General features: G+C 38.6%; 2 protein-coding genes and 1 long non-coding RNA gene across 6 annotated transcripts; 2 read left to right on the top strand and 1 right to left on the bottom strand.

Moving 5' to 3' along the window:
• The first annotated feature begins 15808 nt into the window (after window positions 1-15808).
• On the top strand, window positions 15809-66651 carry LOC149919137 (uncharacterized). 4 transcript variants are annotated; one of them, XR_016464462.1, is made up of 6 exons: window positions 15809-15883; window positions 28445-28651; window positions 31411-31521; window positions 33093-33144; window positions 34250-34361; window positions 51675-53670. It is a non-coding gene; the product is annotated as an uncharacterized LOC149919137 (long non-coding RNA). The 4 variants fall into 4 exon arrangements; XR_016464461.1 differs by lacking the exons at window positions 31411-31521; window positions 33093-33144 and adding an exon at window positions 66484-66651 and having other exon boundaries at window positions 51675-51731; XR_016464464.1 differs by lacking the exons at window positions 34250-34361; window positions 51675-53670 and adding an exon at window positions 66484-66627.
• On the bottom strand, window positions 38477-40121 carry LOC149919139 (uncharacterized). Its single transcript, XM_090136138.1, has one exon. The coding sequence runs from the start codon at window positions 40104-40106 to the stop codon at window positions 38493-38495; it is 1614 nt and encodes a 537-aa protein (XP_089992264.1). The 5' UTR covers window positions 40107-40121; the 3' UTR covers window positions 38477-38492.
• LOC149919138 (uncharacterized) lies at window positions 40194-41423 on the top strand. Its single transcript, XM_090136139.1, has 2 exons — window positions 40194-40421; window positions 40531-41423. The coding sequence occupies exon 2, from the start codon at window positions 40821-40823 to the stop codon at window positions 41421-41423; it is 603 nt and encodes a 200-aa protein (XP_089992265.1). The 5' UTR covers window positions 40194-40421; window positions 40531-40820.
• Window positions 66652-72089: the final 5438 nt, after the last annotated feature.

Raw genomic sequence — 72089 nt, 5'->3', positions numbered from 1 at the left:
TCTGGAGATTTTTGATAGCTGAAATTATAAAAATAGGCACAGAAAGGAAACTGGAAAGATTTTGTTTTTAACAGTGCACCAGCAAAAGACTACCTGCTTCCTCTGAATTCCCTTCCAGACCTGTTTAGCCTGATTACATTTCTGGAATTGTGCATTAGCCCTAACAACCATATTCAGACTTCCCTTCTGAGTAAACAACTTTTCCATAATATTAAGGAGATATCTAATACAAGATACTTCCAACTCCTCCATAGTGCAAAGAACTAAGGATTTTAAGTGATGACCAACTTAAATCGTTGCTAAATGAAAGCATTCAGTTGAGGTATATATACTGTGATGTTACATGAGTATTTGAGTTATTTTGATATAGATCAGAATTTGCTGAATTTTGGAAAGCTGGTGGAGAACTTATGAACTCTAATTTTCTTATTTGCTGAAATAGCTTACTATACATTCTCAAGAAATCTGATTAATACAATTGCATATTCAATATTTAATATAGACTGTATATGTGGAGAGAATTTTTTTTTCCTAGAAAATTATTTTAGTCACATTATCACTATTACTGGAAAGCCTTTGTTCAGTTCTTGCATCACAGTGCACTCATATTGGTTCCTAGTTATATTGTCATTATAGCACAGATTCACAAGGAATTATTCTGGGGTATTCTGTGCAAGTCCCCAAGGAACTGACAAAGTAGAACAGGCAAATAAGCGTGCTTATTTTTTTTTCCTTTGCAGCACAGTAACATAGCTGGGTGACAATTAATATCTCACTGGCAGTGAATCTTACGTAAGTTTGTAGCTGAGATTTTAACTTCCATCCTGTGTTTTCATCAATTAGGATATCGTTAGTAAAATCTGTAGCACAGTCTGCTGTAGGTAATATAAGTTACTACTCCTTCATCCAAGATATATTCCATGATTCATTGACTGCTTGAGTTAAATGCACCATGTCCATTTTATATCAGACATTTCTCACACCATATTAACTGTCAAAATAGTTTGGAAAGCTAGTTAATGGAAATGGTGGGTCTGGCAACTAATAGCAATTGCATAATCAGATTTCATGTTTCTATTGTCCAGTGATCTAATAGAGAAAGCATCAGGTATCGAAGACAGTTATTTTTATTTTTCTTACAACTCTTTTCAAAATTTTACCTATTAGAAGCTATCCTAGAGAAAGGGCAAAATATATCCAGGTACTTGTTTGAATACAGTTAGGAAAAACATATGCTTATAAACTCTTTCCAAACATTCGTCAGACTCCTAATTGTTTACAAGTCACACGTGACAAAGGAGCACCGCAGACTGGGGAAAAATAGTTTTGCTATGGAATAAGAGAACTTCTCTGGCAGCTTTGTTCTTAGCCTGTTTTTTGAGTCAAGAGACATGGGTTGTTCCCAAGAATTGTTTCTAGCGTTCATAAACATAACAAATATAAACATTTTAGATGAGAGTATTCGAGGACAGGAAAATTTAACTGATGTTCTCAGAAAATCAACATTTAGATGAAACGACAGAGAGAGAACAGAGTGGTAGCATGAAAGACTGTGTAAGTAGACATTATTGTAATACTAATTTAAGGTGAAAGAATGCAAAAAAAGAAATAAATCAAAAATGGAAAAAAAAATACCAGTGTTATATCAGCTGTTCATACATTACAAAAAGATATGGATAGTGTGGATTTGTCTGGCAGGGATTTACGCAGTTTACTTCTCCCTTCTTTTTCAACTTCCTTGTCTCTAGACTTACTTACTAGTCCTGTCACAGAATCACAAGATGGCTGATGCTGTCAGGGACCTCTGGGTTCATCTAATCCACTCAGAACAGGATGTCCCTGACTACTTCCTGATGAGTTTTGAAGATCTCCAAATAGAGAGATTCCACACCGTCTGGGCCAGCTGTGCCAGAGGATATCTGCCTCACAGGGCAGAAATATTTTCTGATGCTCAGAGGAAATCTGCTTTGTTTGAGATTGTGCCCATTGCCTCTTGTTCGGTCATGGACACCACTGAAAAAGAGCCTGGTTTTGTTCTCATTGAACCCCCTTCAAGTATTAATAGACATTGATCAGATCTCCCCCAAGACTTCTCCAGGCTGAACAGTCCCAGCTTTCCCAGTCTTTCTTCATAGGAAAGGTACTGCAGACCCTTCATCAGCTCCATGATGCTTCATTGGACTCCATCCATCCTGTCCATGTCTCTTATGTACTGGGAAGCTCAGAAAAGACTACAACACTCACTAGTGCTGGGTAAAGGGGTCACCTTTGACCTGATACTTTGTCTCATGCAGCTCAGAATAGTATTAGCCACTTCCTCTTTGTTGGTCTTTTACGCTTTTCCTCCTCCTTTTTGTCTTTTCCATACTTTTCATTTCCCAGATTGCAGGGTCTCAGCACGTTCTTCTTCAGAACCTCCATTCTAGAGTCTTGGTTTCATCCTTCAAGTCCAGTGTGCTTATTCCATAGTCCTATCTTATTCCTTAAAATCTGAGTCTTTAGAAGTATAATTCCATTCAGCTATGGTTATATTTCCCTCAATTCCACCTTGTTATCTGCAGCTATTTTATGTACACAAAAGAGGAATGCGCTTAGTAACTAAAGACCTCCTCCTCTTTTCTGAATGCAGGCAGTAAGTCTAAAACTGATTCATCACTGAGATGAATCAGTCAAAATGTAAGCTTGAAATCACTAGCCTGGGAAAGCAGACAGAAAATATTGTCCTCTGAATTAAACTCCTGTTGTTACTTAGGTTGTGGCTACCTTTGGTCCAGAGTGACACTTCGGGTGAGTGAAGAGATGGAACGCAACAAAAACACTAACAAAAATGAGCTTTATTTATTTATTACTGAAGAAATTAAAAAAAAAAAAAACTTCAAAAGCCAAACCCAACAAAAAATAAGCAAAGATATGGTTGAAACAAAGAGAATATGTTGTAAATTCTGTATTGCATGTTGAAACAAAACATGACTGGTTGTATTCTAGAGAAATAAGCACTTAATGACAGTATCTTGGATCATTCTGATTAACTAAATTAAATACTTATGTTTAACTAAGATAATTTTTTGAACCATTTAATCTATATTAATTGCTTATTTCTACAGCAGAATTCCCATGTGCTCCTGCCCTTTTTCTGGGACTAATTCAGCAGAAATGTTGGCCTTTATTTAATGTCTTGAAATATTTACATATATCTTTTAAATTCTCCGTCACTTAGCTTGGTCTCCCTGCTAATTAGCTTAACTATCCCAGGATCCATTTTCTGACCCCGAGGCCAACTGACACAGTTTGACCATTGCTTTCCAAATTATGTTTGAATTACTTTTGGGGAATGTTCTGTGGCCCATTCTAATTCCTGATCTGTGTTGATATTAGTATTAGATATTGTAGGCTTAAAAATAAAAAATAAAAAAATAAAAAATTGAAGGTATTATTGCAAGATTTTAATAGCAGAGACAGCTGAGTTCCATATGACTTTCAGAAATAAGAGGAAGAACTGCACTTCTGAATTAAATAGAAGCTGTGCTTGTCTGTGCACTTTAATCATTTTTGTATTGAGAAACAAATAAAATTTGTCATGGAAATAATGAGTAGAACCATCTATTCTAGCTGGGTTTAATTTTTGTGATTCAACACATTTTTCTGTGCTTTTTGTTATTGTCTGCTTGATATTTTACAGTGCTTTGGATTCACTTATAGTTGTAGGTCTGTTCTAAACCATTGTGCTAAAGGTGAAATTTGAAACTAAAATGGAGTAAAATCTTCATAGTGTGATTTCATGTTGCAAGATCTCCATAATACACAGTTTTTTACTTGCTTCCAAAACGTCCTGCTTGTTAAGATAAAGCTCATTGCAAAAACAAATAAGCCTGTAGAAACCTGTTCACATAGCACTTTTTGGGACCCAGGCTGTGCTGAAGATGATTTGCTTTAATTTGTCAATGCGGATTTTGATGTCACAGTTTTTGAACAGTTTGTTATGAGTTTCCATATACCCTATTCCCGTGTGCTCCTGCCCTTTTTCTGGGACTAAGTCAGGCATGCTTGGTTTAGCAAACCCCCTCTTGCTCCTCAGACTTGGCATCAATTCCATCCTCCTGTTGGTGGGATTACCAGTTTCTGAGAGTTTGATCCCAGCCTTACATGAATTGTCCTCTGCTTTTAAGCTGAGTGAATGAGCACTGCCTTTTACATGTGCAAATGTTCAGTGCTGATCAAATTCTAGTATCAGAAACCTAGTCTGAAATAGTTCATTGAATATACAAATGGATTATCTGGATATATGTATATGGCTTCATTTTGAATTGGCACAAACCTTAAGTAAATATTTCAGATTTGTTAACTATTTGACAAATCTCCATAAATTATCAGATTAAGTGTACATGTTGGATTTACAGATGATAAATGGAACTTCCTTCCTTTGCAACATACTACAAAAGATTCACTGAAAGACAATGGACAACTCTGGGCTCACATATTCAAAAAAAGTGCCCAGAAATCAGGTTTTAGTAAAATGAGTTCTTAGATTATTTTACAAATACAGAGCAAGTGGAGAAAAAGAATGTGTGATTCTTTAACGGATCAAAAGTAAGACTGAGAAGAGATGTGATGATTTTTATAAACATGATCTGTGTAAATACCAAGAGGTGAGGAGAAAGGGAAGAGAGTGAACTTATAGATATACATTAGTCAGTAGTCATTTTAGCCGCATTTTCAGAAAGCTATTTTCTAATCTAGAGGAATGAGGTTCTGGAGTAATGTCCAGTGTGTCAGAGTACAGAAATTAGCTAAACAGACAGAGTGTAGCATATTACTAAACAAGATTTAAGATTCACTTGCATTGTTATAACTATAGAATAGTGGATATGATTACCTACAAGGTCTCTTACAGTCTTGTGTTACGTATGCTTACTATAACTTCCTGAAGGGAGGTTGTGATGAGGAGGGGTTTGGCCTCTTCTTCCAGACAACAAACAGGACCCAAGGAAATGGCTGCAAGTTGTACCAGAGGAGGTTTAGATTAGCCATAAGGTAAAACTTTTTCTCATAGTGGTCAGGCACTGGGATGGCTGCCCAGGGAGGTGGTGGAGTCACCATCCTTGGCAGTGTTCAAGAGGCATCTGGATGAGGAGCTGTGAGATATGGGTTAGTGGCTTGTGGTAGCAGTGGTGATGGGAAGATGACTGGACTTAATGATCTTGTAGATCCTTTTCAACCTTGTTATTCTATGATTCTATGACTCTTACATCTACACAAAAATCCCAAAGATTATTCCACAGCACAGAAGTTTAACAGTTCTGTGTTGGTACTGAAATATAAATGGAAGCAAATAAATTATTTTCATGACTTATATTATACAGTGGTCTCTGAATAATTTCCCCTTCTACTCTGCTTTTGTAAGGCCCCATCAAGAGTACTGTGTCCAGGCCTGGAGCACCCATGGGAGAAATTCAAATGTTGGCTCCCAAATTGGAGTGCTTAAGTATTGTGAGAAACAGAGACTTTAAGTTATAACAGAAAATCTCTTCTACACAAGCACAGAATGGTAATGGCAGGAGCAGAAGCCTATATAATGCCCTGCTGCATTGTTTTCAGGCCACCACAGGAGCTATCAGATGAGGTTTGGGAAGGAGACTCCAGAATTCAGAAGGGACACTCTGTTCCAGTGAGTGCCTTTTTAGATGGGAGACTGAATACAGGAGAAGACTGTTCTGTATTGGGCAGGATTTATTTTGGGGTATTTAGAGGAGGAACCAAGTGTAGGGAAAGAGATGGATTTAGGTAATCCAAGTAGTGATAAAAAAAAGAGGTATGGGAGAAATATATGTAAAGGTTCTGAAAGTATATGAACTCAGCATAAAGTAACTATTAATGTCAAACATAATGAAAAACTTTAAATCCTTTATCTGCATTATACTTTGGTCTTCGTGGATACAGTCCAAATTTAACAACTAATATTAAAAAGACTGCACATGTGTGCATTGCTTATGGATTTCCTCATTTTCCACTAAAATGTATAAATAATTTTGAATTTGAGTGAAATCACTTCTTATTTACATGCAGATATGTTTATGTGTTCTTTCACAGTGCAGTAAGTGTGCTTCAAAATAATAAAGCAGTGGAATCTACAATTATGGAGAAAAGCCAGGTTATTCTGAAATAAGCTGTGATTCAGACACAAGTTAGCTTTTGGGAAAATATGAGCATAATATATGACAAGAAGTGAAGATGAGTCAAAAAAGAATGCTCACAGATGTGAGATATGTCAACACTGGAGATGAAAAGCTTGAAAAATATTCATCCAGTAAAAGTTACTAGTGAAAACAAAAAGCAGAGGAATTAGGTCCAAGAGATTTTAATAAGAAGCAAATTGCTGCTTCTTACTGATGGTCTCTTGTTCTATATGTTATCTTTTTTGTCCTCCAAAGTACAGCAAGGGATAAGACCAGATTCTGGAAATAATTATCTTGCAAGCAAGTTCTTGTCTACTGGCAAAAATGTCCACAATATGGAGCACAAAGTTGAAATCCACTCAATTTTCTTTAAACACTTCAGCTGAAAAGATGAAAAAAAGTGGTTTCTGGGTTGCAAGGCTCAGCATTATGTGTTACAAAATTTATGCTTAAGTTTCCTGGTTTATCAACTTCCTAAATTTACTTTGTATCTATCTCAATCTTACTTCCATTGGCAGAGACCAAGAGTTATAATTAATGCATATCATCAAAATTCTGTGGAATAGCATGCATATGTTGCAAACTTGACGAGAAAATATGTCTGGTTATTAGGAAAGAACAACAACAACAACAAAACATTTCAAAGAGTTATTTTTCCTTTATGTGATTCAGTATATATGAAAGTTAGCAAGAAAATTTTAATATCCTATTTCTTCCATTTTTATAACTCATTGATTGCTGATAAAAGCAAAACATCATCATTTGAAAGGGTAACTGCATGTGTCTTTCTAAGGAAAATCAGGTCCACTTCTGTACTGTCAGGGAGCATCTGGTGAAATTTTTTATCAGAAGTTCTATAATGCTGAGTGATTGATTAAAAAAAAGAAAAAAGGAAAAGAAGAGAAACAAAATAGCTCTTCTACTTACATGTCCTTTTTTAAGGAGTTCAAACTCACTGGAATGACCTTAACCACTTTTGCACATCGTGACGATTTTCACAGTAGTGAAACAATGGTTGCCATATGTCTTCTTGAACCTCCTGATAGTTTTAGTAGGATTGGATGAAATACAAATACTGTCAAAACCCCCCAAAAATATAGACCATTCTTGTTTTCAGAATTCATCTACTTATGTCATCTGTCTTTACACAAAGCATTCAACATAATTTAACCCTTTATTAAAGGTCAGTTAAGTCTTTCAGGAAGCAAATCCTTTTTGGTCCTTTTTTCTTTCTGATTCCAGCAAAGGTTGTTTTGTTTAACTCTCTTCCCCTAACTTCCCAGTAGACGTGGTAATTCCATAACAGCCCTATGCTTACCTCATGAACAGTACTGTAAGCCAGGTTTTCCATGGTTGCAGTATCCTTGGAGATATTTAAGGGAAATTGTGGTGCTGCTGTTAGTCTCCTTTGATGCAAATGTAAATATTATATGTTCATTGATAGAGATTAAAACAACATTACGACACACAACCCTGGAACTATGAGGGTTTTTCAATGAAAGTTATTTTGACTTATTGCAATACATATAAGTATATATTTGGCCTGAGACTTTTAGAGATCATATGCATAACCTTCAGATTCTCTTTAAATAAAACTTTAAAATTATAGCCTTAAGAGTGCATTAACATCAGAACTCCTTTGCAATTCTTGCATTCATGTAGCTGTGTCTTTAATGATAACAAATACCATGAAAGTCATTTTTAAGTTGTCAGTGCTCATAACATTCTGGCTGACTGTCTAATAAGACAAGCTCTGATTACATTAAGATACTTTACAGCATATGTAAAACTCTCTGCATTTTACAGGAGCAGTGAAAGAAAAAAGGGTCTGCAGCTGTAGAGGTGCAGTGGACTGTCAAGTCACTGGGAGCAGTCCAAGTGTGGGCAATGTGTGGCAAAATTACAAATTAGGGAGAAGGGACTGCAGCATGCTGCTGAGTGATAGGGTGTTGGTATGAATTAATAATTATAGGGACAGAGAAATTTACAAAGGGTGGAGAGAGTGAACAATTTCCAAGATGTTATTTAATAGAGAAAAACTTGCATAAATTAATGTCTGAATGTTGATATTCAAGCTAAACTAAAGGGCTGCACTTTAGTGAGTAGCCAGCTCATCTCAAGCTCAAATACCTTTCTTCATTGCCACAGATGGCTCTATGGAAACAAAGTGTGATTTTGAAAAAAAATAAAAAGAAAAAAAAAAGAAAAGAAAAAAAAAGGCTGGTGGCTTCAGGTAGAAATAAGCAAGATTTGCAGTTAGTTCTAAGGCAATGCTCTTTGATGATAGACGGTGCAAGGGAGCCAAGATTTAAAACCACAACCATTCAGGACCATTTTTCTCAAAGTTAGAATTTCAAATTTTTCAGGAGGCATGTTTCAGAGAGGTTTTTTTGTACAATGCTTCCTTGATCTTGAAGTTGCTGAGTGAAGATAGGCCATCTATACTTTCCACTTCTTTTCTTGTACTTTTTTCTGAGTGGATAATAGATTTTTCTCTGCATATTTTCTCCTTCTGTAGCTCTTTCCATGTAAGGAACTGTCAAAACTCTACTATTCACAGCTTAAATTTCATAAGAATGCAAATGAAAAGGATGATCTTTAAAGGTCCATTCCAACATTAAGGATTCTATGATCCTATGAAATTACAGTTTTTGAGCTCAGGGTGTGAAGATCCAGATAAATGGAGGAAGTTCTGAAACTGCAACAATTTGAAAGATCCTTACGCAAACCTAGGTATTCACCTCCACTTGCTGCCTCACAAAATCTTTGCATGGATATTTTGAGGCACACAACTAGAACAGCATCTGGTCTTATATTTCGCTTTTATTTTTTTTTTCAGCACAGCTTCTGCTACTTTCCTTTTTCCTACCTGTTTTTCACCCTTTTACCTAAACATCTGCTTCCGCCGCTCCAATCCTACATCCTTGTTTCTGTGAGCCATGCGAAAAAATCTATAAGACTTTCATAATGCGGTGATTGGTTCATGGATATATTCTTGTAAGTGTATCTGAACCTTGTACTTTACATGTCTCCGTGTCTGTACACCGCTAAAATAACATCATATACATATGCACTTATTTATGTAAATATAGCACTGAGCATTGCCGTGTGTATGCCCCTCTTTTTTCCTGTGAAAACAGCAGATACATTCAAGGAGAACAGTAAATCTCTGTGGCAGTCCTAAGCCTGGAATGCATTTATTTTGCCTACAGAAGACAGCAGTAGCAACATCCAAGCCACCAGAAATTGGAGCTGAATATATTAAATGGCCATGACACTTTCATAATGTAATTTAAACTCTCTGTGGAATGTATGGTGTTTTTCTTCTACAGATTCCAACAGATGAGAGGTTGTGCATATGAATGGGTTCATTTTCATTTGCAGATAAAGGAACTTTTCTTGCTAAAGTGAATATAGAAATTGCTTAAGAGATTATAAAAATAAGAATGAAAAAATGATCATCTTATTTAAATCTCTAGAAAACTTTCAGAGAATTCTGTCTTCAGGTTTTAACTTCAATTCCTATAAAAATAGGAATACTAAACTTCTCATGATTTCAAAGTTCCACACTGTATCATTATTATTCATCAATAAAAGCCTCAATAATGAAGACTTTTTTTTACCTTGCTTTGAGTTAAACCTTTCATAGACAGAGCTTCTGTGCCTTCAAAGTGTGCAGCATGTGCAAGTCTGTGGACTTTAGCTTGGAGAAGAAAAGGCTCCAGGGAGATCTCATTGCAGTCTTCTAACACTTGAAGGGAGCTTTACAAGCAGGAGAGATCTGATAGTGATAGTACAATGAAGAATGACTTTAAACTAAAAGAGGGGAGATTTAGGTTAGATGTTAGGAACAAATTTTTTACTCAGAGGGTGGGGAGGCTCTGGCACAGCTGCCCAGAGACCTGTGGGTGCCCCATCCCTGCAGGTGCACAAGGCCAGCTTGGATGGGATCCTGGGCAGTCTGACCTGGTGGGGGGCAGCCCTGCTCAAGGCAGGGGAAAGGACCTATGCAATCTTCAAGGTCTTCTCCAACCTCAGCCATTCTATGATTTATGATTCTAACCTTGGCTGAAATGGGTTCAGAATACTGATTTACATTAATCAGCTGACTGATGAAGACAAAAGCAAAGTTTTCCTTTCCAAATATCAACTATTATATTTACAAACAGACCCTTCTTTCAGAAATGAATCTTTCTTACAGAAATGAATCAGTATGACAAGAATCAAAATTTAAAGTGAGCTTTTCTCTTGTACTTCGAGTTTCTACCCTGCCTTTTGTAGTCATCTTCCTCTTGTTTACAGAAGCCAGTAGACATAGGCCACTGAAGTAACTACTGGTGTTACAGCAGATATATAGTTTTGGATTTTTTTTTCCACTTTTCTACACTTATTCTCAATCAAATGCAGAGGATACATGGATGCATAATCTTGCCTTTTACTTACTTGCTTGAAGTACTTGTTTTACCCCCAGCTTTAAGTCCAAGCAAATTTCTGTTTGTTCTAATAAGTACATAGTAATATGAACTACTGATTTAATTTGAGACAAGAAGTTTTGTCCTGGGCCCGGGACTGCTAAAATGGTGCTGGTATTTGGTCACCAAAGCAGAACTCATCTTGGACAGTGATGAATCAATAATCAATAATTTTCACAAGCTTTCTAAAAATTGAGTTAATGAAGGGAAAAGCAGAAAATATTTAGGCAGTCAAACATTCCTGAAGTTGAAATTCAAGAACAGTAACAGCAATAACCCAAACAAAAACTCTAGCAACTTGAACCTGATTGTTTTGGTTTAATCTGTTCTATTTTCCCAGGCACTCATTTCCTTTTGTTGTTTGCTTTAGATTTTCCTCCCACATCAACTCTTTTGTTTGTTATTTCAGAAGAGAATTATTTTTGGCAATATAATTTTTCTTCTAATGTAAACCACTTTTAGATATATCTGCCGAAGTGTGAAAGAATAAATCACCACTTTTATGTACATAAATTTCTAAATCTCCCATTATGTAATGTATTCTTATATATATATATATATACATATATATATATAAAAGAAGTTAATGAAGAAATGCATGCACACATAACACAGAAAATGAATAGAAGCAGAGGGCATAATTCCTTCGCTTCTAAATGTTCTGCACACTCACAACTTAGAAACAGTAAAACTCAGCAAACTAATTTCACTAGTAAGGTAGTCTAAAGTGTGATCTTTATGAACCTAAATCTGTAACCTCTGAGGTTTCCTAACAGCCCTTACAGTGAGAGCAATATCTGCAGATTGGTTATACCTGCAATTAAGAATCAGTCAATTAAATTTACTACATACAGATTGGTAAGCTCTGCTGTGTGATTTATAACAGTACTAGAACTTAAATAAGGTTTTCTTTTACTTTGGATATGCAGCTCAGCAAACCAGGTCATAATTTTTCATCCTATAGCTCTACACCTGCCTGGCAATGCACAGCTAACCCAGTAACTCGAATTTGCTTTAGAACAGATTTTATTTACTGAATACACAAGAATATCTATAGTAAAAGTAGTGGAGTTCCTCATATCATTGTCAGAGGGCTGGAATACTTCTAATCTGAGCAAAAATTGAGAGTTAGGGTTGATCAGCCTGAAGAAGGGAAGACTCCAGGAAGACTTTATTGGGCTTTACGGTATGTTACTAAGAGCCTATAAGAAAGAAGGGGAAAGACTCTTTACCAAGGCCTGTAGCATCAGGTCAAGGTGTAATGGCTGTAAACTGAAAGATCATAAATTGGACATAAGAAAGTATGGTGAGGCACTGGAAGAGGTTGAGCTTGCCCAGAGAAGTTGTGGATGTCTCATCCATGAAAGTATTCAGGATTAGATTGACTGTGGCTTTGATTTCTACGATTCTATGATTTATTGTCTCAAAGGAATGTGGGTATTATAGGGCTTTATCTTTCTATTACACAAAGGATTCTCTACATGCCCTGATCACATTATAACAAGACCAAGTGCTGGGTCCATCACTTTGATCAAAACGATGTCATGCAGCACTACAGGCTTGGAGCAGAGTGGCTGGAAAGCTGTAAGGAGGAGAAGAACCTGAGGGTGATATTTTACAGCTGGCTGAACATGAGCCAGCAGTGTTCCCAGATCTCCAAGAAGGCCAATGGCATCCTGGCTTGTATCAGAAATAGCATACCCAGCAGCTACTTAATGCCCATCTCAGTTCCAACTTTTTAAAAATCTATGCTTGGACAATGAACTTGTAACATATTTTCCCAAATTCATTGACACAAGAAGTAATTAATACAGCATTTTTTAAGATATGCATATACTGAAGCAGGAACTGACAAATTCAGAAACACACATGCATGCAGTTAGACATCCAACAAACATTCAGCAAGTTATTTTGCAATACATATATGCAGGATATTCTAAAGGTATAAAAACTCAAAAAGCAACCAAAAGTTCTATGTCATACAGAGAACTCTGGTTCCCTGCAGTACAGAAATGAACATATATTTTACAGCTAGAGATATTAAAGAGATTATGGTAAATCATGAATAACATCACAAAATCTAAAATATACAGAATTGCAAAAATTTACAGCATAAATATGACAATTATGAATAAAATCATGTTCGTGTTATGTTCATCATTAAATCCAAGAGCACTTTATGAAAGTACACTTGATGCTCTCTGTTTTTGTTGTGCTTTGTTCAAGAAACTTCTGTTTTAGGAAATGGAAGATCATGCACATTGGATTGTTATAATACCAGCACGTTCAACATAAGGAAATTGTAATGTAGCTCCAAATTAATTCTTTGAAACTTGCAGTAACAAAATATCATCTTTTCTGTATTTAGATTCAACAAGTGGTTCTTCTTCTACAACTTGAACTGTCTCAGTTGTTGAATTGTTACGATCGGTGATACATTTATTTTTACTGAAGGATAATTTTGTTATGGCTGCACAGGATGTTCCTTTGCTTCAAAGAGCAAACCCTTTCTGTATTTCCTTCCATATGGAGCTGGTTTTCAGTGCCAGTGAAATAATCATGATGAAGCCATCATCTAGATTTGCTGTGCTCACAGCAACACTTGCAAACCTAGATTCAGTCAGCAAAATGTTTTGGAGCCAGAGCAATAGCAAAATATGAATATATGTCATCATTGTACTACACCGCTTCTGGAAAGGGGCAGAAACTTTCAAATGAAACTTTATTTATCAGAAAATCTGATCTGAGAAAAATCTGAATTTCGGCAGTTCTGCATCTGTTTAGAAGACAGAAACAACATCACCTGCAATAGCTGTTGTATGTAGGCCCTGGATACAATATCTCTCTAAAAAGAATCCACCTGAAAACAGAGTGTGTATAAAGCCCAGGTGCTGGGTAGGGGTTATTTCACCATTTATAAAGTAGACCAATCTAACAACCAACATTTTTCCCCAAACCAGACAAAGCAGAAACGTTTTAGACTGCAGAGAGCTCTACTGAGTCCTCCTCACACTGTTTAACCGGTTTTATTGTAACCAGCCCATTAGAGGACTTTCTGACTCTTTGTCTCATGAATCTTGATTTCTGATAGGAAAACAAAACAAAACAAAACAAAACCAATCAAACAAACATAAAAAATCCCAAACAACCCAGACATGGAAACTTTTCACCAAATGATATTCCTGTATTCTAAATAGTTCTGGTGCTTCCCTCAATCATTTTACCACACTTTAGGTTTACAGGTAGATCACAGAACTGTTGGCCCACAAAGATCCCAGGATTTCATGTTATCTCAGACAGCATCAGCTGTGTCTTTGCTGTTTCTGACACATGTTGGAAATGTTCCTAAACATTGCTGCTGCTTGGAGAATCCACAGACTCCACAGGTGTTTTCTCACAGTTTTAACTCCCCTTTTCCCTACTGCCACTTAAGACATTGTTTCTTATTCTGTGAACAGACAACAAGCGTGTTTAAAATAATTTACGTTGTTTCTTTCATATTAATATTCCTGGCATAAAAAGCAGACAATCTCCTTTTTCTACCAGTTAAAATCCTGTTTTGGGTCATGTATTAGGACTTTTTTGTGTTGGAGTAAAGCCACTTCCAGTTAGTAATGGACAGATGCACTTATCACAACTTCTCTCCCTTTTGACTCTGGTGTGCATAACTTTATCCCACTTAAAGCTTCTGTCTTTTTTATGATACCTGGAGGAATTTCTCCCCTCAATATTCATTTAAAACATTATGTGTTTCATTTGGAAGTGTGCAAAGATACTCTTACTTGTCTTCTTTTGGGGGACTCTATCCTCAATCAGTGCTTCACCGAATATCATCCCACACTTAGGAAAAACAATGCCCCGCTGCTGACATTTTTGATGCATCCATATTTATCCTTGGGCTGCCTTTATCCTTGTTTGAACCCTGAATTTTCCCTTGGAGAACTGATAAGAGTAACCCCTGTCAAAGCCAGAGCACTGTATTCTCTTTTGGTCTGCTTAGGCTCACTCCAGTGCACCAGGAGCCCATACGTGCCTCTTCAAGCTGTCAATAACATTTTGAGTAGCAACATGCGGGGCGGGAGACAGATGGGTCTTTTCACTGCCACTAGGGGGAAGTCACCAACTACTTTTACAATTCGGTTTTTCTCTGAATGAGGGTTCTGAGGCTTCTATTAGCTCACACTTGTGTCTTTTTCTCCTCTACCATTGGCATTGCCTATTCCCGTCTACTCAAGCTGCATGTTTATTTCTAGGGGTGAGGAACAGCAGCTTTTCTCCAAAGAAGCATGTTACTTCCTTTATCCTAGTGAGGCATCTCTTTAAAGATGGACTCCTGGTATTCTCTTCTCTTTGGGGAAGGCAAGGATCTTGGTTCTTGTTCTTTATCCAAAGACCATATACAACTCCCATTTTATGAAGAAGTTGGCCAAGAAAATACAAATACCTGTGTCTTCACAGATAACTAAAAATGTTATTAACTGAATATTGCCATTTCAAAGTTTAAATAGCAAAATCAGGATGTCTAAAATAAGTATTGGCTTACATAAATTATTGGTAGTCTTGCTTCTACGCTTTCTTATATCACATCTTTATAACTTTCTTATATACATCAACAATACTGATATAAGGCAAAATAGTACTGCACAGGAGAGTAAGCCAGTTAAATAACAGTGATAATGAGTTTGAGATACTCATGTGGATGGAAAAGATTAGCATTATATTTGTAAATATCCATCATCTGTTCATCATGACTGTTCAGTTAGTTATGACATTATTCTTTAATATATTCTTGTAATATATTCTTCACATTAGAATGCATTTCAAACATATTTATTACTTGTCTGAAAATTCATCTCAGAAATTGTATTTACAATTTACTTGTTCATAAGAAAGCATTTCTTCCTATTCACTCAAGAAGCAGGAATAGTAATATATGATTGAAGTGATTAGTCAAACTTCACTTGAAATCAGTCACTAGAAAACTAGATTGGTTTTATTGGTCAAGAAGTACAAAACATGATATGTATGAAGATATTGTTATACAGTTGTAGGGGAAATGCTAAGTCATGGCCAGAACCAATGACTGAGCACCCAGTGAAGGGATGCAGCCAGCCCTGGGAGCACAGGTGAAAGCAGTTCACCTCCTTATACCTCATTTAAAGGCTGGCTGCCACAAGGGGCGGCTTTCTACCTGCAGGTCCTTTCTGAGTATTTGATGAGCCCTGATCCGTGTGGCAGGTAAGTAAATCTTTCTTTCTTTAACTGGATTGTGCTAATCATCTTTTTTTTTTTTTTTTTTTTTTTTTGAAGTTCAGAACTTATTATCAGCCGTATGTATTCCTACATAACAAGTATTTGCTAATGCAGACAACAGAGCTAAATTGTGTGTGATGTGGTCTTTATTAATAATTAGGTTTAATTTTTTTGCTGTGTTGCATTTTTGCTGTTGATCTTGGAGCTGGATTTAGTACCTCTAGTCTCTTGAGGTTTTCTGTGATTATTTTTTTCAGTACAGTATGACACTAAGTGTTTTTAAAATAAGTACTCAGTTAAAAATTGAGACAAAACAGGCTATTGAGGGAAGGTATTTTTTCTCTTTTGTTATGGTTACTTGAGACTAGATGGAACAGGAACATCTGGTTGATTGCTCTGGTAATATATAGCTTTTACTTATTAAAAGGATATAGTCTTCAGAACAGTACAGAAAGGGTAAAAGGAAATCCAGAAAATATTTTTCATTATATTCAGGGTTCTGTTGTCTTGGAGATCTAATCTGAAGACAAAAATCCATGCAAAAGTAGGTAGGAAGTTCACCCTTCTCAGTTGCTAGCTTATGTGGAAAGGAAAAAAAAAAAGCAAAACTGTTATGTCATGCAGTCCAGCTTCTCTGGGTCTCTTGTGCCATTTAGATGAAGCACACACTGGATTAGTCTCAAACACCAAAGGCTGGTAAGCAAAATACTAAAATTCTGAAGGCAACCAGATAGGTTTCAGGGATGCAGTTATTACAGCATCTATGCAACTGATGTTCCTAAATCAATCTCTTTGAAACATAGATTTCTAGGCATATACCCTTGTGAATAATTTAAAGCTATGACATCCATATTCTTGCTAACAGTAAGAACCTCTTTGAATGTTTTACTCTTGGAGAACATTAGCTGATTTAATTCCGGTGGTTATGGAGTGCTCAAGTTAAGATCTTCTACTGCATTTCACAAAGGCTCAGCAAGGGGGCAAGCCATGGCACAACCTGCCAGCCCATGCTGAAGCATGTAGATGTGGCAGTGAGGGACGTGAGTTAATGGGCTGGTAGTTGGACTAGATAATCCTGGAGGTCTTTTCCAGCCTTAATGATTCTATGCGTGTACAGCATTCAGACCAATCCCTGAAAGTAAAGATAGCTTTGTTCTCTCTGCCCTGACCAGAAGAGTAACTATGAAATTACTGGGAGATGTATGGATGTCATGTATGGGAGAGCTGCTTTGGGTAGCTCATTTGACACTGTATTTTTCTGGTCGATATCATTATGATTGTGTAATTTGGCTGGATATGTATTTCACAGTAAGATTTAGAAGTGATTTCACTCTCAGCATTAAATATGCCACAGAGTCATAGAATCATTAAGGTTGGAAAGACCAATAAGATTATCTAGCCCAACCATCATCAGCCCATGCCTGTGAGCACTCTACACTGTATCACTCAGTGTGACATCCACTCTTTTCTTAAAAGCCTTCAAGAATGGTGACTCCACCTCATCTTTAGCATAATTTATTTCATAATTACCTTTGTTTATGGTTCAGAGGAGATTTCCTTACAAAAGGTGGTATAAGACAGAGTAGTTAATATTAGTCTTCAATCAATGGTTTCACTTTTTTGAGTGCTGTAAAAATAAATGAGCCAATCCCGAGTGTTAATTTTAATGAGTTACTCATAACATTTATGTAAAAAGTAACAATTATTTCTTGGTTTACAAGCATCCTGTTGCCTTTCTTCAGAGTAGTGATGAATGCTTTATTTGAAGCAATGCAAGTGGATGATCTCCAGTGATATTTTGACATGCTTCAAAAAGCTCTCAGTGCTTTTGCTTTGCTTTCTGTCAGTGACTGTGCATTTCAAACGGACAGTTATTTGCAATGATTTTAACAATAGTGAATAAATACCAAGAGAAAATATGTTTGGCATCATACAGTTGTGATTTAAGCAAAGATTGTCATAATTCTGTTACGTGTGGTTTTCATCCTTTGAGCTTAACTTGATCTGGAACATCCCTACTGGAGGAAAAAAACAAACAAAAAAAAAACACCTGGAAAGTGTAGGTGAAGGCAAAGCAGGAGAAGGGAACTTAATCTTGTAAGCCAAAAACTTACATTTTATCTTTTATTTGGAATCAAACAAACTTTCCCCAAGAAGCTACAGCAGCTACCAGAGGTGTTTCATAGTTATTTATCAAATGGTTTAAGAGAGAGCTGCTGAAGTCATGGTTTAGAAGTGGTTATAACTCCCCAGGCTGGGGAGAATGCAGAAACAGTGCAGCTAGCCCCATGGCCCAGAGATGACGGCTGGGGAGTCTTTGAAGTTGCTGACGATAGCAGCTTCTAGATGTTTCATGCACAAAAACAGTTCTCCAGTTAAATGTCCAAATCTCTTTGTGTTTAGCCTTTTTAGCCAAAGATCCATTGTAGTATATTCTGCATCTTGCATAATGGGCCTATGATAGTCTGTGAACTGACAAGGAACGTGGTGTTAGACTGCTGAGGCTGACAAGAATTTGCCAGGAAAATTGGGGAAATCTTGAGTTGCATGAAAATTCTGAAGCATGAGACAGAAAACACTCATGTGTCTCATGAGAAAGAAAAGTTGAACCAGGCTCCTTTTGTTTTGCTGTTAGTATTTGGAGCAGCAGGTAAATTGCAGTGCATCCCAAAGGCTGCCTCAATGTCTGGGAGACCAGCAAGTCACATTTGGGTAGGTCTATGCTACTATGAAATTGGAAATAGTATACATGTTCTGACAGTGATGTATGACAGTAGTTCTCTATTTGAGAAAGCAAATAGTTGAAGAGGAAAGCCATGTGGATTGCGTGTGCCATGTGCGTCTCCTGATGGGGTGGAAGGGTAAAATGTTAGAGCCCACTCACTGCCAAGCTGGAAAAGATGACTGCACAAAGCAGACTCTGGATGATCTAAGAATGGTTACACCAGGTATATATCACAGAATCATAGAATGGCTTGGGTTGGAGGGGACCTTTAATATCATCTTATGTTTTCCCTGGGCTAAACAGACAGTGTGGGACAAGAGCTATGCACTGCTGCAGCTAACCAGCAGTTCAGCAAACTCTGAGCTGCTATCCACAAAAGGGCAAGTTAAAAAAGTCCAACGATGAGAAGTTGTATCTGCTTTTTATATTCCCTTCCTGTCTCTCTGAGCTGAATACCAAATGTCTAGATCCTAAAAGTACGTTCCTAAGTCCTTAAAGAGCCCTATAGTATTTGTACTGAAAAAGTAATAATCCACAAACTTGGTCTTTAATTGATTGAGTTAAATCACAGTAAAAAAAAAAAAAAAGAGCCGCTATATTTTCCAGTGTTGGAAGCTAATGGCCTTAAAATTATGCTTCAAGACCTGAGTGCAATAAAACTCATTTTATGAGCAGAAGTTGCTAGATCACTTCTAAATTCTTGTTATTAAATTTGACAGCATTACTGCCCTCCAAAATGCTCAGCACCTAACCTGTCCTTTAGAGAAAAAGACTCATATTTTAAGTATTATGTGATGAATAGAGTGATATTTAAGCAGTGCCCACCACACAGGCTCCATTGTCCTGGAGCTGAAAGCAGGAAAGAAGATGGAGGGATGTGGTTTACTTAGACCACACATTTATTAATTGAACTTGTCTGGGAATTGCACGGCAGAAGTTTTCACACTGAGGGATCGTGTTTCATTATGGAGCTATTTCTGCTTCATGAAGAACTATCTTTTCCCCTTTCCTGCTGCAAGGCCTCTAACACCTTTTCTTACACAGGCGTGATGGAGCAGCCCAGGTTGTCTTGGGACCTCTTCCTCCTACTCTCCTTCTAGCTTAAATTTACAAAGAGGTTAAGCCTCTTCTGGAAAATGAAACAATAGTATAGTTCAACTTTTCAAGTACTCTACTGCAATTTCCATGGGCTCATCAGTGGTTAACTGCAATCATCTGGAATGCAGACATGGAATCTGCTGTCAGCCATCTTTCCTAATAAGGTAAATCACACAGTGTTTGGTCAATCTAGCCAAATTCAGGAATGATCTCCAGCTTAAGCTCCTTTTACCAACGGAGGCTAGCAAACCACAGATTGATGTTTGTATCCACCAATAACATATTGCCAATCCAACAGGAAGCACAGTCAGGATATATTGGTTACTTTTGAAAAACACTGCACTATTATTTTAAAATGACAGCTTTTCTTTAGAGCAGTCATTCTTTTGATATATGAGAAAGCTTATCTCAAATAGTTGAGAAATGGTCTCACTCACTTCTAAGTCTTTTTTTCTTACTCATTTTCAAGACTTCTCAGGTGCGTTTGCAGTCCGTATTTAATTTAGTTGCTAGAAATGAGAAGGGACATTACTTTGTACATGGCCTGTCTTTGTAGGTTTGTCTTGCTGATTCTCTGGTATTGAAATTATTATGAAGCACTATACAAAAAAATGTATTCTTTCTAAAATGTTCCTCATGGTTTATAATGATGTAAATAATATAGCCAGATGATTAATATGTGAATAAAAGGAAAATCTGTGAGAATATGCCAATGTACAAAATGTGGTTTTTGTGTGGAAGAAACCAGTTTAAACTTGGATTGTATACAGCACGTGGGTCAGAGGAGGTAGAATACATGGGGATAACTGCAAGTGCAAAAGACAATAGAAGCCAGACTCTCCTCTGTTGTTAAACCTTCCCTCAGCTTAATAGCTACATATCGTTTTACCTTTCTATCTAGGAAGTTTTATGTCATGCAAAATCATCCTACTTAGGAATTTTCCATATAAAATCAATGCCAATCTGAAGCTCATTACTGAGCTATTCAGTCTCTCAGCCTTTTTCCTTTTTAGAGTAATAGTGTCTCATTGGCTAGTTATGAATTTTTATAAAATTTTATTTTCACTGCAAAAATTTATGAAAGAAAGCTGGAGAGAATTTTTGAAGATATCAATGCTACTTGTTACCTAATCCTAATGAAAAAGGAAATTCTACATTGAAGTTTAAAACAGCTTGATAAAAAGAGATCTGAGAGTGTCAAACAGACTGAGAAATGTAGTAGAGGAGACAGCTGTTCGAAAGGGGAATTTTTAACCTGGGCAAAATGGTACTTAAACACACTCAGAGCCAAGACTTCTGTCCATACATGCTTCCCATGTAGCTGTCTTTGGAATTTTGGAGAATTATAGATTTCTGGCTTGAAATATTAAGAACCTTTCTGGGTATTTAATTAAATCATGAATTAAAAAATAAAAAATATTTTTTAATACTTCCTTTATGTTTTTACTCTGTAAGCTACTGAGCATATTCCTGAAATTGGTACGTTCAAGAAATTTTTCTGTAAGAACATGGATAGCTGTAGAAGAAGCTAAAAGACGACACAAGGGAAATGGAAATCAAACGTTTGTAGAACACTTTTCTGGGACACTATGAGGACTTCAGTGAGATCTAAGACCTACATCAGTGTGCATGAATGTACTCTTCTTGGTCATAAGCCAGCAGGACCATTCCAATAGTGCGTTTCAGCTGGAAACACAGTTATGTGGTAGCAGGGAGTAGACAACAGGGAAAAGGAGCAAAACCACAGTACTTTGCTAGCCATCTGTTCAAAACATCAGCTTCTCCAATTCTGTGGGCTGTACCCATGAGAAAAGCCCTGGTCTTCTGAATGGGCCTGTCCATGCAGATTGTTGTACCAACAGAAATTCAAGTAGCTAAACAGAAACAAATCTGCAACTTTACTTTGAAAAAGAATTTCAGATTTATGTGCAATCTGTACTACTTAAGTGTGGAGGAAAAATCTTATATCTTCTAGGACAGATGCCAAGAGTAGACCACTTTTCAGTGCTACATATACACAGCTTCTGTTCCCTCAGGGATGAAATGCTTGGACATATTCTATTCCTTGATGAAATCTGGGCCTTTTCAAATGCATAGAAGTGTCTCTTGGCTTTATAGGTTATGATTAGAAAGATTAAATAGCAGAAGAACTGAGCGTACTGTCTAATATTCAGGTTAGGTAACTGTAGTGTAAGTGTAATTTCCTTTGAAATTATATGATACAATTTCCAGATTTGATTTGTATTGTTCGGTATTATTCCTGCATAAAACTGGCATAACAAAACTTCACTAATTCAGTACTTGGGATATCGTAATGCGGTGATCCTCAAACCTCTGCAAAAAGCAGAGGCTTTCAGAAGAAAATTTGAATCAATCTCAGAAACATAGAAATTTTACAAATACATTAAATAGTTTTTCTTATGATCAGGCACCAAAAAATACAATCTTAATCAAATTTTCAATAAATTCTTAATCTGTATTATTTGTTTATAGTTGGCCAGAGTATTTTTGTTTCTATCGGATTTATTTATTTATTTAGCAATTTTTCTTTGCTATCCATTTGTTTATATGGCTTGTGGATTCCTGTCATAGTTAGGAGCTCAGTTCAACTTGACAAGAGCTTTTCAGCCCATATAAACAGTAGTTGGACTATGCTGGTCATTGATCAATTCCTTGATAGGAAGGCAGAGAACAAGGAAAATTTTTGTAGTGAATAGATAAACACTACTAAGTCTTTACTGACTTCATGATGATGATAAGCAGTCATTTACAGACTAGCTCACAACTGAAGCTTTATTGTAAGCAGGTAGTGACAAAGAAATTTTCTGTTGTCCCATGTTATTCCTATAGCACTGGCTTATCTATTGGAGTTGTTTTTTTTTTCCTTTTCTGGAAAAGAAGGCAATTTAGCTGATGTGTCCTATGTTTGGGGTGAATTTGCTAATTACAGAGCTTCTACTTGCACAGTTGTCTCTCCTGTTTAAAAAAATAAAATAATAAAAAAAATTGGTTCTCAGTCCACAGCAGGGCAGTGTACACAGCCTGCTGCTGTAGGATAGTTTTGCCATCACTCTACTTACTCTACTGTGTTTAGGAAGCTTCTTATCCCACCTTGTTTAATTATCTGTTTGTCTGGTGTGTAGATGAACTTAATTCATGGGGAACATAAGGGTTGTATACTGCTAGGTACAAGTGCTAGGTGCAAGGGAGAAGCCAAGCAAGACAAATTGCTGTGGAAGAGCCAGATGACAGTTACCACTGATGCTGGAGGAGGTGGGTGAGGACCTGGAAGAAATTATGCTCAGGTATGAAGGGGAAAGTTCTCCCAGGAAGGTCATTCCAGAAAGATCTTGTCTTCCAAGGAGCACCAAACCCACTTCAATAAGTTTCTCCAAATTTAGCCCAACCTCTTTTATGCTCTTTCCCTTCTTGTTCCTCCATCTTGAACTGACAAAGTTCTATTCTGTTTACGTTGCTGAGGAGGCTTGAGTTGGTTATGAAATTACTATTTTGTTTTTCTTTCCCCAAAAAAATAGTTTAAATGGAATAGCATTACTTAAGCTTGTTTTAATCTAAAAATCTGTCATGAACCTGAACTGCCTTAAGAAAACAAGTTTTAATACTTTCTAAACTTATTCTGCTGTCATTGTACTTTCCTTTTTTCCATTCTCCTTTTTTGAATTAAGTTAATTCTTATGACACTGTATTACCTAAACTTCATATTTTGGAGGGAAAAGGCTCAAAAAGGGTATACATATGTATTTCTCACAGTGATAGTTTAGCATGTGCTCTCAGTTTTCATTCTAACTCTTTATTCTTGCTTCTCGGGATAAGCCTTTTTTTGAGAAGTGAGTCATTTGTCAAAGAATGAAAGAAAAAAGCAATGCTCAATCACATACATCACAAGCTACTAGTCCAGACTGTATATAAATCAAGTAGCTTTGCAATGAAGTAATAGCCTCTTCAAATATCTTATATTTCTTCATGTAGAGAGATATATATGTATAATATTTAAAATCCTGTGGGCAGAAGTAAAACGAACTGAAGATAAGCAGCATGACTTATAGTGTTCAGTTGATCACACTTTTTTTTTTTTTTCCTCTGGCAAATGCTTCCACTAACTTACTAATGTAGGTATAATTTAGTATGGAAAGCTTACAGAAAGGTAAATAAAGGACAAATTGTATGAGGAAAATATGACTGACTAATTTGACAGCATTACGAAAAATGTCAGATTAAGAAAACATTCCATTTGAGTGACTATCACATCAGAAGTGATATGAATCATAGTTTGTTTTTGTTTTGTTTTACTTTCTTAGCATTTAGGTCACACGGGATCACTGGAACATCCAGATCCTCTTTCTGTTTGTGAAGAGAGTTTACATTTCACCCCAAGGCTTATGTGTTAAGCCCCTTGATTTTATTTTTTTAGTGTTTGTGAGTACTTGTTTGGCTGATGTGTATTAAGAACTGTGCTCAGTCCTGAACTCTGAACAGAAGAACAAATAGAGGATCATCTCCCCTGGGAGTTCACCTCAATGGCTGTTGTTCTTGGCAATTTTTTTTAATTCTTCACTATCTTTTGGATTTTTGGCTTTCACTGATGACACAACTCTGCGCCAGGTAATCCTGCTCCACTAACTTCAGAAGACTTTATCGTTGTGTGTCTTCATTTTGTGAAGAAAACCCTGAGAACAACACTTCCCAGCCTTCCATTCAGTACACCAAACAGCAGAGCTCTGCAGATCTCACTGAAACCCCTAGTTCGCCAGAAGTTCTGTGGTTCTTTATAACATCATTTCCCCATTTCTTTTATTATTATTTTTTTTAATTTAAGGAAGATGGGAAGGCAATGTTCAGTGTTTGTTATCTACTGATGGTAGTGTAATGAAAATTAACTTTATATTATATATTTATAGTAACAGCCTACCTAACTAAAATATAATGTTTAATACTAAAACAATTTCAGTTAGAATTCAGTCAAAATCATAATTAGATTTAGATAAAACCAGGAATTTCAGCTTTTGTTAGGAAAGGCTTATTTCTGCCTTTCAAACATCTTTCCTTCTTGGAATGTTGTGCAACTTTTCCTTCAATTTCCACATATTGTTCTGTATCTGTAATTCAAGCTATTTTAGCAGATTTCACAAGCTGTTTGCAAAGCATGTGTCTGAGGCAATAGCTTTGTTCTAGGGTCTATTTGGATAAGGATTTATGAATAATAGTGGTTGGGGTGGAAGGAGAGATTCTATGTGCAAACTGGTTAGCAGTCTTTGCTGTACTCTTTTAAGCTGAGAATCTGGTACTAGAGAATCTTGCGGTTTGCTGCAGTGTATGCTAACAAGGGGCTTTTTAAAAAGTTATCTTACATTTTTTAGAGGGGTTTTGGTTTTTGAACACAGTTAAGTAACCATTCATACAAAGGCTTGTTACTGTTTCTCACAAACTGCAGAGAAGTGCACCAGTGGAGGCCCACACCTCCTTACCACCTTCTTCCTTCTTTATCAAGAGAAAATATTTCTGTGAAATACATACATTGCACAGATTTAAATTATTTCACCTTATTGAGATATCTCCATACAAGAATGAGTTGTAGGATAAATTAATTGCTGCAAATAGAACGACAGAGGAGAGAGAAGAACTAAATTCAGCAGGGGAGAAAGTCATTTAACTACAGATTCAAGCTTTACTTCCAAGGCCAACTCCACTAGCAGTAAAATCTTTCCAAAAGATATGTTTGAGCTCATGTCAGAGTTCTGATGTTTTCATATGTTGTGGCAGATGGTATAAGGGTTCCATTGGGCTCAGTTTACTGTCTGTGGATCGTATGTTCTGCTTTACTAGTGGAAGGCTGCTGGGCAAAAGAGAAGGGGGTCTTGTCCAGGGGTCTTGTCCAGGTGTCCTATTCTGGGGAGCAACCAAGTGCTCAGAGATAAAACTCCTCAGACAGAAGAGAAGCCATGGGCTCAGAAACTGGGGAGCTGACCAGGGCTGGGGATCACCTGGGTCATGGGTGGGCTGAGGGCTGGCAGTCAGCCTTTGGAGGTATTGGAAGAAATGTTCCTTGCAACTCAATGGAAGTGCTGACACAAAAAGGAAGATGCAAGCCTGGTTTAATGGGCTGGTGGAGTATGCGGAGGAGAGACTTCTCTTTAAACTGATGAGCCGCCTTGCCTTTCCTGTTAAGCATTGGATGGTTTTAGAGCCTTAGAGCTTTTTTGATAGTTTTTTATCAGTTTTTATGAAGAAAAAGTGTGGTGGATGTAACCTACAGTTTTGTCAGACAATTTCAAATAACTTCTTTTCAAATAATTACCTGAGAATAAAGTTCCCATTGAATTTCAACACTCCTAATTAGATCTAATTCTCAAAAACATCCCTTTTTACTTATTTTTCTTCTGCAATTATCCACACAATTGCAGTTCAAATAAATAAGTTGGTGAACAAATACAGTCAGATTAGGTGGTGGTAATAGTCCTCTTTCAACAAAGTCTGATATCATGAATCTTTGCAGCCACGCAAGTTGTGAACTTGTTGGAAACCTCAGTTAAAAACAAGTTGCATGTGAAAAGGACATGGCCTGGAATGTTGCACTTTACTTTTGTCCACAATACCTTTTCTATCTGTATCTAATGTCAGAAGCTACTAAGGATGTGAAAAACCTAATTTAACTTGGAAGCTAGCCCTGGATTGAGTGGGTGACAAGATAAGGTGACTTATAGAAGTCTTCTCCAACCTAAATTATTGTATGATCCTGTAACTCAGATTCATTCTCTCACTTTAAATTTAGCTGTTCCTGTCTAAATGTCATATATTTTGAAGTTATAGTTTCTCTGAAATGGCGGGTATATTTTTCAGATTGCATGGTGAAGAGTTTTTAAACTGTGATGGTGACAAAACTTCATTATTTTGAAGGTTTCTCCACATGATATGCTTCCTATTTTGTGATGTTTGCCCACAATCTCAGAAGTGGATGTTGATGATATGGCAGTAGATGTTAAACTTTCCCACCAGTGTTCCATTTATGCTAATTATTTTTTTTTCCCACACAACAAACATCAGCAGAGGGGCAGTCTGACAAAATGGTGCCTGACATGGAAGTATATGCGAAGCATAAGTGTTTCACTGAATTGTTACGTGCAGAAAAACTTGCATCCACTGATATTAATCAAAACTTCCCGAACCAAACAGTGGATGTAAGCACAGTGGGATGGTGGATTGTGTGTTTCACCAGTGATGAAAGCAGTAATGTGTCACCTTTGCTTCTGCAAATTTTTAGGAATGCACCATGCAGGATACTGTTCATTGCAGGCAAAAATGCATAGCTAATGGCGGTGACTACATTGAAAAATCATGTTTTATAGCTGAGAATTTTTCTCAATCAAATAGTGTTATTGTACTCTTTACATCTGTTGTAGTTTTCATGAAAATTAGTAGCAGGCATTACATTTGAAACAACCTACATGTAATTCCACTTAATGTCTTTCATCTGAAAGAATAAAAGATGAAAGAAATATTACAAGTCTTTGTTAGTAACATAATTATTTGGATGCTGTGTTCTTTTAGTAATACAGTCCCATTACACATATAGGCTACTTGTTCTCAGACCGACATTGCTCAAAATCTGTTTGTGTATGTTGTTAACTAACTACAGAAAGAGTAGGAGATTAACTAAGCTATACTATTTCAACTGTACAGCTAGAGGTTTTCATGGTACTCTATGTTAAATATTTCCAACGTTTGGGCAGTTGGAATTAAGATGCGTAGTATGTGTTACATCTCCTGTATACCAGTGCAGTTTCTTCTGCTGGTTTACTGTCACTACCTAGATTGGCAAATCTCTGTTTAGTTGGTCAGCTAATAACATTTTATAATAAATTATAAATTTTAATAAATAACATTTTATAATAAATAATAACATTTTATTTGTTTGGAGGTTAAACTCTCCTTCAGATTTTCCTCTGCTTCTGTAGTTATCCTCTCCATTTCAAATTACAACAAACTGTACATGAGTGTCACATTAAGCAGCAACAGTCATAACATCCTACTGCAGGATGATTTCCTTAGGTTTTCAATTGCAAACCTATGTTAGGGTTTTCTCTACTGTCTTTAAATGTATCTAAATACTAAATGTATACTTCTGAAACATTACTGGGATAAAATGGCTATTGGTTTCTTTAAAAAGCAGATCCAGGTTACTTTTAACAAGCTGACTTTAAAAAGAAGTATTAATTACAGCTGCTTTTAACTGGTTTTTGCCCCATCCTATCAACAAAGCAACTCACTAGCTACGCCACGAATGAAGTCTGTTTGTTGTAGTCTTACACATAGTACTTTAAAAGATGAAAAGCTAACACCAGAATGAACATTTGGGTACAAATAAGGAATGTGTGAAAGGGGCCACTTTCATGGAGGTCACTGAGGTTCCAGTAATGAGCTTTTTTAAACTGCTGAGACTAATACAATTTGCCAGACCTCAAGCTAGACTCCTTCATTCCAAACTACCTACAAAACACCCACGCATACTGGAGAGCAACACCTCACAATCATTCCACATGTGTCTCTGGATAGCAATTTGGACCTCATAAATCTCCTTGTTTTCAACTACTTCAGTACTCCTACTGAAAGCCTCAGTTCATCCACAGGAACCTGCAAGCATTCTAATCCAAGCAGATGACATTTTCACCACTGCCATTTGTTCTAAAAGAAATTTTCTTTTCCAGTTCATGGCAGGGCTGGTTGAAGACAGTCCTGTTAAGTAGCCCTAATCAGGGTGAAGGCTGGCTTTGGAGGTACTTGGAAGAAATGTTCCTTGCAACTCAGTCTGAGTGCTGACACAACAGGAAAAGTGCTGAAAGTCACTGAGCTGAGAGCAAGCCTGGTGTAATGGACTGGTAAAACATGTGGAGAAGAGACTGCTCTCTAACACGGTGAGCCTTCTTGCCTTTCCTGTTACAATTACCCAAACTGTGTAGGTCTAAAATAAGTTAGTGAATACCTATTGCCTGTATTCTGTATATGATCAGAAATGGTAGTAGTCCTCCTTCAACTATTGTCTGATGTCATGGAGCTTTGCAGCAACATAAGGTATGAAATTACTGGAAACCTCAGTTTAAAACAACAAGCATATGAAGAGATCATGGTCTTGAAGCATTTTATTGCACTTCGCTTTTGTCCACAATACCTTTCCTACCTGTACCTAATGTCAGAAGTTACTAAGCGCCTGAAAAATCTAATCAAACTTTGAAGCTAGCCCTTCCTTGAGTGGGTGACTAGACAAGGTGACCTGTAGCAGACTTCTCCAACCTAAATTACTGTATGATTCCATAACTCAGATTCATTCTCTCTCACATTGAACTTAACTTTTTCTATTTATATTTTGTAGATTTCTTTTTTAAATTATTTTCTCTGAAATGGGCTTGTGAATTTTTCTGATTGCACAGTTAAGATTGCTGAGTTGTTTCAACTAGTGGTGGAGATGGTCAGTTTTCATTATTATGTAATTTAGCTGAGACCTATGGCTTTTCTAGGACATACAGTCAGATTAGGTAATAGTCCTCTTTCAACTACTAAGTTTGATATAATGGAGCTTTGCAGTTACACAAGTAATAATGAATTTGCAGCAGTGTTCAGAGAGGAAAATAAATACATCCTTAATCACTAAGCTAAACCAACATGCTCACACACACATGCCTATTTAGTGAGTAAATTTGAATTAAAGATTACTGTTCAGGAAAAAATGTACTTCAAGTTATAATTCACAGTTCTTTGAATAGTTAGTAGCAGTCATTGAAGGAACCCAATGTTAGACAGCAAATCAGTGAATAAAACAGAGAAAGTTTGGTTATTTGACCAAATCCACAGTAAAGGCCTGTCTTGAATAAAGGACACTATTCTGTACTCCTCATCTCAGAAATGAAAAAACAGAACAAAATAAGATTTGGAGAAAGTTAGACCAAAGTAGCAAAGGGTTAGGAATGCTGCCATAAAAGGAGTACTTCAGTAAAGTAGTTCTCTTCAGCCAGGAAAAAGTCAGCTGAGGCGAGAATATGAGAGAGGTCTATGAAATCTTAGAGGGTGCAGAAGGTATGAAGAGGTGATTTTTATTCCTTGTTTTTCATAGTATGGGAACTAGGAGGCACCAAATCAGATCATCAGCTGTCAAAGTGGGAACAGATCAAAATGGTGAGATTTATTTCCTCAGGAAAAACTGGATATCAAAAATTGATGTTGTTTCAAAATTCAAATACATTGGTTTATGGAATAAATCTGTCAAAGTCAAATTAGACACCATCTAAAACAAACAAAAAAAGATGGATTTAAAGACCATTAATTAAAGCTGTAGTGAATTATAGATAAAAAGTCTTTTTTTGGGAAAATCATCTCCTATCTTTTTCTAAATGTATATTTAGGAGGAAGTTTTCCTCACAGGGAGGTGACACACTGGAACACGTTGCCCAGAGAGGTTGTGTATGCCCCCATCTCTGGATGCATTCAAGGCCAGGCTGGATGTGGCTCTGGGCAGCCTGGTCTAGTGGTTGGAGACTCTGCCAGTGGCAAGAGGGTTGAAACTAGGTGATCTTTGAGGTCCTTTTCAAACAAGGATTTCAGATAGGTGACTCAGTTTTAAAGCCAGATTTAACTGTATTTAGAAAGATATGGAGAAAGCTATTAACATAAATATCCACTTGACATCTTACTTCGCTTAACAGCGAATATTTTCTGAAATATTGAGATAATTTTGTTCTGGAAAGACCCACACTTTGGAATTATACTTTTTGAAAACTCTCCAAGTGTTCATTTTCTTTTAGTTTTAAAATTTAACGAAAAGCAACTTCTACTGTTTGTGATGGAAAGAGGATTTCAAAAGAGCATATTATTGCCAAATTGACTCATGTTCACCAAGTTAGAGACAATAATGCATACTCATTTGGTTAGTCTTAAATAGTTCAACTCAACATCTGAACATCAAGAGTCATCTGTTTAGTGAATTATTTCATAACTTTATTGAAGAAAAAATAATAGACAAAAAAAAATGCATATTTAAAGAAAGAAAATCTCTATAATCCACTGCAGGATACTGACTGAATGTAAAGAAACTCAGGTTTCAACACTGAAAATGTTAGAGCCACTGATGATCCATAATCTTCCCTTGAATTCTGAGTTCAGTTTTATCAAGTAATTTGGTTATAGCAGAAGAGGGAAAACACAGAACAGGACTGTATAAAAAAAAAATTAGAAGAGAGAGACAACTTCATGAAACAACAAAAGGTGAACTTTCGTGTAGGGATGAAATTTCAGAAGGTAGATAGATGTATTTGTCAGTCTTAATGACATATATTGTTCGGAATCTAAAAATTCCCAAATTCATGCCAAAACATGTAGCCTTTTATCCAGTAAACATGGTTTTGGAATGGCTTGTAACATGCCGGAGATTTTTTGTAAATCTGTAGTAAATGCAACAATTATATTTTATTCTTAATTTAAGTAGATTTAAAGCTTCACTTCATTGAAGATAATTTTAAGCACATTTCTCATTTGTTCTTTACTACTGTGGCCTCTTTTCCTATTATGGCAAAGACATCCACCTATTTATTTAAAGGTGATGTTCAAACTAAATACTTTATCAAGCTATTTAAGTATTCAAATTTTGTTATCCTCTTTATTTCTCTGCTGTGTGCATCATTAGATATGACCATGTGACCATGTCTTCTGACTTGATATGACTTAATAAAGATCCTGAAATAATAATCAACTTTTGACACTTTGAAGGCTTTTGTAGAAGAAAAATGGCTGTCTTGTAAGTCTTTTTAATTATATGAATGTGTACAAGATAGAATAGAAATGATCTAGTTTATTGGGTTTTTTTTGTTGTTGTTGTTTTTTTTCAGCTTGCTTCTTTTTATTATTGTGAAAGTAAATCTTGGAGGAGGCATGAGGATCTTCTGCTTCTTTTTGTATGGTGTAATGAAAGAAATAAAGCCCTGGTGAAAGGGAAAGATGTTTTAATACTGTTGAAACTATAAACGTGGCATTCATGCTAACATTTCCTGAGCCCAAAAGATTCATACAAGTTTGGATAATGAAACCAGCTCAAAATGAGTTGGATTTGTCTCAAACTCAGCCAAAATAAACTAACTGATTTTAATGATTTTTACCTAATAATGGACAAAAGGATTCTTGAGAAATTCCTTGGGACCTAGAAGAAAGGGCAAATGTTAGTACGAGGATCCCACATTCTCCACCTTGACTTGTAAAACTTTCCTGTGCCCAACAGGGCTATGACTAGGATAATCTGTTTATTTTCTCATTTAAATAGAATACTTTCTCAGAATTGTAAATTCTGAGAGCAGCCGCACAGCTTGGCTAGCTAACTTTATGCTTGCTTGGATTTCTCTGGAAACACTTAAGCTGTGCTTCCGAAAAAAAATGTGTACTCAGCCTACTGATAGAGTTGAGCTAAGGCTGGAAACTGCCATGTGGTTGATTTGTGGTTACGCAGTAGAGCAAGTGTCTCCTCCTTACATAGCTTTGTGATGTCCTGATAAATCTGTTCCTCTCACAGAACAAAAGTATTAAAGAATGCCCTTGACCTCACTGAATTTTTTAAAACAGCCTTTGTACAATTTGGGAAACATCAAGGGCAAAAGAACTTGAGAATTATTCGGAATCATTTCCTAAGCCATTTTTGGAATGAAAAAAAAAAAAAACATAATAGCAATCTCTCTCCTATCAATTGGCACTGCACATCCAATGGATTTCTAGGAGAATACAGCAGTAATGCCATACTGTGATGTCAGAAGCTGAGAAAGTATTCTATTTTTCTGTGAATTGTATATTAGAATACTAAAAGGGTCCCACAAGAATCTGCCACCTAATTAAGTTTAAGGAACAATATTTTACAATTACTATTTATTTTGACTGTTCTACTTTGTTTTGGAGGATGATTAAAGGTTTTCATTACATTAGCCAGAGTATATCTGATTTTTAAGATTAGACTGTTAAAGTCAGTTATCTCAGTGCATTATAATGTCTCTAATAGAAATTATCTCATACAGAATAATCTGTAGTTGTCCATCAGGCAGCACTTGTTCAATGCATGAGACCTTAAGAATGTGCTTGTTATGATCACTTAGGCAAGTTTAGAGTTTCTAAACAGAGAGATATTGCCATTTTAGAGAACTTCTGTATATTATTAAAAATTTTGTCTTTATCAATTTTAGGGGAAAAAGCTTATGAGTATACATAATGAGCTTAATTCATACACTTTGAAGACAAAATGTCAGTATTAAAATATAGGAAAGTAATATAATTGAAATATGGATCTAAATCTTGTTGTTTTAGTCAATCTTTTTCGCATTTCAATTGCAGATTTTCACACTACTCAAAGTTACTTCTCAAAATTGGAAATGACAAAAGAAAGGTAGTAAAAATTATTCTTTATTCACAGCTTATAACTGTTGGACAGATTTTTCCTGCACTTTCTAACAGAATTAATCTTTTACAGTACCCCACATGCTACTTATACAGGATGGTTCTCCATTTGAAGAGAACGTTAAGGACAGCCAAACATCCTTAAAGCTTTGCCTGTACTTTACATTGGAGTTCTGAGTTGCTGTTATTGGTAATGGTATTCTCTATTCAAACAAAAGAGGACAATACTTGGATGAGTCCATAAATGTCAATAACTTGAAAACAAACCATTACTTTGGGAGAAGTTTATTTTGATATATTTCCCTACCCCATAAACAGCCAGTACAACAAAGTTTTAAGTACAGGCAACACACTGATAGTCAACCAGAAATTAAAGAGAATAAAAATTAGCTAGGAGGGTCCTCACATGAGATTTGTTTAGTAGTGCAAGGGTCCTTAAAGGGTTACTAATTTCTCACAGACAAAATTTACTTGCCTCTTAACTTTGCAGAAGGATCTACCTCACCAAACACAAGTCTGTATTCTACTTTCTAAACACCAAGGTGTTCCTGAAAGCATGGAATTGTCTGAAATTATTCCCTTATTTGCACCTAAACCAAAGCATCTGAACAGCTACATGGCTCCTTTCTGCATACAGTAGAGATTGTCATACTGTTGTTAGAAAAGCAACCAGCAAGGGAAAATGGTAACATGAAGAGGGTTAAATTAGCTGCAAGGAGAAATGGCAACTTGTATTTACCCAGGAGAAAATTCCAGTATTGACTGTGTAGTGCTAGATGAAGCTCAAAATCTAAAATATAATCAGAGCAATTTCAGTTTAAAAAGAATTTGTTGATTATTAGGATTGGGTTTTTGACATTTCTGGATAAACTGTGTTCTTTCTGATTGTTCAATGAAATTAAAATACTTGATTTCAGCCAGATTCTATGCTAATCTACGCACTTCTGAGCTTCCAAGGTGTGCTGTGAGCAAGACTCCCAAAGCAGAGCTTGCCCCTCTGCTTCTGTGGAGTAGTATACTCAAATCACTGGTCTTCTCCCACAGTCTGCGTACCCATGGCTCTCAGCCTCTGTACCCTGCTTCTTTGCCTATAGATACTCATCCTTCAACACTTCTTCAAAACACTTAAAGAAGGCAAAGGATTTCTGTCTGAGAGGAGACTGGATATGCAAGCATCCCTCCAGCCTTTTCACATGCCTGAGACAGGTATCAGCTTTATTCATGTTCTGTTGAATATCATTATGGCAGGAAACCATCCAGCTGCAGGGCTTATATAGCTAGTGTGAGTGCATTTTGGGAATATATACCAAAGATGACTTGTTAAAAGTAAGTAGCCTTTTTCCAAGATTTTTTTTTTCCCAGGGAATTCCAAGCAGCTGTAATCCATACGAGATTATTATTATTATTGTGCTGTTAATTAGGAAATGAAAAATGGAAAATCTGCTATTTAGCAGGTAAAACTTCAAGTATAAATACCTGGTAGGAAACTATTTTTACTGTTATTCACTGAATACAACTTCCATATAAATTTCTTTGTTGCATACATGTGGGTTGCTGTCACGGAATTAACTAGATCAGTCAATGCCCGTGACAGGGGGCAGTAGGCCCCTGCCTTCCCCACCCCCCGCCTGGACCCACAAAATGGGAAGGTAGGGGGAAAAGGAAAAAAAACAGCGGCAACAAACTATGGAGGTAAACTTATTTTACTAACTATGATATCGGAATGCAAAATAATACAATATAATACAATCTAATTGGAATTGAGACTAATAAATCAAACAAGATATGAGAGAGAGTTCCCGAGACCGAGTCAAACCTGAAAAAGCTTGGAACGGCTAGGAAAGCACCCTCCAGCACCCACTGCCAGGCAGTAAGAGACCGTCCCCCCGGAAGGGTCAGATCCCGTGACTTCCGTAATGTATAGGGATAGGTACGTAGAGTTAGAGCATTAACACTTTAATTCCAGTACATGATGTTTTGATGTGGAATATTGAAAATCAAATAAAAAAAAAACCAAAACCATGACATTCCACCCCTTATTCTACATCGCTACATCATGCTTTATATATATATATATACACATACATATACAAACAAACAAAATGATTACAAATGCATCACACGCACACGTCTATATACATATACATAGAATTACTGTCTGCACTCCCCCAGCATCAAGTTTCCTTGTGGTACACATTGAACATCCCCATTTTCCTGCATTACCCACCAAGTAGATCCAGGTCCCTGGGCAAAAACAGTACCGCGGAGAGGTTTGCCCTTTCCAGAAGCTGGAAGAACCCAAACTGCTTTTCCCAACATGCTCTTTACATGTACAACAGGGACCTTATCTCCCTCTACGGTATGTAGAGAGCTGGATTGGGTAGGACCATCACGATTGATAGATCCTCTGGTATTGACTAACCAGGTGGCTTCTGCCAAATGCTTCTCCCAGTGCTTAAATGTTCCGCCACCCATTGCTTTCAGCATTGTTTTTAACAACCCATTGTATCGTTCGATTTTACCAGAGGCTGGTGCATGGTAGGGAATATGGTAAATCCACTCAATGCCATGATCTTTGGCCCAAGTATTTACAAGAGAATTTTTGAAATGAGTCCCATTATCTGACTCAATTCTTTCTGGGGTGCCATGTCGCCACAGGACTTGTTTCTCAAGACCTAATATGGTGTTTCGGGCGGTAGCATGGGGTACTGCATATGTTTCAAGCCACCCAGTGGTCGCCTCTACCATAGTAAGCACATAACACTTACCACTGCGGGATCGTGGCAGGGTGATATAATCAACCTGCCATGCCTCCCCATATTTATACTTTTGCCATCGCCCTTCCTCCCAGAGTGGTTTCATCTTCTTGGCTTGTTTGATTATGGCGCATGTTTCACAGTCATGAATAACCTGTGCAATTGCATCCACAGTTAAGTCCACCCCTCGGTCTCTAGCCCACTTATATGTTGCATCTCTCCCCTGATGGCCCGAGGTCTCATGAGCCCACCGAGCTAGAAATAATTCACCCTTGTTCTGCCAGTCCAGGTCTATCTGAGCCACCTCAATTTTGGCAGCTCGGTCCACCTGGTGGTTATTTTGCTGTTCTTCAGTAGCCCGACTCTTGGGCACATGAGCATCTACATGGCGCACCTTTACAACCATATTCTTTATTCGGGCAGCAATGTCTTTCCACAGTTCAGCAGCCCAAATAGGTTTACCCCTTCTTTGCCAGTTATTTTGCTCCCACTGCTGTAACCACCCCCACAAAGCATTTGCCACCATCCATGAGTCAGTGTAAAGATAAAGCATTGGCCACCTCTCCCATTCAGCCACATCCAAGGCCAGTTGGACAGCCTTTACCTCTGCAAATTGGCTTGATTCTCCTTTCCCTTCAGTGGCCTCTGCAACTTGTCGTGTGGGGCTCCACACAGCAGATTTCCATCTGCGATGCTTTCCCACAATACGACATGATCCATCAGTGAACAGGGCATACTTTCTTTCATTTTCTGGTAATTCATTGTATGGTGGGGCCTCTTTAGCTCGTGATACTTCTTCTGCTGGTGATGTTCCAAACTTTTTACCTTCAGGCCAGTCCATGATCACCTCTAGGATTCCTGGACGGCTGAGGTTCCCCATCCGCGCTCGTTGCGTAATTAACGCAATCCACTTACTCCAAGTGGCATCAGTTGCGTGATGGGTGGGGGGAACCTTTCCTTTAAACATCCAGTTCAACACTGGTAGTCGAGGTGCCAGAAGGAGCTGTGTTTCAGTACCGACCACTTCAGAAGCAGCCCGAACCCCCTCATAAGCAGCTAAGATCTCCTTTTCAGTTGGAGTGTAGCCCTCTTCCGATCCCTTGTAGGCCCGACTCCAGAATCCCAGGGGTCGGCCTCGGGTCTCTCCTGAGGCTCTTTGCCACAAACTCCAAGTGGGACCTTTCTCTCCAGCAGCAGTGTAGAGGATGTTCTTTATATCCTGCCCTGTCCGTACTGGCCCTAAGGCCACGGCACGGGCTATCTCCTGTTTAATCTGTTCAAAAGCCTGCTGCTGCTCAGGGCCCCATGTAAACTCATTCTTCATTCGCGTCACATGATAAAGGGGGCTTACAATGAAGCTATAATTTGGAACATGCATTCTCCAAAAGCCCACTACACCTAAAAAAGATTGTGTCTCTTTCTTACTAGTGGGTGGAGACATAGCGGTGATTTTGTTGATCACATCTGTTGGGATGTAACGACGGCCATCTTGCCACTTTATACCTAGGAACTGAATCTCCTGAGCAGGTCCTTTCACTTTGCTCCGCTTAACAGCAAAACCAGCACGCAGAAGAATCTGGATTATTCGCTCCCCTTTTGTGAAGACTTCTTCTGCTGTATCGCCCCACACAACGATATCATCAATGTACTGCAAGTGCTCAGGGGCACTGCCCTGTTCTAATGCAGTTTGGATCAACCCGTGGCAAATGGTTGGGCTGTGTTTCCACCCCTGGGGCAAACGGTTCCAAGTATACTGAACACCCCTCCAGGTGAAAGCAAACTGTGGCCTACATTCTTTGGCCAAAGGAATGGAGAAAAAGGCATTAGCAATGTCAATGGTGGCATACCATTTGGCTGCTTTTGATTCCAGTTCATACTGGAGTTCTAACATGTCCGGCACAGCAGCACTCAGTGGGGGTGTGACCTCATTCAGGCCACGATAGTCCACCGTCAGCCTCCATTCTCCGCTGGCTTTACGCACTGGCCATATGGGACTATTAAAAGGCGAGTGAGTTTTGCTGATCACTCCCTGACTCTCTAGTTGACGAATCAACTTATGAATGGGGAGCAAGGAATCCCTGTTGGTACGGTACTGCCGTCTGTGCACTGTTTTTGTAGCAATTGGTACCTGTTGCTCTTTTACCTGTAGCAGTCCCACAACAGACGGATCTTCTGACAGGCCAGGCAAAACAGACAGCTGCTTAATGTTGTTTGTGTCTACAGCAGCTATTCCAAAGGCCCATCGATACCCCTTAGGATCCTTGAAATGCCCCCTTCTGAGATAATCAATACCAAGTATACATGGAGCCCCTGGACCAGTCACAATAGGGTGCTTTTGCCAGTTCCTACCAGTGAGGCTTATCTCGGCCTCCAACACAGTCAATTCTTGAGAGCCCCCAGTCACTCCAGAAATATGGATTGATTCTGTCCCTTCATAAGTCGAGGGCATCAGAGTGCACTGTGCACCGGTATCCACCAATGCCTTATATTTCAGTGGTTCTGATGTGCCAGGCCATCGGATCCACACAGTCCAATAAACTCTATTATCCCTTTCCCCCCCCTGACTGAGGGCAGGGCCCCTCTATTCATTACCTGTGGTAACCGGAGCAACTGCACTGGCAGTTGATCTGCTTTGTAATTCTCTCACCCGTGCTCGTAGTACATGAGTAGCTTGGTCGTGCCACTTCCTCATGTCTTCTCCATGGTCACGTAAGTAACGCCACAAGGCAAGTCGCGATGTAGGATTCCTTCCTGGAGCTGGAGAGCGTTTGCCTCTAACAGCTGAGATTTTTGATTTTGCACCTGAGAAGGAGGGTTCATCGTCTTTAGTTAGTTGGATCCACACTTGTTCCATCATCTCCTTCATCTCCTTCAGTAGACTCTTTTGACTATTCTGATCTTCATCAAGCGTTTCTGATACTTCTACAGGTTTGTCACGATTCATCAGTGAAGACATTTGCTCTCGCATTTCATTCAGTTGCTCCGTCATTTGTGAAATGGCGGCGATGGCGGCGCGAGTTGGGGGTAGCTGTTGTTCATAGCTTTGGAGCATAAGAATCAATTCATAAACTAAGGGGCTTCTCTGTTGGTCCTGGTATCTGTCCGATGCTGCCAATAGTGCAGAGGCGTATCTGGCTGGTGCTGTTGATGTGAGTTGCTGCCACATTTCACGCGTTGTTCTCACTCTCTCAGGGTCATGGCCTTGTGGGTCGTTAAAAACACAGTTCGGGTCATACAACATTTCCACCACGGCTATTTCCCTCAAATACTGGATACCCTGTTCAATTGTATCCCACCTTTTTGTCATAGGCTTCAAGCCGCTTTTGAAGGGGTACCTTTCCTTCACGGCTGTTAATACTCGTTCCCAGAGGGAGGCAGCCCCATCCAGACATCGACTAATTCCTCTGTCAATAGCTGGATCTCTGGCAATGGCTCCTAGTTGGCGGGCTTCATTACCATCTAGAGACAAGCTACTGGCCCCGTCGTCCCAACAGCGAACTAACCAGGAAACGATAGTTTCATTTGGGCGCCGTGTAAATTCCTTTCTTGAGCCTTGGATTTCAGTCATCTTCAGAGGCCGACGAGTAGTAATAGAAACTTCCTCTTCATCACTCTCTTCTGCATGTCTCTTAGTTTTTCCTTTTGCCTTTCTTGATGTTGATGGTTTCGAGGAGGGCCCCTCACCTGGATCTTCCTCCACCTCCTCCTCCTCTTCTTCTTTTTTCCGTTCTAGACGTGAGGACACTCGTTTCCATTTCTTGCCCTCCACAGGGGCAACTGATATTGTTACTGGTGTCTCCTGTAATTGGTCAGATTTGACTTCCCCTTTGGCTTGAACCTCAGCTCGGAAACTCTCTCTCTCCAAAACAGTATTATATAGGGCACGGTAAGCACAAGCCAAACCCCAAATAAGTTGTACCTCCTTAGATTTACCTAAGCTGCACTGCCCCTGTCTCAGATACTGGCTAAGTTTCTGGGGATGCCACAGATGCTCAAGAGTGAAATCCCATGACATTGTGGGTCCCCATTCTTCTAAGATTTCTCCTAAATCTCTCCATATTCCCTGCCAGTCAGTATTCTTTGGATTTGGAGGAGACTCCTTCTGCTTAATCATAGTCCTTATAGTCCTGTATAGAAATAGATTCAGGAAGACTGATATGAACAGGGCTGCTACGCCCGTTACATTCACAAGCATTTGAGTTAACTCAACATTGGAAAAATGTTTGATAAACCAAAAGGAAAACTTGGAAACTGGTTTGAACACTGTGTGGTTTGTAAAATCAGCTATTCCATTTGGGATGTGTAGTAGGCGTGGCGAGGAGACGGTGTGTGACGGGGTCAGGTTCCCTATGCTCAGGGCTTGCCAGGTGCTGTCCCACGATAGGACAGCGTGTATGCAAGGGGTGTAGACAAAGCAGGACAAGAATATTTAAGTGCCTGCTACATTTTAATAAACGCCATTTTGCTTCACCTATACTTGGGGTCTGTGTGAGCATTTGGCCCCGACCTGGTATGGGGTCGGTTTCGCTGGCAAAGCAGCATCTTATGGGGTGGAAAACGAATGTTGCAGAGAGAGCGGCAACAAGTGGTGACCCCGGTGTGATCTACCCTGTGAGTAGTAGCTGCCCGGCGTGCCCGTAAGGCGGTGGAACCTGTGAGGTGGCGGCAGGTCGCCTACGGAAGACACACTGCGGTGGAACCTGTGAGGTGGCGGCAGGTCGCGTGTGTAACTAAAATTAAGGTATTTTTACATTTCTGTAAAAGTTATTGCGGTAGGACCGTTCCTTCTAAGAAGGAGATTGCGGCCGTGTTATCGCGGCTAGAAAAGGAGGGTGAGCTGGACTCCCCTCAACAGGTGCTCGATTCAAATAAGTGGGACTCACTCACTTTGGCGCTGTGCCAGCGCGCCATGTCCGACCAAAAAGCCTCAGAGCTTAAAACGTGGGGCTTGATACTTGGGGCTCTCAAGGCGGCAAAGGCAGAAGGAGGGTTCGGGGAGGATCGGAGCGTGACGGGGGCTGCCGGGAGCGGGTCTTTGCTTTCTCATAGATCCGGCGAGGCCAAGATGGCGGCGACGGCGGAGAGCGGAGGCGGAGAGACGGAGAAGAAGGAGTCGCCGAGTCAGTCATGTGAGCCGACAGCTCCGCCCCCACCTTACCCTGCCCCGTCTTTATGCCCTTCTTTGGACAAAACGTCTCAGCCAGAACCGCCCCTTGAAGAACGCGATAGGGCGGTGGGCGGAGCGGGGCGGGGGAGCCCGCGGCCGGGGGGGAGCCCGCGCCGGGGGGGGGGCCTGGTTACTGACTGGGCTAAAGTTAAAGAGAAAGCGAAAGAAAAGGGCCTAGCGAATCCAGCCGCGTTTATAGTTAGCCCTGCAAACACGGGCGCTTTCTCTATCGCATCGGGTTATTGCGGAATCCGATTGGCCCTCTACATGGCCTACAGGGGCGGCACAGATGATAGCGGGAGTGGGAGGAACAACGCCCACCCGGAGGTCCGCCCAGATGGTTGAGATTATCGTAATCAGCAGGGATGGTTCCCTGGAAAGGCCTGTTCTGCTACAGCAGAACAGGGGCAGCAGGCATAACAATTTATAGTGGGGGCCACGATCTGTCAATTGTCAGCGCAGTATGCGATCCCACTGCGCTGGAGACAGGAAGTGCGACCTGTCTGGGTGGATCAGTGGTCCTTACCGACAGAATAGCTTGTAGCGCTTCACGCATTAGTACAGCAAGAGCTTCGCTTAGGTCATATAGAACCCTCTCTTAGTCAATGGAACACTCCTGTATTTGTGATAAAGAAGCGGTCAGGATCCTATCGCTTGCTGCATGACTTGCGCGCAGTTAACGCTCAGTTAGTGCCTTTTGGTGTAGTTCAGCAGGGTGCGCCCGTACTATCCGCCGTGCCTGCAGGCTGGGGGGTTGTTGTTATCGATTTGAAGGATTGCTTTTTCTCCATACCCCTGGCTGAGCAAGACAGGGAGGCTTTTGCCTTTACGGTTCCTGTCCGTAATAACCAAGGCCCGGCTCGTCGGTATCACTGGCGAGTGCTCCCACAAGGGATGGCGTGCTCTCCCACGATCTGTCAGATAGTGATTGACAGAGTCCTGAGTCCGGTCCGACAGTCCCCTAGGCAGTTCCTCCTGCTGCACTATATGGATGATCTGCTGCTATCATCCCCGACCCCATCGGGGCTCCAGTCATTAGAAGCCCAAGTGGTGACGCTCCTGACATCAGCCGGCTTCACTATTTCTGCTGAAAAGATCCAGAGAGGATCGGGGGTCCAGTTTTTAGGATATCGGCTGGGAGACAAAACTGTCCACCCAGTCGGGGTTGACATCAAACCCCGGATACGCACGCTATGGGATGTGCAGAAGCTAGTAGGAGCCCTACAATGGATTCGAGGGGCACTGGGGATCCCTCCTCGCCTCATGCAGCCATTTTATGAGCAGCTTAAGGGCTCGGATCCGAACGAGGCGCGTTCCATCACGCCCGAGATGGCAGAGGCATGGAAGGAAATAACAGAATCCTGTTGTCAATCGGCTCTGTCTCGATATGATCCTGGAAAGGAGCTGGAAGTGGCTGCCTGTAAATGCGAGAGTGGGGCGGCTGCTGTTATAGGCCATGACTTGGGAGCCAAACCGCAACCATTGTGGTGGCATTTTTCCGTTCAGCCCACGCGTGCGTACTCTTCCTGGCTGGAAATATTGGCTAGGCTTCTTCGTAAGTGCCGTCATACAGCTGTCAGAACCTTTGGACAAGAACCTTCTATTATCTATCTCCCTACATCATTTCGTGATTCTTTACCGCTCCCAGAGCCCATCTTGCTTGCTTTGGAAGGGACGTCAGCTTCCCTCACATTTGCGGACTCGCCCCCTATTTTCGAACTGGCGAGACCATTGCAGCTGTCGTTACGGTGCAGGGTGCAAGACTCGCCCGTGGAAGGGCCTACCCTGTTTACCGATGCATCATCATCAACGGGGCAAGGGGCAGTAGTGTGGGAAACAAATGGTCGCTGGGATTCCATAATCTTCACAGATCCGGGCGCCAGCGTTCAGATGCTCAAGGTCAGGGCTGTTGCGATGGCGATTGTTTATTGGCCCTCCCTTCCCTGTAACATAGTCACAGATTCTGCTTTTGCAGCTAAGCTCGCTTTGAAAATGGGCCAAGAAGGCATCCCTAGTACGGAAGCAGCGCTTATCTTAGAAGATGCTTTGTGCACCCGAATAGAGCCTATAGCAATTTTACATGTAAGAAGTCATTCGGATGTACCAGGATTCTTTTCAGAGGGCAACGCAGCCGCAGATGCGGCTGCAGGGTCCCGTGTCCTGACGATCCGGAAGGCCAGAGACCTCCACTCCACGCTTCACATAGGCGCCCGGGCACTCGCTCGAGCCTGTGGTATTTCCATTACAGCTGCAAGGGATGTGGTGCAGGCTTGCCCTCACTGTAATTCAGCTCCTGCTATTGGGGCGGGGGTCAACCCCCGTGGCTTAGGGCTGCTGCAAATATGGCAGACGGACTTTACGTGGGAGCCGCGAATGTCACCTCGGTCGTGGTTGGCAGTTACTGTTGACACAGCCTCCACGATGATCGTGGCTACCCAACACGGAAAAGCTAATTCTACCTCGGCCCAGGCCCACTGGGCTGTGGCTATTGCGGTCCTTGGCTTGCCAGTGCAGATTAAAACGGACAACGGCTCATGTTTTACATCACGGTCTACCAAGAATTGGTTAGAGACCTGGGGAATTCAGCATACTACGGGTATTCCGGGAAACTCACAAGGACAGGCCATTGTTGAAAAGGCCAACCGCCTCCTCAAAGAAAAGATCTATGTTCTTGGGGAGGGGGAGGGATATAACGACAGAATCCCAATAGCAAGACAAGGAGAGATACTGGCCAAAGCTCAGTTTGCCTTAAATCACTATGAAAGAGGGGATGCCAGCAGGGCACCAGTAGAAAAGCACTGGCGACCCAGAATTCTAGAGGAAGGCCCTCTAGTCAAAATAAGAACGGAGGCAGGAATATGGGAGCCAGGATGGAGGATTCTAGTATGGGGTAGAGGGTATGCTGCTGTAAAACATGTCAATACGGGAAGTGTCATGTGGATCCCGGCGAGAAAGGTCAAACCAGATCTGATGAAAGAGAACAGTAACGAGGGACTCTGAGTTTTGCAGGTATGGCTCCTGTGAACGCCGAAGAAGGAGACAGCCCAGGAACCCCGAAAGAAGGCCGGGAGAAGCGTGGAGGAAACTCAACCGTTGCTGCCAACGAGAAAACGCGTTTCTAACAGGCAAATGCTATGTTTAGTGTGTGTGGTGGTTATTGCTTTATCACAGGGAGCGAGGGAATTCACCTTTTGTCACTGTCAGGGAATTTATGGGTTACTTAGGTAAATAAGACGAGCCAAAACGACTTTTGCTTTAGCTTGCAATCGGCAACCTCACTCTTTTGCACTTGCCTAATGGGCATCCCTCAATACACGTTAGAAGCCTTTGCGAGGTACACTACAAACCATTCCAGCTGCCGTAACAACACCGATCTAGCTAGCCAAACGGCATGTTTGATAAAATCTCTGAACGACCCTGGGGTTGCTGCAGCACAGAGCTTGGCTCAGATAGAACGCCTAGCATGTTGGTCAGTTAAGCAGGTGAATTTAACAACATTAGTATTGAATGCGATGCTAGAAGACACAAACAGCATTCGGCATGCGGTGCTGCAAAACAAAGCAGCCATCTACTTCTTGCTCCTGGCACAGGGGCATGAATGTGAAGACCTAGAAGGAATGTGTTGCTTCAATCTTAGCGACCACAGCGTATCCATCCATAAAGCGCTGAAAGCCCTGCGAGACCATACGGAGAGGATCCAGGTGGACGACGACCCCATCGGAGACTGGTTCAAGAAGACGTTTGGCAACTTCGGGAGTTGGATTGCGAAGATCCTTAAGGACATAGTATTAGCACTCTTAGTAATTGTGTGTATTGCCGCTATTCTGCCGTGTGTGATTATGTGCTTTCAGAATTGCTTGCTAAGGATTATGTAGTAGCTTATGGACCAATGCATAGAGTATAGAGTATCACAGGTATCGGGAACAATTGTAGCGTTTGCGTTCGCGCTGTTACGGGATATTACTGAGCATAGGGAGGGGGAGATGTAGTAGGCGTGGCGAGGAGACGGTGTGTGACGGGGTCAGGTTCCCTATGCTCAGGGCTTGCCAGGTGCTGTCCCACGATAGGACAGCGTGTATGCAAGGGGTGTAGACAAAGCAGGACAAGAATATTTAAGTGCCTGCTACATTTTAATAAACGCCATTTTGCTTCACCTATACTTGGGGTCTGTGTGAGCATTTGGCCCCGACCTGGTATGGGGTCGGTTTCGCTGGCAAAGCAGCATCTTATGGGGTGGAAAACGAATGTTGCAGAGAGAGCGGCAACAGGGATGTAGTTGCTTGTGAAATTAGCCATTCCATCCGGGATGCAAGAGTCAAAATTCATATTAAACATTGCATATAGGTACCAAGATAGGTACCATACAGGCGTCTCCATCAGTGCCTTTATGTAGTTATATACGTACACCATTCCACAACAAGTAAAGATGACATTGATGATTCGCCAGTAGGTCGCGAGAAACACCATAGCTTTTAATCCCTTACTCAGCGTTTCCACGAAAAAGAGTGGGTTCATCGCTGGTTTCTGCTCAAAAAGGGTTAATGAATTGAAACTAACAAGAGGGGGGGGGAAGGAAAAAAAAAGGCACTACTCAGACTAAGCAGTGCTCAAAGTTTATAGATATCCCAGAATACTGGCAGTACGCCTGGTCTTTCAAGGTCAAGTTTTCCAGCACAAAAACCTGAACTACTGATAATGCTCCCTAACGAAGCTGCTCTCTAAGAGCAGAGAGCGAGATTCGTTCTAAGAGCCAAAAAGCAAAAACCAAAAAGCAAAAGGCAGCTATGCCCGCATTCTCCACCAAAAATCTGTCACGGAATTAACTAGATCAGTCAATGCCCGTGACAGGGGGCAGTAGGCCCCTGCCTTCCCCACCCCCCGCCTGGACCCACAAAATGGGAAGGTAGGGGGAAAAGGAAAAAAACAGCGGCAACAAACTATGGAGGTAAACTTATTTTACTAACTATGATATCGGAATGCAAAATAATACAATATAATACAATCTAATTGGAATTGAGACTAATAAATCAAACAAGATATGAGAGAGAGTTCCCGAGACCGAGTCAAACCTGAAAAAGCTTGGAACGGCTAGGAAAGCACCCTCCAGCACCCACTGCCAGGCAGTAAGAGACCGTCCCCCCGGAAGGGTCAGATCCCGTGACTTCCGTAATGTATAGGGATAGGTACGTAGAGTTAGAGCATTAACACTTTAATTCCAGTACATGATGTTTTGATGTGGAATATTGAAAATCAAATAAAAAAAAAACCAAAACCATGACAGTTGCTCTGAAAGTAATGTCTTCTATTTATTTCAATGGAAACTGCAGCAGAAACAAAGGGCGCATTAAAAGTATTTGATAGAGCAAATTCTAAGCTACAAAAAAAAAAAAAAAATTAGCTTGCACCATAGTCACCACCATTAGCTATGAATTTTTGCCTGCAATGAACAAGAGGCTTTATGGTATGCTTGTAAAAATCTGCAAGCCACAGATTGTGGCTTGTCTTTCATGTTGCTGTCGTGTCGCCGCTGCTGCCTGCCACCTCACTGTGCACTCATCCGCTGTGTGGTCTCCATCAGTTCCACATTTTTGCTTCATATGCACTTCCATGTCAGATGCTGGGTTATCAGACTGCCCCTCTGCTGTTGTCTGTTGCATGGCAACAAAGTGGAACAGAATATTGGCAGGAAGGTTCAGTCTCTACTTTCATACCACCACCATCTACCCTGACTTCATGGGCCAACACAATTAAATAGGAGCTATTACTTTCAGAACAGCCCTCATATTTAATACAACAAATTCATAGCTCCAGTGGAGTAAATTAAGTAAATGGAGCAGGTTCAAGTAAGAAAAAGAGTGTTCTAGTCAACTGGATATTTAGTGAACTATTTTCAGTCTAGTGAAATGAAATTCTGATGATGATCTCTCTCCTATGAATCAGGAGAAAAAGTATTTTGAAAGACAGAACTGTTTAAATCCTTTTTGCATTTAGCTTCTTTTTAAAATAATTTACAGGAGCTACTATGCAATAGAAATACATGTATTTCCACAGTTAACTGTTTTGATGAAATTAATAACTGTACAGGTGAATTTAAAATCTACTTGTTTTGCATCTGTTTGCTGAAAAAAATCTAAATTGCAAGACAATGTTTCTGTTAATTTACATGATATCCAGAGTATCCTTCAGTCTAGACCATTAATATTTCATAGCTGAACCACAGAAACAAACTGAAAATTGATTTTGTAGGACATGTTTTGCATGCGCTGAGATTCTTCTTAGAAACTGCCACGATGATCTTAAAATTAGTATCTTTTTTATTCACCAGAAGGAACAAGGAGGAGATTTTTGACTGATGTTTTGTAATTACTCATCTTGCCTAGAACTAATCTAGGTGTGATAGATTAGCTCACTTCACTTCTGAGGTATATAACTGCATTACAAATGACTGCTGATGTCATACAGAACAGTGCATGCACTTTGCATACATAACTTCTTCAAGTTCTTTATGTTTGCATAATACGTGAAAGTTTAGCTTTATGGAGGTTCAGTTGTAGCCAGTTGTACCATTTGCAAGAGACTCTACACCATTGCCTAAACTCAAGGTAAAATCAGTCTCAAAACACAACTGGACTTTGAACTTCTTTGTTTATAGTGACTAAAAGCAATGTCAACGACTTTAGAAGTCCCTTCCTGAAAACAATGGAATTAACTTGCTCTGTTAATTCCAAACCAAGTGCATGTTGGCTGAGTATATTTTAACATAATCTCTAAATATTATCCTGACTTGCAAACTTTTTTATTTTTCTGTATTTATGGAACTCAATCAAACTAGGAAACAGGTGTTTTTTCATCCAGGTATTTAATTGCATCCTTTTGCTGCATCATAGCAAGGCTGAAAAAAAAACTCCCCAGCTTTCCATATCTGAACTACAGGCAGTACATGCTTCAAGAAACACTTATAAGACTAACAGTATGTGAATTTATATTTTGCAAAACTCTATATGAAGGCCCTGCTCTTCCCCTTTTAGCTTTTCTTCTTCCCACAGTGTTTACTGCTAGCTTCTTCTGGTCCTACAGTGTCTTCTTTGGGAAGGAGAGTTGTATTTTCTATGTAAATTTATTGGGAAGCCTATAATGTTATGTTGGATGTTCAGAAGGATTGTTACTATAGCTCTAGTTTCTCCCAGCTCTACTGAAGATGGATAAAATATCTACCGTGCATAACCTGTCCACAAGCATCTCCATAAATCAGAATTAAGATATTCTCACAGTCTCTAGCGTGTTAGCATCAGTACTTTTGAACCATCCTACCTTTCTTTCAACCATAATTGTTTTACCTTTCCTACTGCTCTAAGCAGTACCTTCAACTCTCTATCTCTACTGTCTTCAACACTGTTTAGAAAAAAATGACCAGACTGAGGTTTTGGGGGCCCCACAAAGGTTGAAATTAAGTCTTACAGAACAGTTAGGAAGGGAGAAGAACATAGAAGACAGACTCCACACCACAGTCTGGTTTGCGTATCTGCTACAAAGTATGAGTGTTAGTGGAGGGAAAGGATAAGCTCATTAGACCTCTTGCATTGTTGTTGCAAGGCAGTAAAATCTTAAATCCACCTTGATTTCTCAAAATCCGGTGTTCGTAGGAAGTCCTACATGTGCTAATATATGCAGGTCCATCTGGGACAGTGTAGATTCTCACACTAAGATACAGTTCAGAGCCCATCATTCTCACTCATGTCACACAAATGCTCCTGTTGTGGTTATTTCCAGCCTCAAAAAGATAAAAGTCTGGATTTTCTGCTATGAGTCATGGCAAGAACAAAAATTACCAGTGTTATAAATACTCAGTATCACAGAATCACAGAATGGCCTGGGTTGGAAGTGACCTCAAGAATCATGAAGCTCCAACCCCCCCGCCACAGGCAGGCCAACAACTGCCACATTTAATAATAGACTGGGCTGCCCAGGGCCCCATCCAACTTGGCCTTGAACACTTCCAGGGATGGGGCATTCACAATCTCACTGGGCAGCCTGTTCCAGCACCTCACCACTCTCATAGTAAAGAACTCAAGAAGGGACATAGGATGCTGTTACCCACCATATCTCTTGCAGCTAGATGACTGGATTGAAAAATATTACTTTTCCATAGACTAAATAAAACTGTTCTCTCAGGCTTGTGGAATGGTAGGAGAGGGTTGAGTTTTGCAGCCAGTATTGTAAATAGGCCATAACCAACAGTAAGCTAGGTCTGTTTTCTGTTCATCTGGCAAACTATTTTGTTCACTGCTGCTTCTTGCCATGACTGATGGTGCTGAAATAGAAGAAGAAGGCATTGTGGCAAATGCTCTTTTAGGTCTTCATAAAAAGAGGTTTCATAGATGAGTATGTATTTCAGCATACCACTCACCCACTGCGATCTTTTTCCAAATTATTTTTAGAAGCACACGTTATCAGGGTAATTTAAATGTAAGGGCCAAATCCTGATCTCAACTGCATGAAATAATAGTTACAAAGGCATCTGCCCATATTGTTGACCTGTTGGTTTTACTACCAAATGACCAACAGCTGAAATCATCACAAATTGCAGATTTACTGCTAAATAAGCAAAATTCATATTTAGTGGAAATTTCTCCACGGTAAGGATATTTGCACTGTCTGCCTGCTTACTGGCCCTCATCATGAAAATATCTGTATAGGCTTGAAACATACAACTGTGCCTGCAGTTAACAATATTGTCCCCTATTTTGGGAATAAGGATACAAATAAGTCGAATAGCATGCTCTTTGTAGCATAAGGTGTCTGGAGCAGAACTGGGAAAAGATCCTGGGTTTACTGAAACCCAATCTGCAGCCTTAATTACAAAACCACCCCTTTCTCTCAAAAACTAGCCCAGGACAAGCTCCAATTAGTGATACAGAGAAGCTAAAAAAAACTTATGAATTGGTCAGCTTATTGATAATAAGCACACTGATCTTATTTATTTCTTTAGGAACTGAAATAGGGGGCCTGCTATGCAAGGGGTCTGGACTCAATGATCTCTGGAGGTCCTTTCCAGCCCCTATAATTCAGTGACCCTTTGATTCTAAGCTCTCACAGCTCTCACCTTTGGGATTTAGAGATGCTTGGTTACAGTTTCTGCTTTCTAATTCAGTTTTTCCAGTTCAGCTTAGTTTTTTTTTTTAAGGGATTGAACTAATCTTCACACATAAACTTGGTGGTTCTGCCTGATTGCCACTTCCTGCCAGGTAGCAACCAGTGTTAGTCAGACATTAGACACAGGAGTGTTCTCATTAAAGTCAGTATGCTGAATCCCAGCATTCAGAGTTAGCCCTGTTGTCCCCAGGATGAATGGAAACAGCTGCCCCAGGAGTGCCAAGGATTCAGAAAGCTGTTATGTGAAGCCAGCTCTGTGGGAGTACTAGGGAGGGTCACTTCATATTGTATATTCCGGTTTAGATTATGCAGGCATGGAAAACATGCATTGTCTTCTGGATGCAAACATTCTTAAGTAACACTACACATTTCTGATATTTCTGTAATGCACAGTATCTGAAGAATGCAAAGATGTTTGCCTCTTCAGAATGAATTGGAATTCCTATAAAAAGCAACATTTAGCTAGATACAAGTCAACTCTCAAGCTGGCTAAGAAAAAAAGTGTCCTAAAATGTACTGGTACGTGGTTTGATTCAGAATAAAGGAGCATTTCACTATTGCACATATATAGAAAATTAAAAACGTATGCTCTGTATGCAGTGTTTTGGGGCAAAGCTTACCCAGTAAATCAAACTTAATCTACTCCTGTGACTGATGGAGGAAATTTGCATGTTTTTCATGCAAGAAATAGCTGAATATGGAAACATTTATTATTAAATGGGAATGACAGATTGGTTGACTAAAATGATTAGACTGCTAATACAAAATAAATAATATAATAGGTTAAGCAAGATTTAAAAAATGGTAGTGTTCTGAGCATCCATGTATCCAGCAAGGGATCACACAGGTTGGGAGGGACAATGCTTTGTAATTTATTTAGTAACTATATGATATATATACAAAAATTTTGGCCTGAGTAATCAACCTGCAATATCACACTAACTCTCCTCTACCACTCCACAAGCCTGAGGAAAGTTTTAGTCAGATGATGGGAAACTGGTATTTTTCAAAGCAGTCATTCAGCCAGAAATCTGGCTGCAAGGGGTATTGTGGATAACAGTATCTTGTGCCCTTTTGTGAGTAGACATCTGAATTCTCACCTGAGATATACGGATTTTGGGAACTTTGTAACTGGAAGCTGAGAATCACTTCTAAGCTTTTGATCTGGTTCATTTAACTTCAATACAGAAGAAAGAAATGAAATGGTTTTCATTTATTTTTAATTAGGTAGAAGTTGTTAGAAAGTTCTTTAAAGTTCATGTTGAAGTTCTGGGTGACAATTTGTTAATTATTTTTAAAACTTAATCCAGATTACAGATGGAAGATCTTGGCAAAGCTAATGGTCAGTTAGTCTGTTTGATACGTGAAATCACTGGGCATAACAGAGAACTGAGTGATGTAGTAGAGTTGCAGTTTACAAATTCACTTCTTTTTCTTCCATAGAGGCTGGATGAGTTTGAACTGCTTGAGGAGGAGAAATTAGAAAACTACATGATAATGGTATTGTATCAATTTCCACTGAAGACATGGGCAAGAAATTTGGGTGTTGGCTCTGACAGCTCTGTGACCATCTGTAAAATCATGGGAAGTTAAGTCTACTGCTTTTTCCAATCTGTTCCTAATTGCCACTATTCCAGGGATAATGCTAAGGCAAAAAGTGCAAGGTATCCACCTGTCCACATTTTAGGGAATAATGAGATTACTCCTCAGAGTCTATCTAGCTAGCAGGTACTAAAATATTACTCTGCCTCAAACCTGGTCACAGTTTCCCTCACAGTAAGTAATGACCTCAGGTAAAACCTTCTCCTTTTTACTGTCTTTGGATGAGCAGAGTTTCATATCGCTTCCTCATCTCCTGAGGAAAATTAGAGAACTGTTTAGCTGTTGGATTAACAAAGCTGAATCAGACTTTACAACTATCTTATGCATTACATATCTGAATCCAAATATGTACTTACAAATCTCATGGGGCTAAATGTTGGATGTGGTATTGGTAAACATTAATAGACCTGAAGCACCAGTGGTAGCTACGGATGGACAGCTTGGAAACAATAGCATGAAAATGGCAGGGGTGAGAAGAGTTTCACATCCTAGATTACTACCTGTTAAGAATTAAAAAATGTACACTTTCTTTTATATGTGATACTGTTCCTGTTAGTAAATTATATTATCGTTTTGTTTTTCTGTTTTACTAGTGTGACCACTAATCACTAAATCAAAATTTGTCACATTTTTATAGACTTCCTGTATTTATACGAATGTTACAATCGTGTTCTTATACATAATCCTTCTCTGTAATAGATATTGCAAATTCATTTTCAAAGTTTCAAATTTCCAATATAATTTTAATTTTATGAGAGTGGCTTATTTATTGTTATATTGCAGAGGCTTTGTTTAGATTTATACTTCACAACAGTCTTATTTTGACTCATCATTTTAAGGTACAGATGTAAAAAGTTTAGAAGAAGGGATAGATTTTCACTGTACTTAACTAGTAGCACTTGTCTGTAGGGATTCTTGTTGCATCTGCTGCATTAAACACAGATGCAGTCATTAAGATACTGAGAACATATTTCCGGTGCATACTGATTAGGTATCACTCTTTTCCAGAGCCTGCTAATAAACCAAAGTATATGTAGACCAGTGTATAACATTGTTAGCATCCCATCAGTTTCTTTATTCTTCTCTCTGAGTACATCTGGAAAGCTTCTCTGATTTGAAACCAAACCTGAAGACATTATTAGCATTGTCTGCTAGTGTAAACAATAACCCAGATGAGGTATGCAATACATCTGAAAATAACTCAGTTAATATTTTAGGCTAAGATTGTTTTCTACATGAATAATAAAAAGTCAAAAACAAATATACTGTCAATTGCAGACATTGCAGTTAACTCTTAACTGTCAATCTGTCTTCAATAAGTTCTTTTAAATATTTATTAGCTCTCAGCATTTGATTTTCTACTATTTGGTATTACACAAAAACAGAAGGAAAAGTTGTCTTATATGCCACTCTCTCCTACATCCAGCACTCACTAGATTTTCCTACCAGCTAACAAAATAAGTAACCTTAAAGCTAGAAGAAATGGATAACAGGAAAAGAGAAAAGAGCTACTACCAGATAAGTAGAATATTCTGTCATAAAACATTTCCAGATTGTACCATGTACCAAGATGTGTAGTGAAGTTGCAAGAAAATTGTTCAAATATATTTTTCAAATATTAATCTATATTACAGAAACAGTTTATTGGATCTGTCAGCTCCTCTGTTTCTATTCAATAATTCTGAGTCGAAGCAGTGAGAAAGGGTTGGTATGTGTAGAGTGCAACACACCCAACTCAAAGTAGCCACTGAGGGGTTCACACCTACACTAAACTAGAACAGAATATAGGTGATTCATTAACTGTATGTAGCATTCCCCATGGAATTGGGCTATTGCAATATTTTAAAACTTCTTCTGATCTAATTCTGATCATGTAAATAACTTCTTCTGATTAAAAAGTCTTCTGATCTAATCCAAGAAAGGACAGAACTCTTTAGTGCTGAAAGTTAAGAAATCACCTCTGATATTACAATTCATAGCTTTATTTGTGTGCTATTTTTGCTGAGGTTTTCTCTGGTAATGTTTGTCTTCAGACCTCCCAGGTTCTTGAGGTTAGTAGCACAGTCTGTGGATGTGAAGCATTACTCATAGTAAAGAAAGTCTGAGTCTGGGAATATTAAGCCAACTGTAAAGACACAAGTCTGCAGCAAGATGGAACGTACCCAATGGGACTGAGGAAGCTGGACTAGGAAATGGTCTGGATTTTCTAATGGTAGATTGTAGTAGAAATTGAATGTGATGTGAAACTGGAAATTGCATCACCAAAGTGGAAAGCAGATAGGGAGAATAGGAGATTGCATAACATTAATCCCAAGACCTGGGACATGTCTATTTCCTCTGTTTCTCTACAATGAAAAAGGATTCAGCTTCCCCATCTATGGGTCAGGCAAACTGGAAACACCACTGGCATTGTTTTTCAAGTGTGAGTTCCTTTGCTTTGTCTCCACAGAAGACCCTAGGCTCTGTCCCAAGGGAACAGGATGAAATCATGAGCAATCACGTAAACCTCAAAAGAGGAGATAATCTAGACATAAAATTCAGCTTTTCCTACCATCTGACTCTGGATTTCTCCTCAATGAAGATGTAAGAATACTGAATTGCTCCCTGGGGTCATCCAATCTGACTTGTTTTACAATATTAATTCTTCTCCATGGGTTGTTGCTGTAACATGATATGAATGCCTATGGTTTGCAGGTGGCTAGAAAGTTGATCCAGCAGTCCTTCTTCAATTCACAGTACATGATGTATATGTTGTATCCCATTACAAGCTTTTTCTTTGCATAATTTGCCCATAAATAAATCAAGGTAGTTATTAAATTGCTTGCTTTTCATAGTTTCTCATGGGATATATTTATAACCATTCTTTGGACTGCAGGGATTTGGCAGCTGCTATGACAAGAGCTTATTTGATTATCAACATTAAATATTTGATTGGTGAATATGATTGTTTAAATTCCACAGAAAATCTTCTATTGCAACTGAATGAGAGATATGGCTTAAAGTGAGCACCTAATAATAGATTGACAGGAATATGTATCTTTTAAGAAGAGGCAAACCTGCCTGAAGTATTCATACCAGAAGCATTAGCCACAAAAGATACAATAAAAATATAATGCATCTTTTATTACCCCAAGGAGTTCACTAGCTTTACATCTGTTCTCAGTCAATAATAGTAATTAACTAAAAGCATTACTGCAATATGCATGATGTTGTCAGGATACCTGTAAAGTACAAGTTTACATATAAATACAAGTTTGAGCAGTTAGATATAATTCATGTTGAAAAATATATACTGAGGGTGGGATCATCCATCTTAGTTTAAACATCTGAATATCTCTTTATGGCCATTGGATCAGGAGAAGCATGTTTAGAAGATGAGTCCTCCTATGAGAGACTACTTAGGAATTTCAAGCAAATAAATATTTGTATTTTCATTTTATCTTAAGCTGATGTGAAGTGGTGGGAACATAGCTGGCCAATGTTAAGGCTTCCTCACCTAAGAACAAGATGGCAAATCAAAGAACTGAACATATTAAGTGGCCAGATTTCCAACATGCTACAAATGAGCTGTTCCACTCAGTCTGAACAGCCCGATCTGTCGGTTGGCATTTCATAAATCATGAAAGAGGAAACATAATTCAATGGTCAGTGATATCCAGGAAATGTGTTGATTTCTGGTGCATGGTGATGTCATGGGTTCCTTGCCAGAAGCTGCTAACAAGGTTAACGGTATTCTTGTCTGCATTAGACCAAGTATTGCCAGCAAGTCAGAGAGGTGACCTTTCCCTTCTACTCAGTATTGGTAAGGCTGCACCTGGGAAACAGTACTGAGCTCTCAAGTATAAGAGAGACATGGACACACTGGAGAGTCCAGCAGAGGGCCATGGAGATGCTAAAGTGACTGGAGAACCCCTCCTATGACGAAAGGCTAAGATTTGGGATTCAGCCCGGAGAAGAAAGAAGACCTTATCAATGTGTGTAAATACCTGAAGGGAGGGTTCAAGGACAGTTATGATTTTATCAGTGGAGCCCAGTGCTAGGGCAAGAAGCGATGCACACAAACTGAAACACAGAAGGTTCTTTCTGAACATCAGGAAACACTTTTTACTGTGCAAGTTTCCCAGAGAGGCTGTGTAGTGTCTTCCTTGGAAATCTTCAGTAGCCACCTGGACATGGGCCTGGGTAAGAGAATCTAGGTGTCCACTTGAGAAGGAGATGAGACTCAATCACCCCCAGAGGTTCCTTTGAACCGCAACTATCCTGTAATTCTGTGAAGACCAGGATCTCCAAAGGTGTTTGACGTCTTAGGTCTAGAGGATATTTGTGCATTCTTTTTATAAAGACTTGTGATTTTCAAATATTTGGGATCTGGTTAAAGACAAGAAAAGTAGATAGATTAGAATACCACTGTAGTAAGTTCCTGTAGTTTTCTCAAACTAAAACCACTCACAAAGACAGAAGAATATTACAGATGACCACTCCATCATTCCATTTCCTATTCCTACTATGTGTGCTGGCTGACCTCTCTGACTTCAGTAAAGAAGTGCCCTGATTTCCAGCAGAAGGTCAGGGTAATACCTTGGACAGGTATTCAAAGGAACTTGCGTAATTCAACCTGTTTTTTGTTGTCAAAAACATTGCCCACTTACAATCAAGCCCTTATTTTCATGGCTCTGAATATAATACGTTAAAATACATCACCCGTAACATTTCTTAAGTCTCTACATAGACTGTCTGACAATTGTATTGATATTTAAAATATGTAACAATCTTTCCATACTTTATATATTTCAGAAAGCCTTTATTTTTTTAATTATTCATATTATTCACATGACTAATGATGAAAACATAGTGTTTTCAAAAGCTTTTTTTTTAATTGCAAATCTTAGATATTGACCAAATCTGATAAATGTCATGGTGAGTATCAAGACTGTTACTAAAAAATCTCTGTGAATAATGTAAGCCTGTTTACATGTTGGTTTTTTTTTTCAATGCAGAAATGAGTAGTAAGAATATACAGATTGTTTTCCATTTAATGTCATTGATGGAAGAAAAAATAAAGTATTACTCAAAGCACTGTACAATTTTAAACTAAATCAGGAGGTCTTCAGAATACTATGCTGGTTACACATTCAGAAAAATATAAATCAGATGGAAAATACTTTTCTTAGAGAGGATTATATTTCATTCTAATTTTAAGGAAACCCTGTCTGATCTGAAATTTCCAGGGGATGATTTGCTGACACTGATGAAACAGTTGATGCAAATGTTAATTTTAAATGTTCTGAGAACATTTGATACCTGTTATTTTAGAGGCTTTTGTACATTTATGTTGACATCAGTGCTGAGAATATATGCCTGTTCTCTTCTTGGCTATTTTTTTAAAAAACTTAAACTTCTTTTAGGCTTTCTAATGATTTCAGAGGTACAGGATAAGAGACTTATGCTGACGAAAATCAAGAGCAATAAATAAAAAACAGTAATGTAAAGAATATGGGGCAAATGATTGATGTCAGCAAGATTTATTTGTAGAAATCAAGTTAAAATAGCGTTGTGAGTTAAATTAAAAAAAAACAAAAACACAACACTTTCATAGAAGAGCATAGAACATATGCATAGTCCACAACTAAGTGATGAACAAATATTTTGCTACTCTTTTAGTACTGGGAGATGCTGAGCCATAGGGATTGTTATTTCCTGTTCTAACCTTGCCTGTGCAGGATAGTCAAATAAGTGAGCAGCTAATCTTTTTAATTAAGTAATTTATTTATCAAATACTTATTCCCTGCAAATAGACTGATATGTACATAAAGGTAAGATAAATGCTTCATTCCTTCATGTCCAGAAATCTCAGGCAATGGTGAGGCAATCAGTGTGGAAATGCTGTGAGGGAGTAGGGCAGTTCCTTCCCCCTGCCTTTGTCTTCCCATCCATTTTTTATTACTTCCTTGCTGGAAGCAGAGAGCAGTGGAAGGAATTGTCTCATGTGCTTCAGCCAAATACAGTCAACCATTTCAATTTTACAGAGCCTTTGAAAGCAGGTTAAAATTAGGAAATGAATTTCTTGTTGATGTGGATGAATGCTCACAGCCTGATCCCTTGATTTGTTTGCAAATGGCCTTGTCTAGCAGAGATATGATTTAAATAAACTCTTAAGGTACAGAACACAGGCTCAACATAAACATTCGTGGTTAATTATTTCTAGGCACTTATTAGAGAGAATATGAGTTGTAACTTGTGATTTATGATTAATGAACTACTACGAGTGTTCGTGGTATTCCACTATTAATGTTCCTGACAATAAAGATATATAGCATAAAAAATCCCTGGCATTCATGAATGACCACTCATGGAAAGAAATGTCTAGCATATTAACACATGCATAAGGAGTCTTCAATAGTTGGTTGTTTTTTTTTTTTCATTATTTTTTTTTAATTTAAGATATACTCACAGAATCATTTGGGTTGGAAAAGGCCGTCAACATCATCAAGTCCCAGCTGACCAAGTCTACTTAGTCCCTTCACTAGACACTGTTCTCTAGTGCCATGTCCACATGTGTCTTAAATACCTTCAGGAATGGGGAATTCCTATACAGCCCATTCCACTGCTTTAAATATTAAAACTTGAATGAAAATTCTGTTGTGTGCTAAAACATTAATTTAACAGTAGCTTAACTAAACTTCTACATTGCTTGACACTACTCACTTTTAACTGTCATAAAAATAAATGAACCTAAATACACTAAAAGGGAGCAGACAGGAAATTAAGAGCAAATGATTTTCTAGCAAAGACCCACTGTGTGCAGGAGTCACTGGAATTATGGGGGTGACAGCTCCCAACTGTTTCATATTGTGGCAGACCATTTGGTTATGCCTTTGTGGGTAGGTAACAGGGAGAACTGTTGTAATGATTTCACAGTGAAAATGTTCCCAGCCTTGAAGAGTTCTCATTTTTTAATTCCAGTTTTGCATGTCATGCAATTTTTCTATTCTGCCAACCTGTAAAATGTCTGATGCAATTGTTAAATTGCAGAAAATTTATAATGTTACTTACAGTGCCCAGCATGTCGAAAACATGGGCTATTTCTAGACAGTATTCATTTTATTTCCAGAGAATCCCAGAATCCAAGATACTCACTGATGAGGAACTATTGCTAAAAAGATGTAACAATGTGGACTGAAAATATGACAATTTAAGGAGTGGCAATTCAGCGGTGTAACCCCTAATGGATGCTTAAAATTTCTTTGGTATTCTTTGAGAACTGCAGGAAAGGATTGGTATGTGTGAGACCTGGAAGTTTACACTAAATAACATGATGTTACTGTATTTTCAAAGCTGACAGCTAAAGATCCCTTAAGCAGGGAAAATCTCAAGTGAAAGACTGGGAGCTTGTAAAACTGTTCAATTTAACATGTAATGAAATGGCTTCTCCGATCTTTATTAAAGTAACAACAAAATATACTATTAAACAGGAAGTATCAAATATTAATTTCTGTGTTCTCCTGAGTTTCACTATCTATCTTTAAATTTCACGTCAGTGGAAAATGTGAGTGACTGTGTTATTAGCATCGGAGTATGTCTAGTTCATAATTACCTACTATGTGCACAGCAACAATTTACAAGCCCTCTATTCATTAGCAATCTGAAAAGAACTTTCAGATGGGTTATTTGGTAAATTTCAGTTAGGTTAAAAATGCCTTGGAGGGCCAATTACATATTGTGGTATTTATGCAGACATCAAAGGTTTAGTTGTTTAGGCAAGGAAAACTAAGGTCATCTGACTTCTTAGAGTATTTAGGAAGAGTTCGGCTTATTCCAACCTAGAGTTTTACTGTAAATAGATATCCCAGTTACAATAAATATTACTCTGATAATAGAAACTTCTACATCAGTTGTGTCCATAATCTTATTTTTTTTTTCTTTTTTGCAGTGCGTATTACTGTGCAGATCAAGTAAAGAAAATCCCATGCTATTGGTTTTTGCTATAGTTTTCATGAGCATAAATTCATAAGTGCCACTGGAATTCAGAATAAGTTCGGACACTTAAAACTCTCAAAAAATAAGCAGGCTTAAAATTTTTCCAGACCATTTGATAATGATGCATTTGAACTTGTCTTTCCAGGTTTGCAATGCTTCTTCTTGTTCATGGCTGCTAGAAGATGCAGCATCTTAACTAAATTAACAATAATAACCTAATTATATATAAAGTCTTAAGCTAACAAACTTCACAAACTTTATAAAGAGCTAAAAAACAGAGTAAAATTAGTCATGTACTTATCAACTAGATGCTAATTACCAATATACAAAATTGCACTAAAATTTGAGCACTTCCAGCATAATATTTTCTGGTATAAAACAAGGTTTTGCATTATTGCAGATCGTGTGCTTTTATGGTTGAGTAAGTTCACAGATTTATCATTACTACTTGTATAGTCACTGATTCCAAATCCTTGAAAATCAAGGGAGATGTTACCTGAGTATCAAAGCAATCAAGCTTTAGTCTTTCACATCCAGGAGATAGCAGTCTGGCTTTTCTTGTCCTCAGGAGGAGTGAGACAGTGATTGTAGGAAGAATTATAGGAGAATCTGATCAGGACATGAGACAAATGAATTCACGAGTGAGGATAATTAAGCAGGTTGCCGAGCAAGTTTGTGGGGTCTCCACCACTGGAGGTTCTCAAAGCCTGACAGCACAAGTCCATATGTAACTCAGTCCAACATGTTGGCCCAGCTTTGAGCTTGACCAGATTGTCTAGAAGATCCTTTCCGTGCACAGTGCTTTGCAATCACACTTTATCCTTCCCAGCAGGGTGCACATACCATCAGGCCATGGATATCCTGAGAAATGCATTTTGGGGTGGAATGTCTCTGTTCTTCTTGGGTGAAAACAGAAATAGCCCTGGAAGCGGAAATTCTTCCTTTGTGTCTGCAGGGTGAGAGTTCGTTATGAGGTGCCAAAGTCAGATTTACCCAACAGCCCTTCTGAGTCTTCAGTCTGTCCTTGCAGTGGATCAGTTTTAAATGGCAAAGTAGCATTTTTCAAGGATACCTACTGGTATGGTTGTTAGGACATTTTTTGAGTTAAAGTTTGATCCTGTCTTTCTCACAGCTTATACTGCTATTGCAAAAGAGCAGCTGATTGGTGGTGTTTCCATTAATGATCGCTTGTTAGCATGTGAAACCAAAGTTAAAGCATTTGAGGAACTTTTGTGACAACTGTGTAATCACTGAGTTAATCTAATTGCAGATACAATCCAAGTGGGTTAGGGAAGTGCCATCAGATCAGAAGCAGAGGGAGTCCCACAACAGGCAACAATTTGCAAGCTCATGATGTTCTAAAACAGTTAATAACCTGGAAACAAAAGGTACTAATCACAAAAAATGCTTCCAGTGGATATTTTCTACTTCATATATCTTTTGATTTGTATGTGAATTTTCTTTTCTACTGGAGTAGAAAATAAACGTATTTTGGAAAATTCCGAAGTTTTACTGAATAATGTTGTTGATTCATCTTGTCTTACACATTAAACCATGTGACTGTGTTCACATTTCTCTTAATGAGAAGGTGGTTCTATGTGAGGACTGCCTATTGGATTTATGTAATTGTATGGCAGGTTGCTGAATGACATGTCATGTGGTATTTCTGGTCAAAGTAAGGAATCAAAAAATACTGAAAAGAAATTTGCAAGATAAAGGAAAAGAAGCATAGAAATGAAAAACATGACAATGCTAAAAAATGAGAATAAAACAAATCAATTCACCACCCAGACCGCTGCACGGTCCTGTCATTCATCAGTTGTTTATTCGACCAAAGACTTTCATTAAAAAATCCAGAATCTTCCTTATTCCTTGTTTACAAACGTTCTTTGAACTTCAGAATATCTCCCGGATTCTTTGGGAAATGTTGATTGTTCATTTTTAAGAACAGTTAATTCTTAAGCCCAGTTAATTCTTTAATGTCTGCTGTATCTGGGGATCTATCATGGGCTATTGGTCGTTTTTTAGCAGGCAGTTTAGATGTGGCTGCCTTATTTTGGAAAGTAAGAAAACTCAGCTGTATTGAAGAGAGACAGATTATGTCAGCTGGCCTCAGGGTAGATAGTGGTCCCTGAAATGTGTCATTTACTTGTGTATGTGTACTGTAGGATTTGAGGCATAAAGTGAGATTTGGCTACTTAGCACTTGTCAGTAGGGATCTAGAAACCCTGAGAAAGGCAGTTGTGACTTTTATTGTTTCCCTGCCTTTAGACATAGCACTAGATGCCAGGCCATGTCCTGGTGCTCGGATTCTCAAACTGGCAGCACTCGGCTAACCAAACTTCCCCAAGGTCAGGTTCTGTGAGCTTCTTTGTAAACTGCATAGTGAAACTGATATTCACAAAGCTGCTTTAGAACAGACCTCTAATTTCATGGAAGGCTGGAGGCTCAAGCAAAATGTTGTTATGTTTTTTTGTTATTGTTGTATGTTTGTTTTTTTAAATGTGGACCTCAGAACTAATTTCTGTGAATGGAATGTGTTGGTGTTCAATCAGCTTGAACGTTTAGGAACTCTAATCAGCCACAAATGTGTCAAACAATACGGATTTTCCTCTTCAACTGGAAGAATGTCATTCCAGAACAGCTGATGTGTAAATTTATTTACTAAAAGTCACATGAAGCAGTCACTTCAAATTCATGATTTGAAATGTGCTTTTTCCACAAATACTTTTTTTTCCAGAATAAATGTTTGTTAAGATCAGAAGTTAAACAACAAAAAGAACATACAGGAATTTAGTTCTCTATAGTCCAGGAACCTGTACTTCTCCATAATTCTTCTTTCTCCTTGGCTGATACAGTGAGAACTTCCCCATCATAAATACATAGTTTCCCAGAAAAGGAGTGAGAAAGCAGGAAAATGTAGCCAAAATGAACTCAGTTTTCTTTACTAAGTATTTCTGGAAAACATTTTGTGGTATTTGCTCAATCCTAATAAATCATCCAATCTATTTAATTGACATTGAAGGCTATGCATATAATTATTATAGCTGCACTGACTTCAGCTGAGCTACTTTCAGTTGTATCAGCAGGAGATCAAGACTAGGGAATTAACACTCTGGCAAGTTTATCATCAGATGCTCTCTGTGATAGAGTTTTAGAGAGTCATAACACAAGACAGTTGAATGTCAATAATCAGTCTTTGGTGTCTCTCTGTTTCTTATTCTCAAATGCCTTTGCCTGCAGTCATGTTACTATGCGTACAGCATTCTGCCCTTGCTATTTATTCATGTTAATGTGATATTCTCATTTGCTTAGTGTACCTATTTGGTTGTTTCCTTCTCTTTTAAATTCACTTCTTCCTGTCACATAAATATTCATTTTTTCATGCTTCTCTCTGCATTGCTTCCCAATATATCCACTTTCATTAGAAATGGAAACTCTGAATATAAAGGGACAGTGTTTTCACACTTTTCACGCTTTTAAAATATATTCCATCCAGAGAAGGGATTGAAAGACTAACATTTAACTTTGATTTCTTCTAACAGAGAGAGATATAACTGGAACTGCATAACAACTGCAAGATTGTTGGATAATGATTGTTTAGAAGTAGATTAAAAGTATAGATTAAAAAAGTAGATTAAAGCATAAAAGTAGATTAAAACATCCATAACTGAGGCACATGCAGTGTGAACAGCTGGAAGTGATGCCCTTTCCTACAGTCATTGTCACAATTAATACAGGGATTTCTCTGCAGTCAGTGAGAATGTGTCAGAGATTTCAGTGGAATTTAAATCAGATCCCAGATTGGTTCTGAATAAACTCATCTGCTGACATTGTAAGAAAAGACAAAGGAAAGTATGAAACTAGTTAAAAATTACTGTTTCACGTGTTGCATGGAGATGAGTTACTATCACAGGTGACTCATAATCTTCTAAGTTTGAGCTGACAAACACCATAACTAGGTTTAAGACTGGAATAAAGATAGTAGTCTTCCATCTAGTTCAGGATAGATATAGTCACTGAAGAAAATGATGACAGTTTTTTGAGACAAGCAGATAAATGGGTACATACTAGACTTTCATATATACCCACATGTACAAAAGAACAAAAGATTGTCATAATTTTTATCTCCCATTTTTTTACAATATTATTTTAGCAAGAATGAAAAGGACAGACTTTTTAAATTGTAAGATAATTAGGAATCCAGATCTATAAAGTTTAAAGTAACTCTAAGCAGAATAAAAACTATTTGAGAAACAAAGGGTCTACCTTACCCGTTTGTACCCTTTTCAGTGTATCAATTATCTGGGCTAAAGACTGTGTGATAAAGGAAAATGAAGAAAAGACAAAAAGAAAAGTCTGGCTGTAGGAAAGCCTTTCACTCCTTTGGATGTTGAATATCACAGATGACACCAAGTTTGGAGGTAGTGTCAATCTGCCTGAGAGTAGGGAGGCCCTTCAGAGGGATCTAGATAAGCTGGATAGCTGGGCTGAAGTGAATGGGATGAGGTTCAACAAGGCCAAGTGTCGGGTCCTGCACTTTGGCCATAACAACCCCATGCAGCGTTATAGGCTTGGGGACGAGTGGCTGGATGACTGTGAAAAGGAAAGGGACCTGGGGGTGTTGGTTGATGCTTGTCTGAACATGAGCCAACAGTGTGCCCAGGTGGCCAAGAGGGCCAACAGCATCCTGGCCTGCATTAGAAATAGTGTGGCCAGCAGGAGCAGGGAGGTGATCATCCCCCTGTACTCAGCTCTGGTGAGGCCGCACCTCGAGTATTGTGTTCAGTTTTGGGCCCCTCACCAGGAAAGACACTGAGGCCCTGGAGCGTGTTCAGAGAAGGGCAACGAAACTGTGAAGGGTCTGGAGCACAAATCTTATGAGGAGTGGCTGAGGGAGCTGGGATTGTTTAGTCTGGAGAAGAGACCTCATTGCACTCTACAACTTCCTGAAGTGGAAGTGGTGGGGAAGTGGTTTGGCCTCTTTCCCCAGGCAACGACCAGGACCCAGGGAGATGGCTGCAAGTTGTACCAGAGGTTTGGGTTAGACATAAGGAAAAACTTTTTCTGTCAGAAAGTGGTCAGGCACTGGGATGGCCTGCCCAGGGTGGTGGAGTCGCCCTCCCTGGCAGTGTTCAAGAGGCGTCTGGATGAGGAACTATGAGATATGGTTTAGAGGCTTGTGGTAGCAATGGTAATGGGAGGACAGTTGAACAGTAGGTCATTTCCAACCTTGTAATTCTATGATTCTATGATTCTATTATTTAAGATCAGATTTCTCTGATCTTGGTTTCACAGATTTTACTAGGATGCCTAGAAATATTAAGGGATATTTTTTAGTTGATACTGTTTTTTTGGTAGGCTTCTTTTACATATGTTGAACTAATATCCAGAGATGCCACATGGTAGAATTTTTACTCTTTAACAAACAACAGCTCCATGCTTTTAGTATCAAAAATGTTATTATAGTTTGAAGCCAACCCACTTTCTAGCCAGTTGCACTTATTTAAAATTATTATTTTTGTCCAATCCAGCTCCAGGATAAAAGTTAAGGCAAGTAAACTTTATGATGAACAAATTGTTTTATTGGATTGTACACTTCTTGAAGAAATACGCATGTTTAAAGCCAGAAGACAGCAATTTTTAAGGCTTGATGTCCATTATGGGGAAAAAATTATTTCCTCATTCAACCCCTTCCCATCCACAACCCAAAGAAGAAAATGCTCAACAGGACAGGTAGATCCAGCAGTATTTCTGGCAAGTAATTTCACTGTTCTGCAATGGGGTTTCCCCACCAATTAAGTTGAATTAATTGAAAAGTTGAAAGAAGAGTTTGTCTTCAAATGTTTTATGATTGATGCAGTTCAAAATAAAATTCTTAGAAATATTTAGTAACAATTTCTGATAAAAAAGTATGAGATAATGTTACCACTGTCTTGTAAAGTTCATATTCAGGAATGCTGGTATATGAAAATAAAAGGCAAATTCTGAAGTCATAACTCCCATTAGACAACAATTAGTCATATGAAAATCCCATACCTCCTCAATCTTCTTTTTGTTTATCAATTTTCCACCTCTCCTGTAGAGGAATGAAGAAAGCAGCCTTTGTACTTCTTTGTTCCTAAACTTCCCTTAGGATCTTTAGAATATAAAGCTAAGATAGTTATTTTTATAGTCATGATAAGGAAGCATTGCTTATTCATAGATTTACCAATTTTTAAAGTAATATAGCAGATCAAACATTTTTGTCTAGTGTTTCTATATTAAGCCCATAAATTTTGTCTGAACTAAAACCACAACTTTTAAACTCACTCTATTTAAACAGCTAGTATGATTAAGCAATGACTATATCTGTACATAAATTTTACAAGTCAGAGTCTCAGTGTGGCAAGGCCTCAGAGTAAACAGTAGGAAACTTTTATTTCTCAAGATCACTTGAGAAATAAAAATATGGGTAAGGTCTTGTGAAAATATTACAGTAGTGAAATTCTTTCTTCTGAGAAAGAAGCAGGGTTCAATTCATCCTCTTAATATCAACTGCCTTCCCAAAATCCATACTTGTCAGAAGTCTGCAAAAGTCTACATAATTTCATAATTTCTTCCACTTTGGTTTATCAGTGTGTAACTTCTGTCTCATTTTGGTACTGTAAATAATTTTTTTTTTCTTTTTCAGATCATAATAAAGAGGACAAAAATCTTGAAGAAGTATTACAGAGTCATATGAGTCGTATGAGTCAATGAACTAAAATAGGAGGAGATGTCTACTTTCAGCAAACTTCAAGTCCAATAAAATTTGAGATTACTCTGAGATTTTAAAATGTCTCATTTACCTGCTTTGCCATTTTTGTTGGTCTGTGCTTTTTTAGGGATTTAGACAGGTCAGATCCTAAAGCAGAACAAACATTTGTGAAAAAGCTTATGTTTATGGAATATTTAATAGAGTGGAACGAAGTGTGTTAGAATTATACAGTTTGTTAAATTAATAGTTAATAGCTAGTTGTGCTTGATTATTTTTTCAAATCTTAAAATTTGGTTCATATGTGACTCAATAACATGGATTTCAGCATTAATCTCTAATTACTGCAGAGATTATTTCTAATTATTTTTCATGGAATTATACAAAGTCCTGAGTTGGAAGGGACCCACAAGGATCATTGAGTCCAACTCCTGAGCTCCACCCAGGACCACCCAAAACCCAAACCATATTTCTGAGAGTACTGTCCAGACACTTGTTGAGATGTGTTGAAATGCTAAAGGGTACCACCACACCCTTCAGAGACTTTCATAAAGCAGGAGAAATAATTTGCAAAAGAAAACATCTACCCTGCCAGTAACAATAATAATAATAAAAACAGAGAATCTACCTCTACCAAAGCTCTCACTTGAGTGTATTAGTATGGAGATGAAGAATTCCTTTTTTTGAAGAGGAATAACTAAGCACACAAATATGTCCTTTGCAGAAAGAAATGTATGCTTAATATCCATGGGGATGGCATTCAAAAGCTAGGAGAAAAAAAATCATCGAAAAATATTGTTGAGCAATTGTGTGCTTAGAGTGCCATAAATTGTACTTAGGCTGACTGGACACACACACAAGAGACAAGTCCCATGACTACTGATAAAGTCACGCTCTGAAAGACAGAATTTTCTCTCCAGTTGAATTTTTCCATCCGACTGGAAGGATGGACTGCTCTATCTTAACCAGATCTCTAGAGTATTTCTGCAGTGATTTTTTTCCAAGATGAATTTTGAAGAGAAAACTGATTCTGATCTGCTTGAGCATCTTTTTTCTTTGAAGTCATATTCCCTGGCAGTGTTTTTGGGTGATTCTGCATCTGTATGGACATTTCCTTCTTCATTTTGTTTCCCTTTATTCTTTCATTTCATCTTCTTCCTACTCAAAACCTGAAAAGCTAAAGATTAAGTGAAATGGAGTTTCATAATTTTATAATATCATTGGTGGATTATGCAGTTAGAGAGAAATGGCAATTTAATATGTGAAACTGTGAATCTCATCCGTGTCTGCAGAACCAAGTCTATATAGGCACACTAGTTTTTTTACTTTTCACAGAGCTTCTAAAACCATGGGGGTTTACAGGCCAGCCAAATTTGTTGCAGTATTCACTGCAGGAGAATTGCTTTGCCAAGATTTCTGTAAGGCTTAGAAAGGACCTAAAAACCTAAATATCATATCTGTGCATAGGTACATAATTTTTGAATTAATATGCAGGAAACAGTCTCCATTGCTAATACCACTAGGAAAATTTATAAGAATGCCATTAGGTAAACTCATAGTACATAGTTTGGGGATCTGAGTACTAAGCTGTCCAAAGTGCAACACTGAATCAGATGGCTAGGCTGCACCAAGGAATGGTATTTCATACACATATATTTCTATGCTCAGTATTTCTTACTAGCTGGCTCTGGATAGCCTGCAGTTCAGAGTGGTATTGTCATGACAGCCTTCTACCAAGGTGTGGTTAGTAGGCTTTGCAAGAAATTCAAGTGGCCCTTTGTAGTTTATTAAACAGTTTTTCTTATACATGCATATGGAGGTTTTAGCTTATATGATTTTCTTGGGGTTGTATGCTTAGTTCTAATAATCCCTAGAAAAATTATACTCTATAGGTGGCTTCAAAAGTAATACCTCCTATTTACATTCCTACAAAATACAAAGAATAAGAGGAGCACAATTACACTATTTGGTAGTGTACTACAAAAGATATTTTTCAACAGTCAGAACCATTAGCTATCTATTTTTGCAAGCTGTAAACAAGAGCCTGTGTGCTGTGCTTGTAAAAATCTACACTAGCAGAGGTGACCCACTGTCACTGTCATTGCTGCTGGAATGCACCACCTGCCACCTCACTGTACTCACATCCACTGCTTGGTCACCGTAAACATTCAGCAAACATAAATGAATGTTAATGGGTGCCATTTTTTCTGCATGGGGGGATTCAATGACACACCTTTGCTTCAGTCACTTCTGCCATCTGCTGCACAGAAACAAAACATAACAGAATACTGGTGGGAAGGTTCAGCTTCTACTGTCATACCACCAACATCTGCCTCTGACGCCATGGGTCAGCATAATAAAATAAAAGGTATTACTTTCAGAGCAACTTTCATATCTATTTCTTTTGTGTGAAACAGTGTCAGTATGGAGACATCTGTATTTCTTTTGTGTGATACTGTCTTAAAATGTTCACGTTCTGTAAATGCAGTAGGAACTGGATGACAAAAAGCAGGACCTTTGTTCACACTTTCAAGCCTTGTTTCCAATTATTCATTCTCTTGGCTCTGAGTATTTCTTGTTTAGCTTTTCTAGTGGTCACATTTTCAGGATTCAGTCTGCTGCTTCTTCGCACATTCTGCCCCTACTGTTTTCATTCCTTTCTCTCTATCAAAAAAAACCATAGGTCAATAAAAGAACAATTACCTACTACTACAAGCATTTAGGTAGATCTTTAAAATAAATTACAGGAGACATTAAAGATTTATTCCGCTACTATCAGTCAGATAGATTAAATGCCGAAAATTGAAGTGTCAAATTCAGTTATGTGATTTAAAATTGATGAGAATGACTATGCAGTGCTGCTGCTTACAGATGCCTACGTGTAATGATTTAAGCTTGCATTCATTTTTTGTTTGCTTTATGTTTTTATTTGCCTTATCTCTTGGTAATGTGTAACTCAACCCCCAAAAAGATGCGTCCTTGAAGCAAATGTCACGGAATTGCAGTAGAATGCAGAATGCATGGCAAAGTGTCATACTTGTTGTCAGGTAAGAGAAAAAAAATCTAGCTAAATTATTAGAATTCTTGTTATATTTCCATTTTATTTTTTTCTCTTTCAGGTTTATTTTCCAGGTAAATAATAGTAGCATTGTATGACATGATTATAGAGGAATTAATGTAGTACATGACATAGAAAGATAAACCTTTCCAAATTCTTAACAAGGTCTTTTATTCAGCTATGAGTAATACCAACTATATATGGAAACTGCTGACTTAGCCGTTGCAAAATGCATTCACACATTATTTGCTCAAAATGAGCTTGAGGTCCAGGATACTTTTTGTACATTTCTCTTACACATGCCAAAATTCTGGCCTCAGCCTCATAAAACAAGCGAAAACAATACTGAAATCAGAATGAGAATGGAATAATTGAATCAGCAGAAGCTGAGTGACAGAGCTTCATCTGTGTATCATGAAGTAGAGAAGTGAAAAATTAAATGTAAGATGGAAACAGAAGAGGACTGGAAGATGTTCTGCCCATTTAATGAGCAAATGCATACTTTCCTGGAAAACATTGCGTGCATATTTTTTACTAGATAACTTGCCTTTTTCCTTCTGGAAACTCATTTGAAATGGAATTTCATGAAATTTTAATCAAATACATTCTTTTATAACAATTCAAACTGTTTTTCTTTAAAATTGAAACACTAAAATGAAGCTATCATTACAGTTCTTAAGGCCACATACCTCTACCATGAAAATGCTATATTAATATAGTGAAGTAATATTATGACAATTGTTTGTAATTGTTTAGATCACTTAAGTCCTTTGTACTATAAATGTAATGGTTATAACTGTACAGTTAAATAAACAATTCCAGGAAACATTCCCAGCCACTGAAACTGGATTGTCTATATGGCAAAGCTGTTAAGTGCATGGTGCATTTTTGGCATCTGCTAGTTAGCACACTCCTGGTGAGGCCCAGAGGTCAAAAAGACATACTCTCATTTTCAACAGGTTGTTCATGTCTGGCTACATAATTTCTCATAGGCAGTTTTGGACATGGGCTGTTGAATGCCAGCTGGCTTCATTGCCAAAAGTACGATCCCTTTAATTTACTGCTGTTGACATAATCATTGTGTCTATCCAATACTTTAGGGTACATGAATAATTCAAGCCCAACTGTTACTGCAGAGATGACAGAGAGGGTCATTTGCTCAGATTTGCCAGACTGCTCTAAGAAGTTGAGTCTTCTGCCTCTACTCATGCCATACAACTTTCCTACCTGGATTCCCGTCTGTATAACTAAGAAGAATCCAACTTGTGGTGGGAAAAAAATAATTTACACTTTCAGGTAACATCTATGCCTAAGAAAATACGAACTGAAAAACAGAAGTGCTGAAAATTCTGTTGCTACCAACCTATTAAAACAAACACCTCATAGAAATTATTTCTAAATGTGAATGTAATGTGATGCTTTAATGAATGTGATGAAATACTTTTAGGACACCCTCTAGAGAGTATGGTGAACTATGTAGACAGAGACAGGGAAGTATTTTTATTATTTAAGAAACCTTGTAATAAGGGTCATGTGGTTAGACAACAGGTTCCTGTACAGTATCTTGAATGTTTCGTATTTACGATTTCAGACACTGATGCTGCTTTAGTCTGTAGGCAGAGGAATGAAAGCCAAGTCCAGGCAAGTTACAGAAAATGTCCAGGTGGCCTATTGATTTCTAAGAATTTCAGATACACAGGAGATATACATCTTGGGAAGTTATACCTGGTAATAACTACAAGCACAAACAAATTTAAATATCCTCTTTTTACTAGCATGTTTCTAAATCCTCTTTATTTTGCATCGTTATGAGTTTCTGTCCATTAGTTTTCAGGCACTATGTAATTTTATTGGAACTGGGCATAAGGCGATTAGTTACTCAACACTGTTGCCTTGGCAGAAAACAAAACAAACTCATTAAAGTCCATTTAGAATTATAGTAAGAAGAGCCTTCTGTAACTAAGAAAGGGCAAAGTATTTGTAGTTAGAAGAAAAACAGTCTTGTGTATTAATGTGTTCGGCTACTTAGTTCAGGAGCACTGTAAGTAAGGAAAGTCCTGACAAAGAATAATGCCATCTGTCAATAACACCCTGCAATGCCTTGGCTTGCCTAGTGACAATGAGACAATGAGACATTAACTCTGAGTGTCAAAGATTATCTTTGCTAGGGCTCTTGCCTCTACTTCAATGTCATATTTTTGTGTGTGAATATACCCAGTTTCCCTTCTCTGGGGAATGCTTGAACAGCTGAAGGAAATGGATGAAGCAGTCCAAGGGAATTTAGCAACTTTATATATATTTCTCTGTGTGCATATATATATAAATAATTCTGTGTTGCATTTTTGCTATTTGTTGCATCATTTTTTTATGAAACACAAAGGAATGAACTGAGTCAGTCAAAGGCAGGTGGAATGTGACCTGCAGGCCTCACAAGGATTGACAGCAACTTTGTAAATTCTGAAAGGATGCCATGTGAGATGGACTA

The sequence above is a fragment of the Phasianus colchicus genome, chromosome 2 (assembly GCF_987193195.1).
Source record: "Phasianus colchicus chromosome 2, bPhaCol1.hap1.1, whole genome shotgun sequence".
NCBI classification, from domain to species: Eukaryota; Metazoa; Chordata; class Aves; order Galliformes; family Phasianidae; genus Phasianus; species Phasianus colchicus.
This window is presented reverse-complemented; position numbering and strand designations above follow the sequence as displayed.

Coding starts and splice junctions, on each gene's coding strand:
- LOC149919138 (XM_090136139.1), top strand. CDS start 40,821: ATGTCCGACCAAAAAGCCTCAGAGCTTAAAACGTGGGGCTTGATACTT.
- LOC149919139 (XM_090136138.1), bottom strand. CDS start 40,106: ATGCTTGTGAATGTAACGGGCGTAGCAGCCCTGTTCATATCAGTCTTC.